Raw genomic sequence first — 72,089 nt, 5'->3', positions numbered from 1 at the left:
GAGAGATAGTCTCGATACGATAGAGAACAGGGAATTTCCTTTTAATCCTAATCTGAAATCATGGGGGAAATTAGTTCATGTAAGCCATTTTAGAGGGCTTTAATTTTGAAATTCCACATCAGAATGACCTGATATTTTCTATGCTACACCCTGGGGTGTTGTACTATCGCCCTGAAGTGACATTAGTGTGTGATAACAGGTAATTTCCTTTTAATCCTCATCTGAAATCATGGGGGAAATTAGTTAATGTAAACCATTTGAGAGAGCTTTAATTTTGAAATTCCACATCAGAATGACCTGATAGTTTCTGAGCTACACCCTGGGGGGTTATACTATCACCCTGAATGAAATTAGTGTGTGATAACAGAAGGTTTCCTTTTAATCCTAATCTGAAATCTTGGGGGAAATTAGTTCATGTAAGCCATTTTAGAGGGCTTTAATTTTGAAATTCCCCATTTTAGAGGGCTTTAATTTTGAAATTCAACCTCAGAATGACCTGATAGTTTCTGAGTGACACCCTGGGGTGTTGTACTATCACCCTGAAGTGACATTAGTGTGTGATAACAGAAGGTTTCCTTTTAATCCTCATCTGAACTCATGGGGGAAATTAGTTCATGTAAGCCATTTTAGAGAGCTTTAATTTTGAAATTCCACATCAGAATGACCTGATATTTTCTGAGTGACACCCTGGGGGGTTATACTATCACCCTGAAGTGAAATTAGTGTGTGATAACACAAGGTTTCCTTTTAATCCTCATCAGAAATCATGGGGGAAATAAGTTCATGTAAACGATTTTAGAGCTTTAATTTTGAAATTCCACATCAGAATGACCTGATAGTTTCTGAGCTACACCCTGGGGGGTTATACTATCACCCTGAAGTGAAATTAGTGTGTGATAACAGAAGGTTTCCTTTTAATCCTCATCTGGAATCATGGGGGAAAGTGCTCATTTTTGCTATTTTAGAGGTCTTTAATTTTGAAATTCCCCATTTTAGAGGGCTTTAATTTTGAAATTCAACCTCAGAATGACCTGATAGTTTCTGAGTGACACCCTGGGGGGTTATACTATCGCCCTGAAGTGAAATTAGTGTGTGATAACAGGCAGTTTCCTTTTAATCCTAATCTAAAATCAGGAGCGAGTTATCTCATGTAAGCCATTTTAGAGGGCTTTAATTTTGAAATTCCACATCAGAATGACCTGATATTTTCTCGGTGACACCCTGGGGGGTTGTACTATCAACCTGAAGTGAAATTAGTGTGTGATAACAGGTAGTTTCGTTTTAATCCTAATCTGAAATCAGAGGAAAATTATTTTATGTAAGCCATTGTAGAGGGCTCTTATTTTGAAATTCCATTTCAATTTGAGAATGAAAAGTCGCTTTTATTTTGAAATCAGTTCTTTCACGCTGTTACCATACTGCAGAGCATATATGCGCACTCCAAAAAAACGTAGCAGCTGGCTTGACTGTGTTATTCAAAGTGGAGGCTGGCTTGACTCCAGTGTCCTGACGCTCTGTGCCCGCCGTGGTTTGCCACTGCAGCCAGGCGAGCATGAAGCTCGCCTCTCCTCCTCTCTCCCATGTGTGTGATCTTGTGCACTGATCGGTATGTACAGCTCATCACTAACATTAATAGTGTTTTATATTAATATTGGTTTACTTTATATCTTTATAACAGAGATTGACTGGGTCGTGTGACGCGCCAGAGAAACACTGCTGCTTTGCCGGGCGCTGTTTTGCTTCACTTTGCCGGGCGCTGTTTTGCTTCACTTTGCCTGGCGCGGTTTTGTTTAACTTTGCTGGCTTTATTGTAGCACGCTTCACAGCTGCCTTGCTTCGCCTTGCGTTGCTTTGCTCCTGGCATAGGTGTGTCTTGACTGTATCGGGCCTGTATTCATTTTAATAAGTGATAGTGGCGGGTTGGCTTACTTAATTTTGGTCATTTCTGAATTTGGTTCAATCACTGATTTAAATGTCTTGTATGTGTTTGTTTAATTTTGCTTGCTTGTGTGGTACCAGCTTTGTAAATTTCTACAGCTGAGGTTCTTTAGTTGTGCCATACATTTGAATTTTGCGTACATTTGCTTTTGGTAAATTGTTTCTTTGAGTTATTGTTATTTTCAACTGCTTAATTTTGGTAAATTCTCTTTCTTTGTTGTTGTTCTTGGTAGCTTAATTTGGGTAAATTGTTCTTTGTGAAGTGGTGTTTTGATTTACGGTGTCCAGCCCCACTAATTTCCCTTCTCCTTTCAGGACTGGAAGCTGACGGTGGTGGTCCTGGTGTCCTGGTGGTGGTATCCCCCTCCTGTGTGCTGTGTAACCCGTGGTTTTGCTTTTTCACCATTGTGTGTGCGTGTGTGTGTGTGCGAGTGTCACAAATCCTCGGGTGCTCCTCTCCTGGGATTCCTCCCCTTCATGGTCCCATTTCCTCCCACTGGTAAGCTCCAGCCCTGCTAGGGTCCCTTCCTTCACATCCTTGTGTGGATGGTGTTATTTTAAAATAAGTCAATTTTACTCCTTTTTGAAAATAAAGAATATTTGCATTTTTTGTACCTGAACCACGTCTCATGCTCCATTTGTAAAACGAACCTGAGTGCCTTATTAACTGCACTGTGATTTAAATATCTCCCTGGGCGAAATTCCCAGGGTGGCGTTGTCACCCCGTAGTTAAACAAAATTAATAAATTGCACCCAACCTCACCCTTGAGTGAGGGTGTGTTTGCCGCTCGTCACACATAACAATCCCCTTCCTGCGTAAAGGCTCCGGACATGTGGACAAAGTGTGTCTGTCTACCGCGGTTGAGCCTCGCACAGCCACGAACTGATTGGTCTCCCGATTATAATAATAATGACAAAACATTATTAGCAGATTGTTTTAAAGACAAATACATTTTTCTGTTCACACAAAAGGTTGAGTTGTTATCATGATCACTGGAAACTCTGAGCCTGCCAGCCCTTATAATACTTCACCGCAGCCCTCACCACCTGCTGTTCATGCTGGCGTTTGTGAACTAGGCATAGAAAAAGGGACAAATTTGCCCCGAATGTTTGCATAACATGACTCATTGAAGTACGCGCAAACGGTTCCAGAGCACACAGACGCTGTTTGCTCTGCAGCGCACTTTGGGGTGCGTTTGAGTACGTTGCAGAGTCTTTATGTCATTTGCATAGGTTTAGCGGGCACAAAATTGTTTCCCACTGGCTCTCCACTAAGAGACCCGCCCTCCTCTGCCTCTTATTGGCTCTGACCCTGACGGTCTTTCCCTATCCCCAGCGCACATTTTTCACAGAATGCGGGTGGGATGATGCTGCGTTCACAACAACTCAGAAATACGGGACAAACCCCGTCCCGTATTTATTCAAAACGGGACACGCCATTTAATTGTCAAATACGGGACAATTCCGTATTTTTTTTTTTTTTTTTTAAATTTATATTTTATTGACATTTTGCATCAAACATCTCCATTGTATATATTTGACATTGAGTGTACTCATCCTCCCTATATTCTCATCATGAGTCTCAAAACCATTGTTCCAGAGGTACACATACCGACAAAATGACATAACATACAAAACTAATAGAAAAGTATGTACAGTTAGGGAGTAATCATTTCTTTACAATATAACTAATAAGCAGTGAAAATAAAATCAGGCTTATGGGAAGTTACAAAATTAACCCATCTTTTCCAGTGTGCAGTGAATTGCTCTAACTTTTGATTAATAAAAGCCATAGTCCTTTCCATACTGTAAATGTTCATTGTAATGTCCATCCATCCGTTTAGAGTTGGGCTCTCCTGTGACAACCATTTCTTAGTTAATGTCTTTTTAGCTGCAACCAGCAAAATGTTCATTAAATATTTGTCTCCTTTTGACCAATTCTGAGGTATAATCCCAAAATATAACATCTTTATCTCCAGAGGCATAACATGTTCAAAAATATCTTGCAAGGCATTGTGTATCCCTCTCCAATATTCTTTAATAATAGGGCAATCCCACAGAACATGGTAGTGGTTTGCTTTTTGATTACCACAGTTCCTCCAACATGTGGGGATATTTCCATCATAGTGGGATTTCTGTGAAGGTGTTATAAAATATCTTATCAGGCTTTTCCAACTATATTCCCTCCATATTTGCGAACTGGTACACTTCCAGTTGTATTCCCACATTTTTGTCCATTCTTCCTCAGATATTTTAATCCCCCCTTCCTTCTCCCATTTTTTTTAATGTATGTAGTAGAGTGTGTTTTAAGATCTAACAAACTCTTATATATATGTGAGATAATTTTACCCTTGTTATCTGAATTGTATGCTTTTCTAAACACTTCTATAAAACTTATATTTGCTTCTGTCACATTTTTCATTTCCATAATGACATAATGACGCACCTGCAAATATCGATAAAAATCTTGTTTTTCCAGGAGGTGTTTCTCTTTAAGTGTTTCAAAACTGAGCATTGCTCTTCCTTTCATTACCTTGAACAGAGCTGTTATTCCTTTTTGTGTCCAATCCTTAAATCTAGAGTCTAATTTATTAGGAGCAAAGTCTGAATCGTAGGCACACCATTTCAGAGCTACCATGTCACCTTTTATTTTATATTCTTTTATAATCATTTTCCATATTTTAAGAGTACTTTTAAGCCACGGGTTATCAATAATATTTATGTAGTTCTGTAGGTTGTTGTCAGCTAAAATTGCTTGTATGGGAATAGGGCTTGTTTTTTCTTCCATAATTTTCCATTGGGCATTATATGATGGGTTACACCAGCATACAATTGCCCTGGTCTGTGCTGCAAAATAGTAATCTCTAAGAGAAGGTAGACCCCATCCTCCTTTTTCTTTGCTGAGTTGCAAGGTTTTGAGGCGAACCCTTGGTCTTTTGCTCTGCCATATATATCTGGATATCATTTTTTCCCATTCATTGAATTGGCTTTGATTGATCTCTATTGGCAGGGTCTGAAATAGGTATAATAATCTAGGTAATACACACATTTTGATAGATTCAATTCTCGAGTGGAGGCTAAGGAAAGGAATCAGATTCCATCTTGTTATATCCTCTTTAATTCTTTTATGTATAGGCTGATAGTTGTATTCTGATAGTTTAGTGAGGTCCTTTGGTATGGTTATGCCCAAATACTTGATGGACGTTGTTTGCCATACTAGTGGATATTTATTTTTTATTTCTTCTGGTGGGATGTAATTGTATGAAAGTAATTGCGTTTTGCCTATGTCAACCTTGTATCCCGATAATTGACCAAATTGTTTAAGTGATTCCATCAGTTTGGGTAAAGAGATTGTCGGTTGCTCTAAATACACTAAAATATCATCTGCATAGCAGGCTAATTTATATTCTGTCTCCTTGATAGAGATTCCTTTAATATCTTTCTCCTGTCTAATGTATTGAGCTAATGGTTCTAGGTATAGTGCATAAAGTAAAGGTGACCATGCACAACCTTGTCTGGAGCCTCTTTCTAGAGTGAAGCTTTTTGATAAATATCCATTGACCTTAACTCTAGCAGTAGGATTATCATACAGCGACTGAATACTTTTAATAATTGTTTGGTGAAAACCGAACCTATGTAAAACTCTATAAAGAAAATCCCAGTTAACTGAATCAAATGCTTTTTCAGCATCTATACTAATTATTGTGGCCTTAATCTTATTTTTTTGTATGTGGTCTATAATATGTAAGGTCTTTCTTATATTATCCTGTGTTTGGCGTTGTTGTATAAAATCTGTCTGGTCATTATGTATCAATGTTGGCAGAAATTTCTCTAGCCGTTTGGCCATAATCGAGGTAAATAATCTGTAATCCACATTAAGAACAGAAATCGGTCGATATGATCCACATTCTAGTTTGTCCTTACCTTCTTTTGGTATAGCTGATATTATCGCCTCTTTCCAGCTGGGCGGCGTTTGCGCCTTTTTTAAAGCCCAGTTCACTGTTGGTAGTAAGATAGGTATCAATTCACTTTTAAATTCCTTGTACCACTCGGCTGTATAGCCGTCTGATCCTGGTGATTTATTAGGTTTAAGCCTGCTGATGGCAATTTTTAATTCCTCTTCAGTTATTTCTGCAGTCATTATTCCATTTTGTTCCTCATTCAGTGTAGGTAACTCCAAAGAATTTAAAAAAGCATCAATTTGTCCTATACTTCCCCCTGGAACTTTAGAGTATAATGTTTTGTAAAACCCTTCAAAGGATTCCTGAATCTCATTGAAGTTATTTTTTATCACTTTTGTTCTCGAATCCCTAATTTTATAAATAGTGTTTTCTGCCAGTTTTTTTTTCAATTTCCAGGCTAATATTTTCATTGATTTAGATCCACTTTCATAGTGTCTCTGTTTCAAAAACATCAGTTTTTTTCTTATCTCCTGTGCCGCTAAGTCGTTAATTTCATTCCTAATGCTTTTAATCTCCTCCAATATATTTTGCTCCGGGCTCAGTTTGTGCTTTTTTTCTAGTTCACTTAGTTTGATCTGCAATTCTTCACTTTTTTTGTTTCTTATTTTTTTCTTATAAGAAGACAATGATATAATCTTCCCTCTTAATACAGCTTTAAAGGCGTCCCACAAGGTGGGAGGCGAGATCTCGCCATTGTCATTGAATTCTAGGTAGAGGCTGATTTCTTTTTTAATTTGTTCTCTAAAGTGAGAATCACTGAGTAGACTTGAATTTAATTTCCATGTAGTGTTTTTTGGTTGTAGGTCAAGGTCAACAGATAAATATATAGGTGCGTGGTCACTTAAGTCTATTGTCCCGATTCTGCAGTCCTTTATTATGTCCTTATCTCTCCCAAATATTAAAAAGTAGTCTATTCTTGTGTATAGGGAGTGTGGGGCAGAGTAATGTGTATAATCTCTTCTGTTAGGAAAAATGTGTCTCCATATATCTATTAGACCAATATCGTCAAAGATAACATTTATCTTCTTATATAGAGACTTTTTCTCAGGAGTTTTTCTATTAGAACAATCTAACTCAGGTTGAAGGTGTATATTTAGGTCTCCCCCACAGATCAAAGGGCCCTCTGTTTCTGTTACCATAATATTTGTAATTTTCTGGAAGAAGCTAACATCACTTCCTGGGGGTGCATAAAGGTTTAATAGAGTAATGGATTTACCATCTATCTTCCCTCTTACTACAATGAATCTACCCTCTCTATCTCCTATTTCAGATACCTTTTCAAAGTTTAGCCTGCTAGAGATGAGAATGGCAACTCCTCTTCTGTGTCCAGATTTGTATGATGAAAAATACAAATTAGTGAAGCCCATTCTCTTAAGTTTTCTGTGTTCATTATCGTCTAGATGAGTTTCTTGTAGATACACAATATGGGCTTGTTCTTTCTTTAGTTTAGATAGAATTTTACTGCGTTTGATTGGATTTAATAGCCCATTGACATTATATGACATGAATTTCACTTTGCCGCAAGCCATATGTAATAGTTATATTTGTGTAGCACTGATATTAACAAAATAGCATTTAACAGATTTACTCCCTGAACAAACCAGAACAAAGGAACCAATAGCCATAACAACAACAAAAAACGGTGCAGTTCCAAGGCTGGGGTCTCTTGCAGGTGACCCTGAACAAAGCTAGAGGAAACGTCTAGCTGTGGGGGAAAGCCTCTTCTACCGATGTGTTGAGGGCCCCCACTGCAGCATCCGACAAAACAAAAAAGGTCTCTTTCCATATACTTACAGATTATTTAGTATTTCTCCCACGTTTATATTCTTATTTTAATTGGGAAATAGGATAATTGAAGAAAATAAAATAGAAAAAGGTGCAGTTTACCTTTACCTGTGCATTTTTAGAAGGTTGTATAAGACATTGTCTCTATCAAAGTCTGTTCAGCTTCAGAGATAGTCAGATCTTATGGGTTCTCTCCTGCAGGGGATGAGGCTTCTCTCCTGAAGGCACGCAGTTTCTCCCTGATATCCTTCTCTCTCTCCTCTCCCGTGCCTCGCTGTTTCAATCCACCCACCGTTTCCCATGCAGTGCGGGACAGCTGTTCAGCCAGGCTCTCCCTCGGTGTGATGGCGGTGACGGACAGACCTCTGTCCCTCATGTCTTTAGTTGCTTCCCCCGCTGACTGATATAACTTCGTCCCGTCTTCATAGAACACTCGCAGTTTGGCAGGAAACGGGGTCTGGAAGCGAATGTTTTTCTGCTTTAATACTCGCTTCGCCTCAGAGTATTCTTTGCGCTTTTGCAGAATTACTGGAGGATAATCCTGATCGAAATATATCTGTTTCCCATTCAAAAGCACTTTCTTTTTCCCCCAGGCCTTGCGCAAAATCTCCTCTTTAGTTGTGTAGTGGAGAAACTTAATTATGATCGATCGTGGCTTACTTTCGTCTTCTTTGACGGGTCTCTGTGCGAGCGCCCGGTGAGCCCTTTCGATGCCAAGTTCCGTAGCGGGGGGGATTCCTAGAGTCTCTCGTAGTAACTTATCCATAAATTCCACCATGGATGACCCCTCCGCTCCCTCGGGAACATTGTATATCCTTAAATTCTCCCGTCGAGATCTTCCTTCTTGGTCGAGCAGTTTAATCTCTTGTTGATTCATCACTCTTAGCATCTTGCTAACCACAAGTTCGACGTTTTGAACGCGGTCTTCTACATTTTCAATTCGCATCTCCGCCTCTGTTATTTGAAGGCTGACGTTTGTGAGCTCAGATTTTATTTCGTTCAGTTGCTGCTTATTGTCTTTGTGAAAGTCCCGTATCTCCTCCAAAACTTTAGCCAAGCTAGCCGCATGAGGTTCAGAGTTAGCTAACTCTCCATCTACCTGTGCAGGAGAGCTGTCCTTCGCATTTTCATCGTTTCCAGGCTCTGCAGCAGCGTTTTTCTTTTGTGCATCCTTTTTTCCCATCTTCGCCCCGTTAACTATTTTTAGTTTAGACGAAAATTGAGTTATTTGACACTTTGACGGGGCGAAATAACAGTTTTATCGGGGAGACGTTAGTTTAGGCTGCCATTCGCTGTGATGACGTCACCGGAACCCCAATTCCGTATTTTAAGGGACGGGTGGCAACCCTAACTTTACTGACATTAAACTAAAAGAAAACATCTTTGATTTACTAATGTCAAGACTAGTAATAGTATTGTTGTTATTTTCGATCATTAATCGTAAGATTTTAGGCAGGCTGTGTAAATATAACACATTTTCCTTACGTCTCGTGTACCTCTGTGTCACTTGTGCAGTCGTCAAATTTCGGAAGGTCCGAGCCTTTCCGAAAACGTAGGCACACTCGAAACAGCCGCGTGCGTATGACACACACCCAGTCTCTATAGGTTATTGGAGCGCTATGCGTATCATCTCCACGCAATAATTGACTTTGGCGTATACATTGCACGTATTTTCAAAGTGTAAAATCGTGCTATTTATACGCCATTCGGTGAGAGTGGGTTGTTCTTAAATAACTATAAAATAATATTATGGTTGTTAGGCTGTTGTGTTCTTCGTGTTGTGGGTTTGGATAGGCCTACTGGAGCGTGTGCGCGGCTGTGCGCAACGTTATGCTTTAACCACCTCCAGGGACAGTGGGGATCGCCAGTCTCTGGCTCCGTGATTTTGGGGGTCGCGGGCTGAGAAGTTTGGAAACCCCTGTGCTGCATAATTTGTTATAAATTTTATTTAGCCTCTAATCTCATTGAGACACGTGGTCAGAGACCTGCTTGGACAACAGTAACAACACCAACAACACAGAGTTACAGACCGACAATTATCAATACTCAACAATAATCTACAAAATCAATACAGAGATACAAAGCAACAGGAATGTAAAGTGATGAATGCAGAAGAGTCAATAAAAGTTACATGGTACATTCCCAGAGACGCTCTCTCCATGTCTTATAAAAGTATTTTAAAATTGCCTATAATTAAGCTGGACACCTTTAAATTCTTCTGTAGTGTGTTCCAGGTTGATTGGGCAGAGTAGGAAAAGGCCTTTCTACTGAGTTCAGTACGGACTGATGGGGTGGACAAAGTGATGAAACCCTGTGAGCGTAAGCTGTAGCAGCACTGTTTATGTGGATTTGTAGATAAAGCTCTACCAGTGCAATGTTCTGCATGGAAAGTGTCCATCACTCTCCATGCGCGACATTATACTGTAATAGTCCTTACAGTAAATTAGTAAGTAGTAAGTAGTAAGTAAACCAATCTTATCATGCATTGTGACATTCAGTTATTACTTTTTTACTTCATCCAAAGAGGAGGACTGTCGAGGACAGTGGGGGGAGGGTGGAACCGATCCGGTCGTTTACAAAAAATATATTTTCTTTTCGAAAAACAAAAAAACATATCACCTGATCAAGCCGTCAAGACACGCCAAATGAAGTTTACTGTACACTGCAGGCTAAAGGTGTTTGCAGTTGAATTGCTCTCTACTTTCCTTCTGAGTGCCAAAAATCTCTCAATAACCCTCTGATTGGTGTCAGGAATGTTTAGCCAGAGCATTCATACAATCCGAGTGTGATGGTGTTTTAGGAAAGTCTTTTTAAAGTAAAGAGGCACCTCTTAGATTCTGTTGTTTTGTGAAGACTCTGAGAAAGTGCTCTGATAGTTAGTGTCCATAAAAAACTGCAGAGGCAATGCTTTGCTGCTGCCGAACTCACTATTTTCATGAGTATGGTGCAATTCTGTTCTGAGCTCTGCCTTGTTCAACATGGATCATGCTGCCACTCTTTTTCAAGAGCTGCATCAGGCAACCTCACACAGTGTAGTTGAAACAATTCTCCATGCAAACAGAGTGTTGCGCTAACAAGGTGCTGGCATGCACCAGGATAGTATCACATACCTGCAATAGATACATCAACATAATTCATCAGCTAAGATTTGAAATAAAGCAATTTGATGAACACCTCCAAATACCATGTCAAGTATATGACTACTAAAACATAACATAACAACATAATTATTCCTGCTTGCACTTTACAGTGTGTGTCATGGTTGTCAGTCATCCAGGTCATTGTATAAAAGTTTAATCCAGAAGGCAACTGGACTTGATTCAATTTTCAAGTCCAGTTTCCTTTTGGAATAAACTTTGTTTAACTCCCTATCGGTTTCCCCAACAAAGTCTATAGGGGCATGTCAATAAATTAACCACATCATTTCAGGTACTTTTAAGGTGGCCTTATACATTGAACTTATTCACCATATGTGTGAATGACCACAAGTCATCGTGACCTCTAAGTCATCAACCTGGATGAAAAAGTAAAAAAAATGCAAATATGAATTGCATATCACCTTCAGCGCTGGAACATTGAAATATACATCACAGCTTGCCTTTGATTACCCCTGTATGGTTAATTTTCAATCTGAAATACCAACCTGTCCCAGAAATTGAACTGGTGGGCTGTTATTAGACAATGAGTTAAACTGCATTATTATTTATATCTGATTTCAATAGTGATAAAATAATTATAATTATAATTTCCGAATCAGCCATGTAGACCGGCTAACTTTTCATAGCCCCAGAGTTGTTGCAAACAGCCAAAGCATTAACCAAAAGTGCTGGAAATACAGGAACAGGATACTCGGCGGAGATTGATGGTGGAGTTTGACGACAGGGAGTAACCTTTATGTTACAGTAGCCAAATTATTTACTGTAAGGCTGACCCTGACTCTGACATCGGAGGTGATTAAGACAGTGGGGTAAGATTGTGTGACTGACTTTAACTCTAGTCAATTTGATCATGCTGAATGAATGACTGGCTGCTACAATTAGACAGTAGAATTTCTGAAAACCTGTACTTGGATGAACATTTGACTGCTGCCAAATTGTAACGAGAAATGCTCCCCAGCCCGCAAGGCCCATGTGAAAGCCACACAACGAGCTGAGTGAACTGGAACCCACGTTGTGGGTCGAGAACATACGCCAAATGAATTCTAGATACCAACACCTCTGTCGGTGGGACCCCTGTGGTCACAGGCCCACTCTCAGCAGGCACCTTAGGATTGATCATCAGAGAAAATTTTGACCACAGTGCCGTTGGGCTATTCGGCTCAGCTTCCGTTCAGAGAAAACAGCATGAAGCAGCCAAGGCAGACTGGAGGGCTACTACATTCCTAAAGTTCTCTGTGTTGAAATTCTTTCCCAACTTGACGCTCATCTGACGTGAAACCTCCAATGCACAGCTGCGACTTTCCTAAACATTCAGCAACATTTTAGCTTGCATGTGATCCAAACTTAGCTGAAAGATGTACTTTCAATTTCAGTCTTCAGGAATAGAGCCACAGGTGGCGTCAAACAACCCAAAAGCATATTAAAGCTCTGCTTGAAGCCTTTGTCTTCTCCTACATAGACAGAGGACATGTATGAAAAAGCAGTTGAAAGCTCTGCCAGAACGCAGAAGCCCGTTCCAACGGTAGAGGGAATGATGTCCAAAGTATTAGCCAGAAGAGGCAGCGTATTGTTCGGTGCAGTTTTGAAAGATCATCACAACCATAAAATGTTTGCTAAATATGGTGGCTTTACGAAGTATGAAGCTGGATGGAATAAAGAGTAGAATAAGGGCCTGATTTATGTGACAAGATAACAAAGATTGATGAAAAAATAATCAATTGAACAAGGTTTTGTTTCTGTTTATTTAATTTTAATATTTCCATTGTACAGTAAATAAATGTATAAATAAGTAAACATCTACTGGAGAGAACTGTCCTATTCACCTGAGAAAGCAAATTTTGATCATTTCTCACTTATTACGCTTCTAAATAACAATTCAACTTCAGACACTCGGCATGGTTTCAGTTGGCATATTGCTGCATCTTTACCAAAGAGGGGCATGTGTTGTTTTTCAACTCCTCTAGTCGAGGGAAGTGCATTTTTACCACTTATTATAGGTTAAGGTTCTTTGTCTTCCCCCATGCAACAAAATGTTTTTGCTAGTTCAGAATTACTAAAAGATATGATTAGAAGACAAACCTGTCTTAAAAGTTTTAAAGGCACTTATTGAAACAGTAAAGCACGTTTTGATCTTCTCTCGCTGACAGTGCATTTTTACCACTTATTATAGGTTAAGGTGCTATGTGACAGCCCAAATGTATTCCTTTATTTATTGCGATAAAAATCAAAACAATAAATGGACAAAAAAAACAAACTGGACCGTTTCCTTTGAATTGGTTCTGTCGTTTTTTCAAATTTGGATTCTGAGTGACAAAACGAGCAGTTTCGTTTTGGGTTATCTGATCACAGAATGGATTATACGATGATATCCGGACCCCCGGACCCCAGACCACCTCTGTGGACTCTCTGATCAACAACTCATTTACATACGGATGAAGAAATACAGAAATAAATGTAGACAGAAAAGAATACATAATAAATGATATAAAAATAAAGAATTTGTCAAATAAATAAAAAAATATTTATTTATTTTTCTATTTGTGAATATAATTATTTTTAATCTAATATGAACATTAATTTGCCATTTCTGTCTTTATTATTTAATATACTTATTAATTTATTTGAGATATTTATTATTTATTTATATTTGATTATGGAGGTTTCAGTCCTCCATAGCTAATCAATCAATGGAGACAGCTCAGTTGATCCACTGATTCAGGGCCAGTTTTCATTTCATTAGTAAAGGTAGGACGTTTGACCATGACCCGCCGAGCACTGAAAGCGCATTTGGCAGAGAGCAGACTTAAGTGTTTTCTAGATATGAAGAGGCCAGGAAGAAGAATTGCATTTTACTGCGCAAAGAGCGGTCGTCGTCATTACGAGCTGTGAAACCCCAGGAAAACACAGGAACAACGTGACGACGCATAGAAGCATTAAAACGTTTTTCCAAACACGCCACACAGACGTTTATGGGCTCAGTGAATGGACCATCAATGAATTAACTTTATAAAGCCTACATTATACTTTTACAGCGAAGCAATCTCTAAAGATGCAATACAAATAGTGTTTGTAATTTTTATTAATTTGTATGCCTCATACTTTTACAGTGGGAAGTGCTGCAGTGATCACATCTGTCTGGATCAAAATCACAAGGGTATGATTATTATCACGGAATTGTTTTCCTCTTCTTTATTTCTCTTGCAGCTTACCATATCATTTGTAGCATAGCCATATGAAGTAATGAAACAGACAGTTTGGCTGGTTACTAGATTTAAACATAAATTGCACTGTGGTGGTCCTCTCATCCTCCGAGCCCCAATCAGAGACAAAGCAGGGTCCGCGGGAGTATGATAATTACGCACTGTAAAAGACCCAAAACGTGAGCAGAGCTGGAATACTTGGGCATTTAATTCACTGAGTCACAGCCATGTGAGTACAGAAACGCCTCACATAGCCTGTGAGTGCTCACGAACATGTACAGTGACCTATACTGTGTAGTGTTGTGGGCTGCTGCAATGCAGGGTTAAAACAGCCTTAGTTTATAGAAAAACCGTTGTAGCGTAAATCGGTTGATTAATTATCTAATAATTAATTAATTACAAGATTTAACCTATTATAGGTATTTATCGGGGCACCCACCACCCTATTTTGACAAAACAGGGAAAGCTTTACTATTAGTTACCAAAATATTGTAACAGACTCATGAGCTGAAGGGTGCTACAAAATTGAGTTTGGCGGGGTGTACAGAGGCTTGGTACTTCACACACACAAAACACTTAAACTCTGATTCTAATGTAAGTGCCTCTCAACTTGATCAGTTTGTTGATAGTACTGCAGGTTTGCTGAGAAGTACTCTAGATTCAATTGCCCCCTTAAAAAAGAAGATTATCAAACAACAGAGGCTAGCTCCATGGTATAACTCAGAAACTCTTAACCTGAAGCAAATGTTGCGTAAATTTGAAAGAATGTGGCGATCTACCAAAACAGAAGAGTCTCTATTACTCTGGCAAAATAGTCTTAATAAATACAGGAAGGCCCTACGGCATGCTTGAGGTGTCTACTACTCCTCTCTCATAGAAGAAAATAAAAACAATCCCAGGTACCTTTTCAGCACTGTAGCCAGGCTGACAGAGAGTTAGAGCTCCATTGAGCCATGTATTCCTATAGCCCTCAGCAGTGATGATTTCATGAGCTTCTTTAGAGACAAAATTTGTAACCTCCTGCCGTTAACTGGTGCAGATGTATCTTTGCAAACTGTTCAAAAACCTGATGTTTACCTTGACTGTTTTTCTCCAATTGACCTTCCTGAGCTAAAGAGAGTGTTTCCCTCAATTAGCACTTCTTTACTAGATATGATCAATATGTCTTTATCGACGGGCTATGTACCCCAGTCTTTTAAACTAGCTGTAATTAAGCCACTTCTTAAAAAGCCTACCCTTGATTCAGGCACCTTAGCTAACTATAGACCTATATCTAACCTTCCTTTTATTTCAAAGATCCTTGAGAAAGCAGTCGCTAATCAATTATATGACTTTCTTCAAAACAACAGTTTATTTGAGGACTTTCAGTCAGGATTTAGAGTCCACCATAGCACTGAGACAGCCCTTGTGCGAGTTTCAAATGATCTACTTACTGCTTCAGACAGAGTACTTCTCTCTGTACTCGTCCTGTTAGATTTTAGTGCCACTTTCGACACGATAGACCATCACATCCTGTTACAGAGACTAGAAAATTGAATTGGCATTACAGGATCTGCATTAAGTTGGTTTAAATCTTATTTATCAGATCGATCTCAGTTTGTTAATGTTCATGATGTGTCCTCTATGCACACCAAAGTTAGTCATGGAGTTCCACAAGGTTCTGTGTTCGGACCGATTCTTTTTACCTTATATATGCTTCCTCTTGGTAATATCATGAGGAAACACTCCATTAATTTTCATTGTTATGCAGATGATACCAATTATACTTATCAATGAAGCCAGATGAAACCAATCAGCTATCTAAACTAGAAGCATGCCTTGAGGACATAAAGATCTGGATGACTAGAAACTTTCTGCTACTTAATTCAGACAAAACTGATTTTTTTGTGCTCGGCCCCAAACACCTCAGAGATTCTTTCTCTAATGACATAACTGCCCTAGATGTCATCAGCCTGGCATTCAGCACTACTGTTAGGAATCTGGGAGTTCTATTTGATCAGGATATGTCCTTCATCTCCCACATTAAACAAATATTAAGGACAGCCTTCTTTCATCTTCGCAACATAGCTAAAATCAGAAAGATCTTGTCTAAAAACAATGCAGAAAAACTAGTCCATGCATTCGCTACTTCCAGGCTGGATTATTGTAACTCGTTACCATCAGGCTGCCCTAATAAGTCACTGAGAACACTTCAGCTGGTACAAAATGCTGCAGCACGTGTGCTGACAAGAACTAGGAAGAGAGATCACATCTCTCCTGTATTAGCCTCTCTGCACTGGCTTCCTGTAAAATCTAGAATAGAATTTAAAATCCTTCTTCTTACTTACAAAGCTCTTTATGGTCAGGCACCAGATGGTAGAAGAATGGTGACGAGCATGAAAACTATTAACACTGGATGACTATAATGGCAAGGTGGACTGAAAATGAAACCTGTTAAGGGAGCAGGGTGCAGCAGCTGAGATATTGGGAGGTGTCGCCCAAAATCTTATCCTAACCTTCCTAACAAATCTGTAACTACAGCATCAACCCTGATATACAGTAAAAGCAAAGTTAGACCTACTCGTAGGGTGTGATGGTCAACCGTGCTGCAGGTGAGGCATGTGGAGGACGTCGGTCCAGAGTGGTCTGAAGCTTCTGGTGCCCTGGGCTTTGAGCTGGGTGGCTTACCTCGGAGCAGCGCCATACGGCTGGTTTGGTCTCTCTTGATGATGATGTGCAGGTCACTCCGTGTCGTGACCAGAGCTGGGTGGAAGCTGAGTGTGTCTTCCGGGCTCTGTGTTTAAGGCTGGTCAGAGCGCAAGGACTGGAGCAAAAAGAGCTGTTGTCTTTAGTTTGAGCAGCTTGGATTGAGCTTGGTAAAGGAGAGGTCCCCCCCCTTGATTCCATCTGTGTCATCTTGACCAATAGCAGAGATAGAGGTGTAGCTCTTTTCCTGATGGAGTTCAACTGACCAGGTCAAGCCTGGTCCTGGTGCCATGCTACACCTTGCTAAATATCTTTGGGTATTTCCTGACACAAGTTCAAGGTAACCAGTTGTTTCAGATGAACCGAGAACAAAATGTCACCTGAATGCTGACGTAATTAATTAATGCGGGACAGGGAACATGTCAGTTTGTATTCTTGGTGGCTCACAGCAATAAGTGGATGTTTATAGAGCATTGTATTATTGCTCAGGTGAGATTGAAACCAGGTTGACATGTGCTTGTAAATGCATTATTTTTTTTACATTTATTTATTTTAGTTGTTGGCTGTGATGAACTGCTCACTTCTACAACCATTTTTGCCGCAGTTTATATGACAGGAGTCTTCAGTGATGTGTTTGTGAATAAACTGCGAATCCAGTGACCGAGGCAGAAAACAACTGCTGCTGTTAAGTAAACACAGAAACAGCTGGCTTACGGAAACCAGTTAGGGTAGCAACCAGTTAGGGTAGCAACCAGTAGGGCGATATCACCAGCATCCACTGTATGTAGTACACTTACAATAGTGAGTGTACTACATACAGTGGATAGTAGTAGAAGTATCTCATACAACCCCACTTCAAACAAACCAAACTATCCCTTTAAAAGTGCCATGTCTCACCATAAAACAGGAGAGTTGCTGTAAGTCAGTCATACAGGGTCTTATCTGCCTTTAACTTTATATGTTTGATATATGTCCCTGCCTGAACTCTTCTACATGTTGAAAATCTGTGTTTGTCAGAGCGCTACCTACCGGCACAAGGTAATATGCCTTGTGTGACATGCATCCTTCACTTGACTGGCGTTGTCACTCTGTTGTCAACACTTGATATTGTAACCAAATCACAAAACAATTCAGAGCCATTTTCACTGTTTTCAGTCGTACCAAACGTACCATGGTTGGTGCACATTTTGCCCTGCTTAACATAGAATTGACAGTGTATTGCCAACACTTGGTGTTGTCTCCAGAACACACTGAATTTAGAGTTGTTTTCACTGTTCTGTGTTTGAAAATCATACTGTGGCTGCAGGTTGCTCTACAACACCCCCTGACGTACACAATGGTGTGGGGGCCCGTTCATCGCTGCTTGTGGCTTTAATTTGATTAGAAATATTTTAAAAACCTTTTTTATTTTAAATGAGATTTTTAAAAGGTATTTGTGCAAGACATTTTCAGTTTCACTTATCACAAAATGCAATGATTCTTTTTCAGTAAGTGCACAAAAAAAAGGATTACTCAATTCTATAAAGAAAACATACGAGAAAATATATTTAAAATGTTTCTTGTCTGACAATTGAATTAAACAATCTGATTCATTCATAATTATAGTTTTATATAGAGTCAAGCCCGAAATTATTCATACCCCTAGCAAATTTTGACTTAAAGTTACTTTTACAGTGAGTTACAGTATTAGTATGCAGTAGAGCAGAAAGGGATGTAACAATATTCTCAACCCACAATACAATTCACAATGCTGGGTTTGTGATGAGATTTTTTCGCTATTTTTTGGAAAAAAATTAAAAATATACAGTCAAGCACAAAATTATTCATACCCCTGGCAAATTTTGACTTAAGGTTACTTTTATTCAACTAGTAAGTTTTTTTATTGATTGGAAATGACACGGGCTTTTCCCAAAAGACAATAAGACAATGTACAATAGGCATCATTGTGGAAAAAAAAATATTTCTCAGCTTTTATTTACATTTGAACAAAAGTGGCATGTCCAAAATTATTCATACCCTTCTCAATAATCAATAGAAAAGCCTTTATTGGCTATTACGGCAATCAAACGCTTCCAATAATTGCTGACCAGCTTTTTGCATGTCTCCACTGGTATTTTTGCCCATTCATCTTTTGCAATGAGCTCCAACTCTTTCAGGTTGGAGGGTCTCTTTGCCATCACCCTAATCTTTAGCTCCCTCCACAGATTCTCAAGTCAGGACTCTGGCTGGGCCACTCCAAAACGTTAATGTTTTTGTCCGCTAACCATTTCTTCACCCCTTTTGCTGTGTGTTTTGGGTCGTTGTCGTGCTGAAATGTCCTGTGGTGCCCAAGGCCAATTTCTCTGTAGACTGCCTGATGTTGTTGTTGAGAATCTTGATGTTTTCCTCTTTTTTCATGGTGCCATTTACTGTGATAAGGTTCCCTGGTCCATTGGCTGAAAAACACCCTCAAAGCATTAGGTTCCCACCATCATGTTTGACAGTGGGGATGGTGTTCTTAGGGTTAAAGGCATCTCCTTTTTTACGTCAAATGAAGGCTACATCATTGTGGTCAAACAATTACATTTTAGTTTCATCTGACCATTAAACAGAAGACCAAAAATCTTCTTCTTTGTCCAGATGAGCATTTGCAAAGGCCAAGCAGGCTTTTTTGTGCCTTATCTGGAGAAGTGCCATCGTCCTTGGTCTGCATCCGTGGAACACAGCAGTGTGCAGTGTCCATTGAACTGTCTGCCTTGAGACGTTGCCACCAGCAGGGCCCAGATTCTCCAGGATGGCCTTGGTGGTGATCCTTGGATTCTTTTTCACCTCTCTCCTCCTCTCCTCCTGGCCAGCACAGGTGTTACTTTTGGCTGAGATTTTCCACAGTGTGGAACGTCTTGTATTTTTTAATAATACTTTACACTGTAGCCACCGGAACTTGTAAACATTTAGATATGGCCTTATAGCCCTTTCCTGACCTGTGAGCAGCCAAAATGCGCAGCCGCAGGTCCTCAGTGAGCTCCTTTGTCTTAGCCATGACTGTCCACAAACCAACTGCAGAGAGCTGCTGTTTTTCACCTGTTGAGTTGATTAAAACAGTGGTTCAAATGTTAATCAAAGCTGAGAAATATTTTTTTTCCACAATGATGCCTCTTGTACATTGTCTTATAATCTTTTGGGAGAAGCCTGTGTCATTTCCAATCAATAAAAAAACTTACTAGTTGAATAAAAGTAACTTTAAGTCAAAATTTTCCAGAGGTATGAATAATTTTGGGCTTGACTGTATATTTTTTAATTTTTCCCAAAAAATAGCGAAAAAATCTTATCACAAACCCAGCATTGTGAATTGTATTGTGGGTTGAGAATATTGTTACATCCCTTTCTGCTCTACTGCATACTAATACTGTAACTCAGTGTATGGTCATTCAAGTGGGATTCATACATAGGATTAGAATTAGATATAAAAAGTAAATACATAAGAAGTAATCCTGTTGAAACCTGCATCCTTAATGATGTTCTCGTAGTTACTTTAGTTCACACCATGGCCACGATCCTCTTTACTGCAGCAGTTGACAAGACCTCTCCTTTGGGCTGGTCCACTAGTGTCATGCCGAGGTGACGGAGATTAAAGGTCATGCCCTCTAAGATGGTCTCTCGTGTGTCAGTCCAGTTTTCAGGAAGCTCTTCAGAGAAAAATCTGATTTCAGGGAAAAAGCAGCTCAAGAATTTTCCTTTTGATCAGAAAAAAGGTCTCCCCCAAACTAGGCCATGGATGATTAACAACAAAAATGCCTTAACTGACTCAACTTATTGTGTTCACTACACTGATGTGTTTGCTGAAAAAGAAGTCTAACTGTAGCATATTTCCTAAGAGCAAGAAAGGAGGGGGCGGAAGTAGGGAAGGCTTTATATTTCAGAGGTATTCATTCTCGGTGCGCTACAATGAAGATGTAGAGTAAATATTTTAACTTCAAAATATAACCCCAGGGAAGCCCAAAGGGGGGGTAAACAGAATATGGACTGTAGCGCTTTTCTAGTCTTTGCGAGCACTCAAGCTGCTTTTACACTACCATTCACACACACATTCATACACTGATGGCAGAGGCTGCTACTTAAAGTGCCCAACTGTCATCACATTCATACCTGTTAGCTATGCCACCGGGAGCAATTTGGGGTTCAGTGTCTTGCTCAAGGACACTTCAACATGTAGACTGAGGGAGCTGGGGATTGAACCTCCGACCTTCCGATTGAAAGACGACCGACTACCACTGAACCACGCCCCAGGGTGGACGAGCTTCCCAGTCAGGGCAATCAACTCCAGTGCAATGGACTAACAAAATGAGTATTCAGTGCCTAAGTGGCAAAATGTATAAGAACCAGAGAGGCCTAAACATTCACCAGTCAAGGATGAAATGTAAGGAGTAACCAAGAGCACCATAGTGCACTGATTCCAAATCTGGTGAGACAGAGGAGGAGCAGGGTCAGGGTACCAAGAGCCTCAATGTGGTGCTAACAACGCAGCCTAGCATAGCATCACAGACTGTGCGGATTAGATGGCCTAAAGACAGCCAAACAGAAGAATGGCAAAGATTTGATGAGGACATAAGCCAAAGGTCAAAGGTGATGTAGAGAAGTGGTCAACGGTCGTGACAGTTGCAACCAAGAAAAACCGTCCTAGCAGGAGGTGACAAATGGAATTGCTTGAAACGTGTTGAGTCGTTAGCTACAGGCACATTTTTGGCATTAAATCTCAAATTTGATAGATCATAACTTGTACATACACACACTGTAGATCCTGTATTCCCACCAGAAATATTTTCTTTAATAGGCCAAAGTGAAAAGTGTGATTAAGCCAGCATCACTTTGAGTAAAAAAAAAAATCATGTTGGAACAATCAAAAGATTAAATGAAGCAGATTTTAACCTTCTCTTCCTTTTACACACTCTTATAAAAGCACTTGAGAGCTTAATTCACAACACCAGAATGATCCACAAAAATTACTTTTTCCAGGTAGGCAACATGACAACACAACATTGTCAAATGGTTTTAGGGTAACCTGTCCCAGCACATCAAATTCACCTCATCTTTCTACAAATTAAAATATATCCTTCATAATATAGGAAATCAACTGAATTTGATGGGAAATATCAAGGACGTGCTTGTAAACGACTCTATAACAAATAAATGTGCGAATAACACAATCAGTCCCACCGACCACCTGCTGCTTCATCATCAGTCCAGAAACACACAACTGCCCAAAAAAATAACATCCGCATTATGCTAGCTATAGTGATCAAAGTATAGATGGAAACTGTTCATCAACACTTGACACTTAAACTGAAAAGACACAGAATAAAGTACATTCCTTAGTAAATTAATGCACATTGTTGTAAACAACTTAATGCCAACCAAGGGCAAGATAATAAGACAATCAGTTTTTTTGGTGTTTGGCTGTGTAAAGACTGCGTCAATATTAAATGACGTGTACCATGTCCAGTTTAATATTTTCTATTATTAAATTTGCTCAAGTGATAATTGTTTCAGCATTTTATAAAGGAACTGGAATGTAAGAAGTTTTGAATGAGCTTGATAGTAAACACAGCTGTGATGCTTGATGTTTTTAGATCTCAGGATTGCAAAGTTTGTTTTTTTGCATCTTAAAAAGCAAACTGCAAGGCACTGTAAAGTCTGCAAATAATGGCAAAGACCAGTTACCTTAACATCAGAAAATCCAGTGAAATATACTGTATGTCCTAACAGGTTTTCATTTGGTCAAGAGGGAGAAGAAAGGCGTCTGCAGTATGGTGAACATTAATGCAACATTTTGTCCATGCCAAGTCAAATCTCGCAAAAGCACTTATTTTAAGACAAAACTGCTTTATCCACTCACTGATTATCCTCGAGACCTCACTATTTCAGCATTTAGAGACCAAGTTGCATTGGAATATCTGAACACAGCTAAAGTTCATGTACATTCTTGTAACTAATCTGAAACATTACCAAAAGATTAAACTGATTTTAGTTAATAGTGACATCAAAACATGAATAGTTTTATATTCATGTACCTACAATGCATAACATTACAGGTACAGTTCAGACTCAAATCTGATCTGAAATCTATTCTTCTTTCGTGATATAAACCATCTTAAAAATCCAATTGTGTTTTTTAAACTTAAAGTCTCTGTGTCAGTTTACTAGAGAAGAAAATTTGGCCGTGGGGGGTTTGGGTGTTTACTGACATAGACATACATCTGTTCAAAAAGATCATGCTGTCAGTATCAAAGGATCAAAACTCAACCAAAAAATTGTACATAATTGTACACAACCCCAATGAAATTTTTTTTCTCGAAATAGAACCAAAAAAATGAGTCAAATACAAAGGGGTTATGTACACTGTGTGTGTCATTATGATACATTAAGAGTGCAAGAACTGTCAGGGGCTGGTAAACTAAAAAATACACAAGAACGGGACTCTGAGCTTTACCCTAGAAATAGAAAGAGACAAAGATCTGTCCCACAAAAGTGTGGCTGTGAAAGTCATTTTTTGAGGGGCTGGTAGACTGAGGCATTTGGGTCCAGGGAGGAGGGGCTATTGTCCATGAACTTGGATGAGTAGTGTGGAGTGACAGGGCTGTGGTTGCTGCTGTCTGATGAGTATGACAGACTTGGCATCACTGCCATCACCTCTGCTATCTTCTGCTTCAGCTCTGCAACCTCCTGCTCCCTCTGGTGGATCTGGCCTAGAAGAGATGAAGTAAACAAAGGCCCTGTTAACACATGGCATTAAATGGTAAATGGACTGTACTTGTATAGCGCTTTACTAGTCTTTGCGACTACTCAAAGCTGCTTTTACACTACATATCACATTCACCCATTCACACACATTCATACAAGTTAAGTGCCCAACTGTCAACCAGTTATCACATTCATACCCGGGAGCAATTTGGGGTTCAGTGTCTTGCCCAAGGACACTTCAACATGTAGCCTGAGGGAGCTGGGGATCGAACCTCCGACCTTCTGATTGAAAGACGACTGACTCTACCACTGAGCCACAGCCGCCTCAACTTGCACCTTAACTTGCACCTTAGATGATCTATTCAAAGGTGGACAGCTCTAAGATGTCTCAAGTGACTAAAAGTGATTTCATCTGAATTCTTTGCTTTATATCAGAATCAGAGTCAATCTTATTGCCCAATCGTGTGTACACACACAGGGAATTTGACTCTGGTCTCCAGGGCTCTCTATGTACAGACTAGGGATGCACTGATACCACTTTTTTTAAACCAAGTAAAAGTACAAGTGCTTACATTTGGGTACTTGCCGATACCGAGTACCAATATGAGTACTTAATAATATCATTACAGTTCTCATAATGACTTTAAAAGCATGTTTCATTTCCATCAGATGTTCCTCACTATCTGACTGTAACAAAGTAAATCAACAGAATGATGCAACTGCAACTCTTGCTGACATTTCAGTGGATTTCTGTATAACATAATATACCACATATAGTGTAATAGAGGTCGCGTGACTAGCACTCCCATTTCTGAGCGCACCTGAACGCAGCACTACACAGCTCATCCCCTTGAAACACGGCAGTGAGGGAGACATGCCAGGACTTGTTTACTGCACCTACTAGGAGACATCAGTGATCGCCAATATGCTCTTTTTACCGTGTGCGCGTCCATATGTAAGCTAGTTTGCGTTAATGTCCATGTTACACTCCGTTAGCTTCAGTTTGGCCGTGAGCATACATGTTAGTGCTGTCTGTGAGGACTAAGCCTTTTTCTGAAAAGTACTCCTTCTCCACGTACCTGCTTAACTAACGGGAGGCTTACGCCAAGCTGTAATGTGGTATTTGGGTGCGGTACTCGTCGTAGATACTCGATACCGGTACCGGTGCATCCACAAAAAACACAAACACACACACACACACACACAGACACATACACTGAACAAAAATATAAACGCAACACTTTTGTTTTTGCTCCCATTTTTCATGAGCTGAACTCAAAGATCTAAGACTTTTTCTATGTACACAAAAGGCCTATTTCTCTCAAATATTGTTCACAAATTCGTCTAAATCTGTGTTAGTGAGCACTTCTCCTTTGCTGAGATAATCCATCCAACTCACAGGTGTGGCATGATTATTGCACAGGTGTGCCTTAGGCTGGCCACAATAAAAGGCAACTCTAAAATGTGCAGTTTTATCACACCGCACAATGCCACAGATGTCGCAAGTTTTGAGGGAGCGTGCAATTGGCATGCTGACTGCAGGAATGTCCACCAGAGCTGTTGCCCGTGAATTGAATGTTCATTTCTCTACTATAAGCCCTCTCCAAAAGCGTTTCAGAGAATTTGGCAGTATATCCAACTGGCCTCACAGCCGCAGACCACGTGTAACCACACCAGCCCAGGACCTCCACATCCAGCATCTTCACCTCCAAGATCGTCTGAGACCAGCCAGCCAGCCAGCTGCTGCAACAATCGGTTTGCATAAGAATTTCTGCACAAACTGTCAGAAACCGTCTCAGGGAAGCTCATCCGCATGCTCGTCGTCCTCAACGGGGTCTCGACCCGACTGCAGTTCATCGTTGTAACCGACTTGAGTGGGCAAATGCTCACATTCAATGGCGTCTGGCACTTGGGAGAGGTGTTCTCTTCACGGATGAATCCCGGTTTTCACTGTACAGGGCAGATGGCAGACAGCGAGTATGGCATCGTGTGGGTGAGCGGTTAGCTGATATCAACGTTGTGAATCGAGTGGCCAATGGTGGCGGTGGGGTTATGGTATGGGCAGGCGTATGTTATGGACAAAGAACATAGGTGCATTTTATTGATGGCATTTTGAATGCACAGAGATACCGTGACGAGATCCTGAGGCCCATTGTTGTGCCATTCATCCACTACCATCACCTCATGTTGCAGCATGTAATGCACGGCCCCATGTTGCAAGGATCTGTACACAATTCCTGGAAGCTGAAAACATCCCAGTTCTTGCATGGCCAGCATACTCACCGGACATGTCACCCATTGAGCATGTTTGGGATGCTCTGGATCGGCGCATACAACTGCGTGTTCCAGTTCCTGCCAATATCCAACAACTTCGCACAGCCATTGAAGAGGAGTGGACAAACTTTCCACAGGCCACAATCAACAACCTGATCAACTCTACACGAAGGAGATGTGTTGCACTGATTGAGGCAAATGGTTGTCACACCAGATACTGGTTTTCTGACCCCCCCGGACCCCCCCCAATACAGTAAAACTGCACATTTTAGAGTGGCCTTTTATTGTGGCCAGCCTAAGGCACACCTGTGCAATAATCATGCTGTCTAATCAGCATCTTGATATGCCACACCTGTGAGGTGGATGGATTATCTCGGCAAAGGAGAAGTGCTTACTAACACAGATTTAGACAAATTTGTGAACAATATTTGAGAGAAATGTGTACATATAAAAAGTCATAGATCTTTGAGTTCAGCTCATGAAAAATGGGAGCAAAAACAAAAGTGTTGCGTTTATATTTGTGTTCAGTGTATATAAACAATCAATCAAACAATTAAATTTGTATTTATACTGCGCCAAATCATAACCAAAGTTATCTCAAGACACTTTACAAAAAGAGCAGGTCTTGAGCAGGTCTTTTTGGGTTTTTTTACATTATTTACAGAGATACACATATATAAAATGAATCCATCATGAGCAGTACTTAGCAGAAGCAGGCTCGACTAGATGGGTCAATTGGAGAAAAAAAATGTAGGTATACATCAGGTTTATAACAGCTATGTAACCATATTGCCCATAAACACACACAAGGTAGATGGTTTAAAAATATTTACAGCGTGTACTGGAAAAATAAAGGCCCTGTTTGTAGCATGATACCTTCTAATACCATAAGGATGACAGACGACTGATACCAGCGTAGCCGTTATTAACTTTATTTAACTTCCTGTTTACATCTTGAAGGTCCCTCCCTATATACGTTCCCCATACGTGTAGTTAGTGACATTCTTTTAAACAAAATAAGAAACACAGAACTCAGAATGTTTTTTTTTCCTAGGGGTCAAGGTAGACTACATCACTGATTATAAGTCAATAACGATTGGTATTCTTATGACCCTCCCTGATCTTGTCATTGTAGGACTCTCTGGGATGACCTTGGTGTGGGATCTGTTTCTCCTGAGACTTCCAGAGCGCAGGTCAATTTTGTAAGACCTTGGCGTTTGGGCTGGACTGCTGATGGTTCCAGTGTGTTTTGTTTGTGACTTTTTGTCCTGATCAGAGCTCTTGTATGTTATGTGTTCTGTGTCTTTTGTTGAACCAGGATGTTTGTTTCTCTTTCATGTCCTGATCTTTCCTTTTGAAAGCTTGGAGGTCAGGCCATCTAAGCTGCAGTTTCTCCTGACGTTCCAACCCATCAACAACTGAGAATGGGATGATCCATGTGACAAGGGGGTTGATCTGTCAGCCATGAGGGCCTTTTGTGGATCATCTCCCTCATTCAGGAGACATTTCACGGTCCGCACAGCTCTTTAAGCTTCTCTGTTACTTTGGGGATATTGGGGGCGGCTGGTCATGTGTGTTAAGTCATATTCTCTGGAAAAGTCTGTGAATCCAGCTGCAGAGAACTGGGGACCATTGTCTGTGACCACATTCTCTGGGACTTCATGGTGTGCGAAGATAGACTTCAGCTTGTCCTTCACATGGGCTGTGGTAGTGAAGGCGAGGTTAGCTTCAATGTACTGTGAAAAGTAGTCAATTACCACAAGGTACATTGTATTATTCCACTGAAAAAGATCTGCTTTAACTGGCTTCCATGGCCTTGCAGGTAATGGCATTGTCAGCAGTGGCTCTTGTGTTTTGAACGTCTTTGCACATATCGCACAGTTTCCCATTTTTAATTTTGTTTGGTCAGACCTGGCCACCACATGGACAGCTGTGTTTTGGCGATGCACTTTGTAATGCCCTGGTGACCTTCACTGATCTTATTGAGCATCTCTTCCTGCTTAGTGACAGGGATGACGAGTCTTCCGCCCTTCATCAGCAGTCCACCAGCAACCAGCAGGTCATGGCAACACTGTCTGAACTGTTGAAGACCTGGTGGAAGATACTTTCTGTTAGGCCATCCTGTCTGAGTTAGGTTCTTTGGTCTTTTGGAGATTTCATCTGTATACCGTGTAGTCCTGATCTGAACCAATCTCACCTCCGATGCAGGTAGAGTGACCGACCAGGTAAGTCTGAAAACGCTCACACGCCCAGGTTTTCAATTCAATCTTTTCAATCTTGGCATAAAGACGACTGAGCGCCAGTCTCCTGATGGCTGTTTCTGAGACAGAACCCCCCGAGCCAAAATGAGGAGGCGTTATCTGCAATTCTTGTCTCTGTGTTCTGGCAGTACTGTGCCAGAACAGTTGGTGAACTCAGTTCTTGATGCAGCTCTACGAAAGCCTGCTGCTACATGCTCCCCCAGTAATTGTCTGCCTTGAGCAGAACTTTCCCATGTAGTTGCTGGGATTCACTGCATCTCAAATATTGGAATGTGTTCACTTATGGACTTTATGTTTATGTTTTTGCGACGCATCAATGCACGTTACACAAATCAACGATAAAAAGAAAAACATTTCAATTGAATCATGTTAATACTTTTATACTTAAAAACGTACTTTTATTCATAATTTCTTGTGGATTTAACTTGACAACAGTAATACTGTGGTCCTAACTGGTCCTCATCTGTAGACATGCAGTTTTTAATGATACAGCACAATTTTATAATTTATTATAAATGTTGTATAATTATTTCACGGACCCTGAGGCAATGGTTCGCGGACACCCTACTTTGAGAACCACTGATTTACAGAAGGGATGTCCCCATTGTGGACACATCAGCAGCTTACTTCTCCTTCGTAAGACTTTACTACATGTTCACAATCAGGTGGGCAAAGTCATTAAAATATTCAATAATTGTACAAGATGGAAAACAGAAAAAGTAAAAAAAGATAAGTTTGCCAACTGAGAGTTAGCAAGGTATACAAAGGTTTCCAGAAAAAATGAGAGAGAGAGAGGAGTAAACTGCCCAGTACAGAGAAATTAGAATATAACTCTGGAGTCTCTCCAACATTTGGTGCAGCCGGATGTCATGGTGTTCACGAGATGTTCCAAAGATGAGAATGTCATCTGCATGACAGACAATGCCTTCCAGTCCTGCCAGCATCTGTGTTAGGTGCTTCTGGAAGTGCTCAGGTGCCGATGAGATCCCAAATGGCAATCTGTGCAAATTGTACTTCCCAAAAGGAGTAATGAACGTGGTTAATGGGGCTGAGTCTGGGTGTAGGGGCACCTGCCATAATCCTGCTGTGGTATCAAGTTTTGTAAAGACAGTTGCTCCTGACAGCTTAGCCAGGATTTATTTTTTTCTTTTCTTTTTTCTTTCCCTGCAGATGTACTCATTGGGGTGGGTTAAATCAACACAGATCCTGATCTTGTTCTTGGGATTGGGTGCCACAACCATTCGAGCACACCACTCTGTGGGCTCATCGATGGGTGCAATTACTCCCATCTTTTCCATCCGCTGGAGTTCCTCTTTAACGTTGTCAATCAGCGGTAGGGGTACACGACACTTAATTTTGTACTCCCCTTGTTAGCATCCCAGGCCTGTGAAGACTTTGGGTGACAGCAGTTTGAGGTTTGTTGACAACTCCTCAATACTATCAAGTGGGCACAGTAACTTCAGCACTTGCTGGCAGGCCAAGAGTAGTTAATCACAAACACAGGTTGCTTTATTTCCTTTTCTTGTATTGTAGATTGCCACTGAACTGTCCTTTTACATTTAAAGGATTGGTCTGTGTAGTGCCTTCATTGCTTTGATGAGTATGCAATGCTCTTTTTCTGAGTAGACAAATGGAATGGCTGTCACGTCCACACCAGTGTCCAGCTTAAAGGTGGTTTGTTGCCCATTCACTTTTAGCGTCTTCTTCCATGAGTTTGACTGCTCTTTTGTGGACACTTCTCCTAAGAAAACAGTTTCCAACCCTTGTTCCTGGATTACCTCTACTTTGCCTGATCTACAAACAGCTGCATAATGACCTTTCATATGGCATTTTCTGCACTCTGCTTCACGTGCAGCACAGTTTTTCAGGGAATGTGATGGTGTTTTGCCACATTGTCCACAGCTTCTGTCCTTTTTTGAAATCACTTTGACCATTGCTATGGACACTCTTTGCTATGGGAACTTAAATACAGTGTGTTTTTATGGACATATAATTAACTATCATACTTGTTATTATTTGGCACTTTTAAGTCTATCTTCCTCTAACAAAATGAACCCCCCTCCTACTTTCATCACTCTTGGTTCAGTGGCTCTGACTCTGACTAAGACAAATAGACTTGTGGGATTGTGTTACTATTTCTAACCATGCTCAAATGTATGTTTTATTAGCAAGTAGGTGATGGTTACTTTTGGAAACGAAAGCTCACAGTATACTACTTCGCATCAACACAAACAACCTCACACGGGGCGGCTGTTGCTCAGTGGTAGAGTCGGTCGTCTTTCAATCGGAATGTCGGAGGTTCGATCCCCAGCTCCCTCAGGCTACATGTCGAAGTGTCCTTGGGCAAGTCACTGAACCCCAAATTGCTCCCGGTGGCATAGCCAACGGGTATGAATGTGATATCTGATTGACAGTTGGGCACTTTACGTAGCAGCCTCTGCCATCAGTGTGTGAATGGGTGAATGTGATATGTAGTGTAAAAGCAGCTTTGAGTGGTCGCAAAGACTAGAAAAGCGCTATATAAGTACAGTCCATTTACCATTTACCATTTACACTGAGTGTGTACTACAGATCTAGCCGCTAAAGTAATCACTCCTCAGCACGTCCGCTCCATTACCAGCCCATGTATGTAGCCACAGCATTAACAATGTGCTGCTGATAATGGCAATATACACACTGAAAAGCCTCCACGCATAACTTAAAGCCTGCCTCGATCATCCCACTGACTGTGACAGCAGCAGTGTCGCGTGGATGTTTACAGTTTACAGACAGGTAACACAGACTCTCATGTGTTGTGTGAGTCAAAGCAAAACAAGAAATGGTGATCTTTGCTTTTGGGATTATGTCTTCAGTTTTTGGATGCAGCACTGCAATATGAAATTAAGTTTGTGTAATAATTGTTAATTAACAATACATACAACATAATAAAGTTACTAACATAATAAACGTTATCAGAAGCATCCACCAGCTGGTATTTTTAATTGTTTTTTAAAGATTATTTTTTTGCCTTTTGCCTTTATTATTTATAGGACAGCTGAAGAGAGACAGCTGAAGAGAGACAGGAAATGTTGGGCAGTAGAGAACATGCACCAAATGATCGGCAGACCGGGAGTCGAACCTGCGATCAGTGCATCGAGGACTGTGGCCTCTGTACATGGGGCGCCCGCTCTACCAACTGAGCCCAACCAGTGCCCCGCCAGCTCGTATTTAAAAAAAAATAAACGCTGACACGGTTGAAGTGAAAGTACAGATGTAGAAGCCCTTTTTGATACAAAACAGCCAGTGTGCAGTGACATACGCACACTTTGCGTCGAAACATTAAAAGCAGACTGGCGTGTTTTACAGGTGTAGAGCGGATCTTTGTGGCACTGATACTCTCATAGCACCACCTTTCCTCGTTGCTCTCACGCCAGGAGAAGCACTGTAGGAAAGCCATAGACTAATAATATAATAGTAAATAATGGACGTAGCCACCATGACATCAGCCACTGGTTTCTTGACTGCGTAAATGAAGCCAAAATATGGCTGCCTTTCCTAGGAGGAGATTCTGGTGATTGGATGCAGGTGTTTATTTATCAGACTAAAGAAGTAGAGCAATATAGAGATAGCGGCGGGTGAACGACAAGTAACTGGGAGCTTAAAATAACCGATCTTCTCATCACTACGATCCGCTGTAATCTGTCTGGGGAAAAGTCAACAACTTCTGACTCCTATTTACTGGCCGACGATTAAGTGATAAACACTGAACAGACTAACAAGCCACAGGGGTGTACTATGAAGCGAGATAAGAGGGTTAGCCGGGTCTGTTGAGCCTAAACCCAGGGTTTTCAGTGTCACGAAGGTGGCTCTCTATTAACCTGGCTAAATAACCATGGTAACTTACTCTGCAAAGCTAACCTGGTCGGGACCAGGTTATGTTCAGAGTTACTGCTTAAAATCAGCTGAGGTTATATGTATACGGAAACTTCTGGAATGTAACATTCTGCATATAAAGACACAGAACAAGGCCGTGCAGGTACAGTAGCACGTACTGTATGCATCGCATCACAGAGCCTATGTATTCAGTTAGAGATGAATAAATGGACCCCCCTTCAGTCTCCCTCTTCTCGTTTTTTAGCTGTTTGCTCAGGTAAAATTTCAGCAGATCATCAAAACAATAAAAGAATGATGAGGACACAGCATTAAGGACACTGGATTATGTTTTTACGTATGGTCAGACAGATAATAAAATTGATTAGTCTGTAGGTATTTATCGCAGATTAAATCATTTAAATAAATAAATTAGAATGCTATTTTGCCATATAGTTAAGTTATTTTCATGCTTTTTTTCATCAGAATCAGAATCAGCTTTATTGGCCAAGTATGTGGGCACAGACTAGGAATTTTACTCCAGGTTTTCTTTGCTCTCAAAGTACAGACACATACTAAACAGACATACTAAACTTAAAAACAAGGACAGGTTAGACAAAGGTAACACAGACACTTAACCCTAACCCTACCCTAAATCTTCAACTAATATATACAACCCTATGGATACAAAAATATTTGACAAATTCTTAATAAGTATACTGTATATAAACATTATTTTAAGAAAACACAACAACACCTATAGAAAGTAGACAATAGTGCAATGGTGCAATAGAGAGTGCAAAGATGCAGAGATAAATATGGCTGTGAATCAGGTTATGTACAAGAGGTAGATGGTTGTAGTATTTACAGTATTTACAGAGAATGTGGATTGACCTTTGATGTTGTGATATTGTAATCGTGATAAGAGGGTAATTAAGTGAAAGTATTGGACCTAACTGCAGTTCCTGACTATACTACTGAAATCATGTTTATCATTGTTAACGTTTAAGAGTTGTATGTACTGTGTGTAGCTACATACATAACATTAGAAATAAACAACAGGCACTGAGAGAGTTTCATGTGCTAAAATTAATAAAATTAATTTACATATTTACACAACACATTTCTGTAGCATTTCTGTCTTGCCTTTTTGCAGCAGCGTTGGTTTTCACCGTAATAACTTTTATATGTTCATCATCACTTATATGTCCATCATCACTTCAGGCTTTGTCGAGCCAGCTTACGTAAAGAAAGCCTGGGTATGTTGAACTTGCTTCGTAGTACCCCCAGGTATGGCCTGCTAAAACTATATCAATACAACAATACGAGCATTTAACTCAGTGAATAGCAGGAGCACATACTTTTTGCACAACCAGAAAGCACAACCATAAATCACATAGCAAGCCAGATTATTTGTCAAAATTTGGATTGAAAAAATCCCAAACAGCTCCAATTACACAAACAGGCCAAGTTAAACTCATTGACTGTGTGTCTGTGTTGACGTCTAGCAGACAGCCAGCAGTATTCACCTGTCAGTCAAGTGACCCAGCCCCTATGATTTAAGGCTTAATATAATTAAAATGGGTGTGTTACAAAACGGATGGTACTAAATTTCTAACCGCTGTGAAACACTAACACTCCTTTGCAGTTTGTCGGTTAACCGCCGCCCCAACCTGCTGCCAGAGTATGTTTTGTTTATTTCGCTACAGCGTGTCCCCCAGACCGTTAAACATCATCAACATGAGTGACCACAGCACAAGCGGTGGAAACGCAAATTTATGAACCACAACTAAGTTAGTATCCTTAATTGTGAAATGAAATCCATGGTGACTGTGTAGTTGTTGTTGTAGCAGCTAAACAAGCTTGTCGCGAGACTGCACACAGACGAGACTGCACACAGGCTCACCTGCGCCAATTAGATGCGTAGAGGGTTGAAATAGCAGTTCTCTGACAGCAAGGTTTAGTTTGCTGATTACTGTGATTTTAACTCGAGTTTGTTGTTCAAAATGTACTGTCTGTATAGGAAAGATGAGGTGCTACCTTTGGACGCATGGATAGTGAGTTTACTGCATCCCTTTCGATTTCAAAGTGTCAGAGACGCAGGACGTGTATCTAGCAACATCACTTGGTCTATGATATTAACGGTCACTGGGTCCACCATGTGGTATGCGGTTATGGTCACAGCCCTAACCAGGTTGAAACAATTATTTCTGCTGTAAAAATAGGCATTTTCCCATATGTTTCCTGTAATGTTATTTCTTGGTTTCTGCAGCCAGTTTCAAGTGGCCACTCAAGGAACTGCAGTTTTTTGCACTTCCACATGGGCTTCATTTTTCAACACTTGCGATTGCAGCTTGGGTAAAGCTAGAGTTGCAAGAGCTGCTAAACACGCAGGCAAGCGAGATCCTTGCTGTTTTTTCAGTAAGTTAAGTGTGCGTTTTGGTTAGTGGAAGTGGCTACGGCACCACCCGCCGATCTTTACTGCGCAGACTCTGGCTCCATATGACGTCACCATCGCAAAATGGCAGCACCTATCACAGGGGCTATTTTGGAATCACTTTCTTACAATAGGAGCAGATGGAGACGTGTCGTCCATCTATATATACAGTCATTGACCAAAACGCATGTATATGCTACTTGTAAACAGAAACAATTGCAATAACTTTACAGTGTTGATAGTTTGTTTGTTTTTTAAGTGGGGTTGTATGAGATACTTATCAATAGTAATGAGGTGGCTGAGGTAGAATTGCAATGCAAGTGGCTACAGTGCCGAGGAAAAGCCGTGTCTGACGCCAAGGTGCTGCAGTGAGAAAAATATAAAGTGCAGCGTAACTGAAATATCTTTTTTATCTGTATATCTCTTTGAAATGAATAAAGTCGGTGGTACACTTGGCCTCGACTTGTTGCTGTAAATAGCTTAGTTGTGCTTGTGTTGCCGTGCTGACTTGTAAGTAGATATAATAAATGGACAGGAATGTTTTTTATAGTCAAAAGCTACCTTGTGCTATTTCCAGCTGTCTCTTGGCATCCCCCAGTGCAGAAAAGAGGTCCAGTTTGATTCTGGTCTCAGCACTCAGGCTGTTCTCCAGGTGCTGGGTCTTCTCCTGCATTGCTGACAAAGCTGACATCAACACCTCTGTGTCCTTCTCGTTCTCTTTATATTTCCGCAACTCCTGCATGTGACAGGATAGGAAAGGGAAATGTACTTAGAAGAGAAGATTTTTGTACAATACGCACTGCAGCAGCTTAATAATTACATTCACAGCATAGAGGAAGTAAATATTCAATACCCTAAAGCAGTGGTTTTCAAAGTGGGGGCCGCCAGGGGGCGCTAGGGGGGCCTCAGAAAATTGGAGGGAAGATAAGAAAAAAACGCAAAAAAAAAAAAAAAAAGTTTTTTATTTATTAATTTTATTTTTATAATAACCATTTGTCCTGAACCGTACAACACGTAAACTGCCGTAGTCTCAGATTCTCAAATTCAGCTGCAAATTCGGCATGACGACGTCATAACGACGTCATAATCTTTGTAGACCTGGCGGTTGTTATCAAGCTGCTTGGCTCCTCAAGCTTGCGTGTAGCTAGCTAGTGCAAAATGGACAGGTTTTTGACAACAAATAGACCGAAGGAGCATATTTTGTAGCATTGTCTGTGGGTTTGGGGGTCCCCGGCCAGAAGCTAATGCTGTTTGGGGGGCCTTAGCATGGAAAAGTTTGGGAACCCCTGCTCTAAAGAACTATTTTATTACAAAGTGAGTTGTGCTCTTCCTTCTCACCTGACACTTGGCCTCCAGATCCCTTATCTGCTCCTCTTTAAGTTTCATGTCCATGCTGAGCTTCTTACACTCCGTCTCAAGCTCTCTGATACGACCACGAAGAGAGTCAGTGGACTCTACTCTGTTAGAAAGAAGAGAAAAACTTCAAATTTAAGAGAGAAGAAGCAAAGCGATTGCTCTTCCTTACCAAGAGAAATTTGAATTATTTGAATTAATATAATTTGTTATTATCAAGGTATTGCTGAATGGGTTTTCAAACTGCGAAATTGTTAGCTGCTATAGCCAGCTAACCCCCATTAGACAGTGTTGACCAACCTAATGTAGCTCTCCTGAACTATCTCCCAGCAGCTTCAAAGGAGCCTCAAAGCTAAGATGGCAGGTTGACTGTCAAAATGAAAATTTGCACAAAGCAGAGGTAAAAGCAAACCAGTTCAGGTAACTAAACATTTCTCAGATCGTAAATGGTAATATTAACCTTCCTAAATTACATTTACATTAATTTTGCAGCACTAGTAGAGCCCTGCAAGCAGGGCTTGACATTAGCACCCACCAACCCGCCAAATGCAGGTAGAATTAGGCAGTGGCAGGTAACTCACTCACTCTTACTAGACACTTTAGCATGTGGCATTCTATTTTTCTTCATTAAGGAGACTGCTTTTAAGTTTTTAATACGGGACGATGCCAACAGACGAGAGGGAGAGACGCTGTGTGTCAAAGAGAGATGATCCAGAGTGTGATCTTTGACACCTGCACACAGTATTGCCCTGCGTTTGTGGACCAGTGACCACACAAGAATCCCCTGTGAAGAATCAAAACGTGGCAGCACATAACAAGTATAACAAAGCCCAAAGAGCAGACAAGACAGAAAAGAAAACTTGATGAAACTGAAAATGAAGAGAAGACAAGAAAAAGAAAAGACAGTTCACCCAAAGTGGTGGTCAGGTCAAGATTGGTTGGAATATCATCCAACTAAGAAAATAATATACTGCGCTGACTGTAGGACGTATGGTGGTGACAAGGTGGAGACAAAAAAATGTTTTGGCTTGTATAAATGTTGACTGGCTAGTAACTTTGGAAAACCACTAGCAACAGTGGCTAATGAGCAAAACAGTTTGTCAAGCCCTGCCTTCAAGTGATAAAAGGAACAGAGACATCTTTAAATTCCTGTATTGCTATTTATTGATTCAATTTGTAATTATTTGCTTGTATATAAGGTAAAAGTCACAAAGCTGTTATACACACTTATCTAGTGACTACCTGGTGGCAGTGGCTAATGCTATGGCTCTGGCAGCAGTGGCCTCTTCCATCTTCTTCTTCTTCCTTTCCTCAGCCAGCTGTTTCTCAGCAAGGGCACGAGCCTCCTGCTCAGCCTTTAACCTCTTCTCCAGCTGGGAGATGGTCTGCTTATCCTTTTGCTTGACCTGGATGGCAGTGTGCAGCCTTAAAAATAAAGAACATAGCCACCTGGCTGGATCAGGGGATTAACATACCGGTGGTGAGGTGAAACATGGGATACTTAGGTTGTTTACTTAAACCAAAGGTGAATTACCTTTTGTACTCAGAATCTTCCTTAAGGTTAAGGGACTAGTTGATTTGACTAGAATCTAATCTTGGCAGAAATCATGTGATCTCATATAAAAACATTTTCTTTAGTTCCTCTGCAACTATTCCCAAAATCAAATTCTTCAAAAATGATCACAAAACATTTAAATTTACTACAGTTTATTCACTGAGAATGTGAAGAAATTAACAAAAAAGTATAACTATTGTCAGAGAGTAGGTGGGTATACTGGACATGTACCCACTTGTTCTGTAGCAGCTCATTGTCCTGGCAGAGCTGGACCAACTCAGTTTGAAGGATGCGGTCCTGACTGCTTAGAGAAGAAAGCTGACTCCGCAACTCTGACTCCAGCTGCCTGTTAGCCTGGAGATCTGCCTTCAGACGCTTTACATCCTGCTCCAGCCTTCCAGAAAAACAAAAATTATTTTTCTTGGGAGAAGGGTCTTGCACTTTACTACATCATTTGCTATGCAGTGTATGAATACTCCGAACGGAATTTCGTTGTTATATTTACTATGACAATGACAATAAAAGGATTGAATTGAAAAATGAGAAGGCCCCCGAAACCATCAACAGGAGGCTTCAGGAAAGCACAACCACAAAGGCAAACAAACACTCCACGTTTGAAACAGGAGGAGAGTGTATATCTTACCGTACTAGAGCATCTGATTTGCACAACTGGTTGTTGGGAATGCAGTTCTCTACTGGGTCCTTCTGCCCCTTCCCTGTCCCCTTCGGCTTCTTCTCATTCTTACTGGTTGAAGAAACTGGTGGTACACTGCCATTTGAAGAACAGTGATTCCGTGGAGATGAGTTGGAAATGTTACCCCCAACTATGCTGGTATTTCTGTAGTTCTTCCCTGCCCCACACATTTCCTCTTTAGAAATAGAGTGTGTGTTGGTATCTGTGTGTCTGTTTTCGCCTGCCAGGTCATTATTCAGTCTCTTTGCCCCGACGTAGTTCTCTATATACTCTCTCTCCTGTAGTTTTTCCATTGTGTGTATAATATTGTTGTTATTTATTCCAATTGAGTTTTGTTTTTTCGCAGTACTGTCCTTCCCTTTCTCCCGGTACTCCAGTTCTGGCAAAGGGACTGCAGTGCATTTCTTTCCAGGAGGTGCTCCGTTTTGGGATATCACTAAGGGTTCCACCTCTGAGAGTCCTTTAGTTAAAGCTGCTGAAAGAGTGCAGATGTAGGCAGTGTTAGAACAAATATAAAAAGTATAATGGACAGAATTAACTCAATTCCAAAAACTTGTCAAGAAAAGGATCTCTGGGACCCGTTTTCTTTGTTTGCTTTTTAGGCTGTAGTAAAAGCTGACTGAAATTTGGACAAAACATTAAGGCCAAAACTGGCTGAATTTGCTGGAGGAAATTGTACATTTTTTAAATGTAGCCCCTAAGACTCAAGTTTTGGTTTTTGAATAAATTAATTATTTATAACAACACATTATGTCTTTATATGTTTGTATTTTAGGTCAATATGAAAGTTAAGAACGTGTCAGTGGACATCACTGTTGTCCTTGTTCCCTCTCTAATAATGTCCTTAGTGTTAAATGTTGAGAAGCCGTTTCTACTGCAATTCTTTTCTTGTTCTACCTATTGTGTTATACTTAAGCAATAGATGATGTTATAAGTTTTGAATTCCATGTGTCTGTCTCACCCTCCTCTGCCTCCCTCTCCTGTCTCTGCAGCATCTGTTGCTCAGGTGGTAAAGCCTGTTGTAGAAGCTGCATGTAGAAATCATTCTCCTTCTGCACTTCTTTCTGTTTTCTGAGTCGTATCTTGTAGCTAACGTAACTCTTAAAGCCAAAGCCCAGAGTTACCACTGGATAGCCGATACTGGGAGGTGAGAAGAAAAACAGTCAGCTTAATATAATGGTATCCTTAAAGTTTGCGGTAATCAGTATCTACTATTTTATGATGATATTTGGTATTTATCATTTGCATAATAAAAAACAATAAAAGAGCATTGACAAAAGACTACTATTACATTACCAGTGAGCAGCAAAGGGTCGACATAGGTCTACATGAAAGTTCTTTAGATCTTTGAATCGTATGGCAGCTTCGATGTAAACAAACAGGATCCACAGCGATACAGTGGGTAGACAGACTCCTCGCTCTGCATTTAAGGAAGAGACCACAGGTAACATGAGCACTCTTGAGTCTAACACTGAAGAAAATTGGCTTCCATCAAATTTTTAAAAGGTTAAAGTTACTGTTTGGAAAACTTGGACTTGCCTGTGTGCCAGACATACTGGACCCATACATAGGTGCTGGCAGCAAAAAACAGCCATTGGACAGGAATGAAGAGGAGGCAGATGATGTCTGATGTAAACGCCACACATACAAAGAAGATGGAGAATGCCTAATTGACCGACAAGAGACAAAAAAATACATATGCCATAACAACTTTATACAACTTCAATAGGAAAATATGTCGAAAAACGAAATCACTCATACTGAGGGATGTGCGCACACTCATGGTAAGGTTACACTCACACCTTACTGTAAAATACAGACAAAAACCTTTTCAAGTATGATATTATCTAAGCTTACATTATCTGATTTGAGAGTCTTTCTATGATGCACCCAGGTAGAGTGCATAGTAGAGGTTAAATCCATTATATATTTTCAAGGTGGATTAGAGATGCAAAGAATTTTTTACTGGATGCCATTATATTTAAATGTGTTTGTAATATTCTTGACCCCTTAGATTTGTAAATGGGTGGTCAAAACATCTTTAAGACCTCTTTAAGATGCAGTTGATCTCTATAACGTACAACCTCAAAAATAATAATGATGCCAATTATATGTCTTCAGTTCAAAAGGTGGTTAAAATACATATTAATAATAGTATAGTTATATCAACACCTTTCTGACAGTATCAAAACTGAGCAGGTAGAGTTGTGGTCATACAAAAAAGAACTTACCAGCCCCTGATATCTGAAGGAGTCATAGACACTACGAATGAAAAGCCAGAAGGGCCACAGGTACTCAAACCTGAACTCCAGCACAAAGTCGGCCAGCAGAACTAATACCCACACCAACAGAAACTTCAGGTACAGGAACGTACTGTGGGAGAAGGCAATATAAAGAAATAAAAATTGAGTAAAAATGTAAAATGAAAGACTTGTTTATAAGTCAGAAATGGGGAAGTGAACAAGATTCACCATGGAATTTCGAGACATCAGATTTGTACAACAGTCAAGTTTAATAAGAACCACATCTCCAGTGTGATGCAGACATTTTGCATGGCTGAGCATTAATGCAAGTATAGTTATAACAGAACTACATACATACATACATACTCCGAAGCTAATAGTGTTTGAGAGACAAATGTGAGACGGTGTATGGGGGGTGACAGATGCAGAAAGAAAGAGATTAGAGTTGTTAAAGCTCCTTGAATTCTGCATGTGCTGTCGGTGTTCCAGTAAGACATGATAAGTTTGGTTCTTCATGTTTCTTTGAAGAATTTAGATTAAACGGAAAGACCTCTGGCAGACAAAGCGCAGGTGAGACTCCGCCGCAGCGTTACCCAAACACGAATGCCCCTGAAAAAAAGCGTCATCTCACGCTCAAGCATGAATTATCTCACAAAGTCAGCTACATTTGTTTTAAGATAAAAGTTTCCATTTAGCGGAATGTGGTACATTTAAAACAAATCTTGGAGCCACCGTTTACTTTAGTTTCGCAAACATTTTGATTTATTAACCTAGCCTGGGTCATATCACGTACGAGATGGCACATAACCAACGTTAACGATAGGCCTGACATGTTGACAAAACGCAGGCATGTTAACTGCTTCTGGGGTTAAAACCAAAGCGAGATAAATACGAATTCAGCAGAGGCTGGAAGCCCTGACTAGGCATATGCCAAGAGGCGCCATTGTTATACAATAACGACACTCCAGCCCCTTTTCGTACCTGCTATATATACCCTCGGTGATTCGGTTCCGTTTCAAGGGCCGTCGGAGTTTGCTGCAGTCCGCACTGCGCCGCTTCATCCTCCCCCTGTTGATTTAGCGTCGATATCGGTATTGGAAGTGGACCTGAAATGTAATTTGCTCGTCCTAACATTAACATTTCTTCATTTATCCACCATTGTTGTTGTTTTATGCACATGAAACAAAGAAATAAATAAAAACACTCCGCGGAAGACCCTCCCCTTTTCACGACACTCTGCGTCGCTTTGCTAGAGGTTGACGTCATGCCCCAGTCGGTGCGGAGGCGAAGGAAACGAAACATGGCTGCGCCCTACGACCCGAGACATTTTCCTCTTTTATAAATATTTAACATTTACCTTTTTACGGTAGGTCTGACAATAACGATGTGCCTTGCCTCCGTTTGTTGTGTTAACATTTCTGGGTCGCAAAACAATCTTATCATCTATAACGTCAGCGTTAAACGTACCCATGCTGGATCAACCACGTTGGTGAGGAAGTCGTTGTCAGTCATTTCACAACATCTTTACTCTTTTAGTAAAATCTCTATTGCATATAGTCTATTCAGATGCGACATCACAGTTTATAGTCAAATAGCATTTCGACAAGCAGTTGGTGGTCAAATACGGATGCGTTTGGGTCGTAAAATGTAGTAGGTCCTAGGTCTGCCGTGATCAATATACGACGAATGATCCCAACTTTTAAATTAATTCCGGCATTTTTGTCACCTAAAAGTAGAGTATAATGGGCTTGACTTTATACATTTATATGGTATGTTGTTATCGGTTGTACATAAAAAGTACAGTTACTAAACTTTAAGGGTTTTATTTTTCAACAGATGACTATGGACACCATGGAGAAAGTGCTGCCATCTGCTGAGGAAAATGACAAAAGAGAGGAAAAGTTTGAGGATGAAAGACAAGATGAAACTGCTCATAAGGAAGAACATAAAAAAGTACAGGAAGGTGGAGATGATAAGGAAGAGGTAGAGGAAGAGAAACCACAGCCAGCAGGTAAAATTAAGAGACAAATTCCATTAGCTATTCAACCCAGAGACAAAAAGCAGGCTGAGGGCCTTAACCTCAACAATGAGGTGGTTAAGATGAGGAGGGAGGTAAAAAGGGTGAGGGCTTTGATCATCAGGAAGCTGACTCGACAGATCAGGGCCCTGAAGAAGAAGAAGGGTAAAGACACAGAAATTGAGAGAAATCAAAGGAGAGCTGCCAGACTGCTTGAGGAGATCCATGCCATGAAGGTGATCTCACCAGACCTGGTAGGTTGTGTGATAATTTATAACTGATTAACTCATTATTTTCTGAATACATGTTTCCTCAATATTGTTTTTCTTGTCTCAAATGAAGAAAAATGTTACTCACATTCACAACTCTTTTAAAGTGCTGAGCCATTTATCAAAATAAACTTTTTTTTCTTTCACCAGGTAACAAAGACAGCCTTGCACAAGAATCTCAACTTTATCCAGTTGTGTCAAAACCCTAAGTCTACTATTTCTGACCGGGCGGTAACCCGCATTGCAACCCATCCTCAATTTAACAAAAGGATTGAAGAAATAAAAGCTGCTTTGAAAGCCTTCAAAGGGGAGCGGAGTAAGGCTGGAAGGCAGGAAGGAATGGTAAAAGGACACACTAAAGTGGGAAACATAAATCCAGATTCACCAGACAATATGAGGGAAAGACAGAGTACAAAGGAAGAGGAGATAACAGTGGAGCAAAGGGGAATCATAGAAAATGAGGAAGATGATAGTATCCTTGAGGTAAATAACAATGCAACTGTTGCTAAACTTGAAAATAAAACTCATAAACCAACTAATTCAGCTGAAGTGCTAGAAAATAAGAATGTAAGACGACCATCAATAAAAAGAAGTGAAGTAAAGGAAATTATTAAAAATACTACTCAAGCCCAGGATGCAGAGAAAACATACAGTCTTAACTCTGCACCTGAGGTGACTCCGAAGAAGAAAGATGAGGAAGAGAGTGATTGTGAGCTGTTAGATGATGAAGAGAAAGAGTACTTTGATGATAGCACAGAGGAACGTTTCCATAAGCAGTCCTCCCAATCTGAAGTGAGCGATGACGATGATGACTTCTTTGTTGGAAAAGTGAACAAATTCAAGAAGAAGAAGCAGAAAAATGTAGAAGGAAAGAGGGAAGTAAAAGCGGACACAACAGACCAAGTCCAGAGTGAACTTGATGTGGTCGAGTCCCAGCTGAAGGCTAAAGCAACCTTATTTCAGTCTGTATTTTGTTCTTCCCTGTCTGCACCCAAGCCTGAAAGTGCAGGCAGAAGGAGGGATAGGGATACATTTAGGAGCCAAGAGGTGGGTGGCAGTTGTCCAAATAGCGGTTTTAATAAAGAATCCAAGTTCCAAAAGCAGGAAAAAGGAACAGAATGCAATTCAGAGTCCACGTACAAGCCTTGCATAAGTAGCAGTCATCCTGAATCACGACCGAGGGGCTTTCCCTCTTTCAACAGACGGAGGGGTCGAGGAAGAGTGGATGTTATCAAGCAAAAGGTGCACAGTTATGGAGGTGTCTTTTGCCATCAGGCACAAAACCAGGCCCTGCATCCATCCTGGGAGGCCAGTAAGAAGAGGAAGGAGCAGCAAGGACGAATCCTGGCTTTCCAGGGGAAGAAGATAAAGTTTGATGACTGACTAAAACTATTTTTTGTGTTTTCATTCATGCTGAATACATGCCTTTGGTTACGGGTCTTACATGCCATGGTTCTTTTTCCGTGGCAGACTACTTAAGTGCAACGTTTGTCACTTATTGTGTTAAATGTTGTATACCTGTGGTGATCTCAGTAAACAAGTTGTAAACTGCTTTCTCATCCATATGGCTGAAAAGAAAAATCATGTAATCGTAGATTTTATTTGAAACATCAAAAGAAATGTAATATTTTAATTTCTGATTATAAACTGAAATGCATCACCTAAAGTATGCCATTTTCCTAAATATATACCAAGTTTCTAATTCTTTGGGGAACAGGTGATTTGTAACATGACTATTTCTGTTAGAAATATAGTGTGGAATTGTGAAGTAATGTTGGATTTTTACAGTATTGATCTATAAACACCTTGCCTGCAAGTCCAAAATGGTAGTTAGGGTCAGTGTAAATTTTGGTTATATTGTGATGCTCATCATTATCTTTTGCATCAAGACCTTAAACCAATTGTTTTCTCCTGGTTCTTACTTGTTATTCTTCGCAAATGTAGTTTAAACAATATGAAAATAATATTGGTACTGTTTTAATGTAGGCCTAGCCTATGCCTAGTGTGCATTTGTATCTTTGTTCAACTAAATCGTGAGTTGATACATTGTAAAATGTCACTTGAATCATAAAGAATTGCAGCTATTAAATTTGCATTTCTATTAAGACATTTTTTTGTCAAATAGCTCTTTAGCCTTAGTCCAAGTGATTAGCCAATATTTAGGCCATCTAAGCCATTAATAACGAAAATTGCATAAGATAAAGATGGACACGGCCTGCTAAAAATACAATATGTAGAAGTGAATAAGAAGAAGGTAGAGTGGAAGAAGTCTACAATAGAATACTATAGAATAGAATAATATTTGAATTATCCACCATCATTACCACACGCCACGTGGTTGTTGTATTAGCTTGTTGCAGCATGCCATTGTGTGTCTTACATTACAGTGTTTACATATTTTAGCAAACGATCAAAAGTCAGAAAGACATTATTGTCAATCCTTTGTTAATATTTAACTGGAAAACATACATAGACAAGTTTCACTTACAGATAAACTTAATTGCTTAATTGAACTGCCGTTCATGCTTGCTTTGTTGACATGTTTTACATTTTTGTTCAAACTTTTTTTTTTCTTCAGGAAACTGCGAGAGTCTCCTAGGCCAGTGGTTCTCAAACTTTTGAATGTAAGCAGCTTCTCAAATATCTGTTAGAGCAGGATTTTTTTGTAATGTCCACATTGCCAACCAAAATCTCACAATTATAATTCTCTGCAACAGCAGTATTTCTTTCAGTCCCTTTAAGGAGCTGTAGCACACCCTGTGGTAGTGCATCAAAAATCACAGCATATTTTTTCAGCAACTGAAATTTTAACAAAAAGTCTTCATAAGAAAGTATCAAACCTTGGTCATTAATAAGTTGGTTAACTAATGCAATTCCATGCTCCATCCACTCCTTATAAAACAGTGATTTGTTTTTATATAGGATGTCTTGGTTATTCCAAATATAATAACTGGTTGGTGAGAAGTTATGCTTGTAGATAAGTTTCCAGGTCAACAGAGCTTGTTTATGAAAGTTTGAGAGTTTGACAGGAAGCTTTAAATACATGTGTAACAAAAGAGTTCCAGACGTTGTGTCTGCTTAGGTTAATTAACCAATTAATCTTAAAAGAGCTATTTAAAGTTTCAAAAGCTAACACATCCAAGCCACCATCCCTCTTGGCGTTACACAAAGTATCTTTTTTTTAAGTAGTGACATCTGTTCTTCCAGATAAAGTTAAATACATTTTGATCTAGTTTCTTAGAAACTACAGCGGGCATTTCTAGTGCTAGAGACAAATATACAGACCTTGATTTTCCTTCAGCTTTAGATAACAACGTTCGGCCATTTAAGGATAGATCCCTCATTTTCCACATATTGAATTTGCTTTCTATTTGTTGAATTATTGGTTCAATAATTCAACATTTTCATTTTTGTCAAGCACTACACCCAGGTATGTCACAGTTTGTTTAATGGGAATCTCACTAATTTCTACCAGATCACAGTGTTTAAGGGGAAATAGCACTGATTTGCTGAGGTTCATAGTCAAACCAGAGGCCTCAGAAAACTCCCTGACGCAACGCTCAGCTGCGTCAAGTTCATTTAGATTGGACAGAAAAATTGTTGTGTCATCCGCTAATTGAGCTAATTTGAATTTTCTACCTAGAGCCCTTATACCCTGAAAGTTGCTTCTTTTAATATGTGTTTCCATGAGCTGTGTGACCAGCAGGAACAAAAATAGACTTAGTGGGCATCCTTATCTGATTCCACAACTGATGTTAAACCTGGGCGTTTTACCATTTGTTACCTTAATTGAGCTATTAATTCCTTTATAAAGAGTTTGAACTGCCCTCAGAAACCTATTTCCAAAGCCAAAGCACTGAATGGCTTTAAACATAAACGGGTGACTGACTGTGTCAAGTGCTTTATAAAAATCAGCAAATAGAATAAAACTCTCATCTGGTGTAAATTCGTTATAATCTATGTGTCTTGATCATAATCTAATGTTCCTTTCTGACATAAACCCAGATTGTTCGTCGTCAGTAATATCAGCTCATCCTATTTTTAACCTTTTAGCAAAGATGCGAGCGAAAAGTTTTGCATCATTATTTAATAGACTAATCGGTCTCCAGTTTTCAATGCTTAACTTGTCTTTCTTTGGCTTTGGAATTCATTTTATCAATCCCTGTCTCAGAGTGTGGGGCAGTTCCTCTTTTTCAAGAGCCTCTTCAAACAGTCCCGCTAAAAATGGAGCAGTTGATTGTTTAAAGCATTTATAAAATTCCCCTATGATCCCATCATTCCTGGGAGCTTTGTTATCCTTAAGGGCATCAATACATTTTTGCACCTCTGTTATAGTTATTTTCTGGTCACATATTGATTGGAAATCAGTGAAATATCGTTTCTCTATCTGTATTACAAAAAAACGCAGGTATAATCCATATTTAGCTTGAATCTTTCAAAGACTTCTTTAGCAGGATAAATTCGATGCAATATCTTGAATGATACTTCTTTGACTTTGTTATAAATACAGTATTTATTTAGAATAAAACAAGCCTTTTTCCACTGTAGATCCCTCATGATAGAGGACCAAAAGAACCTCGCTGCAGGAGGCGTAACACAGTCCAGTGTGTTTCTGATGTGTCTATTACTGCACGGTTTATTTTGAACATCAATATCCCCAATCAAAATCTGTTTAGCTCTAATAATGTTTATTGCATCATGTGAATTGCATCAAAAATAACCGCATATTCTTTGGGTGTAATTGGTATCTAAAATTTCTGAAGAAATTCTGAGTATGATAGTAACACACCCTTTTTGTTTATCAATTGACCAACTAACAACATTCCGTTGTCAAACCATGAGCGATAAAACAGGGATTTCTTTTTGTATAAAATATCCTTATTATTCCAGATAGAGTATCTAATATACCAAATACCAAATATATACCAAATATAATCTTATAGCATTTTATCCAATTGCTTAGTAGCATTTGTTGGGACACTGAGCGACAATGATACATAGACTGATGAAATTCCTTCTGTTTTGGATAACCACACCCTCCCAAATATAGAAGTATCTCTCATTAACCACGAATTCAACTTTAATTTTGTTTTTTTGTTCAATAATAGGATCAAAATTAACTTTGCATCTATGTTCCACATTCTTACAAATAATTGCTATTATTTTAGGACTACAATGGGTAGAAGAGGTAAGGCCAGAGAGAGTCTTCATCTGTTCAGATTCTACTGCAGCACCCAGTAGCCTGAATTCTGAAGAAACAATAAGAGATGATTTTTTGAAGGGAATATGTACAATAATGCTGAGACTGCAAAGGATTGGAACTAATGTAGAGTTTTGCTGGGTTCCTGCTCACACTGGGGTAGAGGGTAACAAAAGAGCAGATAAAATTGCAAAGAGCGCATTGAAATTTTAAGGTCAAGTCATATAAAGGGAAATTAATTATGAATTAATTAATTAATTTTCTTTGTTTCTGTCATTTAACCTGAAGTACAGTATCAGCCCATGATGTTACACACTCCAGTATAGTAGGTGGCGGTATGCACCTTTTAACGTTGGTTGCAATCCGCCATAAGCTCAGAGAAGAAGAAGAAGAAGAAGACTTTTTGTCGCACCAGTATTTCTTGGCTTCTGGAGACAGCCTCAAGTGGACACTCAAAGAATTGCAGTGTTTTGCACTTCCGCATTGGCATCATTTTCCAGGTTGCTGCTTGGCTTTAATTCCATGCTTTTAATTTGAAGAGAAAGTTGTGAAGCTACGGCAACGTTTATAGGCCATATTTCCGAAAACTTTAAACTTTTCTTACCTTTCACTAACACATAGCGCGTCTAATCGGATCATACTTTGGAACGCCTAAGTCTTCCTTCGAATACGCTGGGACCGCTCTTGTACTATCGTCTTTCCCCTGTGAGTTAATTGGTAAGGAGGTAACTACAAACTTTAATTTGTTACATTTTTGCCTACAGTTTAGGCCATGGGTGAGCATGGTAGGGAGATGGGGTTAGGGTCGAATGCAATTGGGACAGTTTTTCTCCAACTAGCTAAACATACTGGCAAGGGCAGCTAGCTTCTGTTCCAACCCAAGGTTAATGACAATCCTTATTTTAACAATGAATGTAGAGTAACATTCATTGCTTTGAGTAAACTACATGCAACTTAAGTCACAAGTGAATACACAGGATTCACGAGAGGTAATGATGTATTATTGCCACAAATGGCTGCCCTCTGGGCCACAGAATTAATTCAGATGATTGCAAACTTCTGAGTTGTGTATTGGACATACTTGCTGCTTTTTTCACTCAGGCTAAAGAAGGCTGGAGCTGGATGCCAGTAACCCCCAGGAATATCATTATGATGGTGGATTTGCCAAAGTCAAGAACCCAATGGCCTCTCCAAACCAAACTAAAGGAAAGAGTAAGAATTTTTACTGTATAGACTTTTAAAGTTCTCAACAACGGTCTTTCCAGTAATGGGCAAGATAATTGGTAGATAGATTGCCTGTTCTTTTATATGTTGTGTCAAACTGTCAAACCATGATCTAACCAGTTCACAGAAAATTGTTATAACAGCCTTTACACATTCACATAGTCAAGAGTGCAGACACTCGGTCCATATTTTGTTTATGCCTTGCATCTAATTGATTTGAATGGCCAGGATTACTTTTTTTTAAAATAACTATCAACATCCATTTAGATCTATTTAGAACATTTTACACTACAATAAAAAGAAAACTTGAACACTAATATGTGTGTCAAAGAAGCCACAGCAACTACACATTCTACAACGAGGTAAGCATAAAAATGCGCAGAGTTGATGAGTGGGTGAGACAATGTATATGGTAAATCAGCAAAAAATGTGGCTTATGACCAGTTGACCATACAGTTTACAATAAGCAAATCAGTAAGTGTAAGATCCCATGTGGAACTAGAAAGCTGTCACTCAGCATTAGTAGAGACTCTTGTCTAAAGTGCAATTCATAAACACACAGAGCCAAATATATAACTCAAAGATAAACTAACTTGTATTTGGAGACATTAAAAGAGCCTTGTACTGTCAGTCACATCATTTCTGATAGACTCCCCTCACACACAATTTTCTTTCTCTCCTCTTTGATAGTCATATTGCAAGTGAAGGACTTGTCTCATTGATGGGCTGTTTAATTACCGTTCTGCTATCCATTTCAGTTTTTCCTAAAGTTTTAAGACTCCTCTATAAATAGAGCTCACTTTGATGTTTAATGATTTATTGACATATTGAAATGCATTTTATTTAATATAGATGTGACAATTTAATCCTAAAGATATTTAAATGATATAAAGGGTGTCAAATGTTATGGCACCTATAGCCCGCTGCAACAGAAAAATTGAGAATGTTAAAAAATGAATTTGATGGAGACCCTTGATATAAGAAAAAAACTCAGGAGGACAAGAAATGGCAAAATATAAAAATGTCAATCCTCACCTTTTTTCCAGCTTCTGACCCCTATCCCATAGCCCTGAAATCCCTGTGGGAGAAGTCCCGATATGACACTTCGCTCGGTTTCTTGACACGGAGGTTTGCTGAGCTGCTGAGACGATCCGCTGATGGGGTATTGGACCTAAATGTGGTGGCCCAGGAGCTGAATGCCCCAAAGAGACGTGTCTATGATGTCACCAATGTCCTTGAGGGGATCCAACTCATCAAAAAAAAGTCTAAGAACTACATCCAGTGGTTGTAAGTATGAGTGGATGTACCAGGTAGTTTAAACATCCTCAAACAGTAGCTTGTTGTACAAGCAGTGTTTCTGCCCATTATGGCTTATTTCGCTTTGTTATCATGTTTCATGTTCAAGATTTAGTGTTTACTCTATGATTTTTTTTCCAGCATCTGGGGCAAGGGGTTAGTTGAACCTGGATTTTGCAATTATGCCACTGAAAATATCAATAGGTGGTTGTAGCAAACTAAAATTCACGATTGTGATGAGCCTCTTTTTCAGGTGGCTCACCAGCAGCTGTGAAAACGGAATCGCAGGTGAAAAATAAAAAATGCAAGTTAAGTGTTATTCGGGCAACTTTGTAAAACATAGAGTTCATGATGAAGGTAAACAGAGAAGACGGATATAGGGATAGAGGAAACAGAAAGAGACGAGGCGGGACAAGCCGCTGTGTGCAATTACAGCATAGGGGAAGGTGTGTGGGGTGAAAAATAACTAAAGAGAAACAAGACAAGCAGATTTAAGTAGTTTTATGAAAAAACAGATAGGGTGGAGAATCAAGCACAATTCTAATGGTCAAATACAGTTAACATTCTGTAAATAGTCATGTATTGTATAAAATATTAATATCATAAAATACCATCCATCTGCATATCTGCAGACTTTCCTTTTGGACTTACCCAGAGTTCATAACAAACTCGGTGATTTGTGATGCAATGCTTCTCAAAAAATGTTGATCTATGTGATTCATTCGATTTGTTCATCACAAAGCCTGTAATTAATTAGATTTTTTTTTAAAAATAGGTTGTCAGCATCAAAATATGCTGCCTGTACAATTCACTTACACCTTGTAATTTGAGTTCAGTGGAGTTGACAGCATCACAGTCGGGTGCGACTTCATGACATTTAAAAAAATGAAGCAGTGGTGGCAAGAAATACTTCTCATAAAATGTATATAGCAGAAAGAGATATTTTGTTGAAAACGGTGCACGGTTTTTCAGATAAATAAACAAATCATGTCAATCTACATATTAATTTATTGTTAAGGCAGGCAGAACTTCAGATAACAGCAGTTTATATTGCATTTTAAAAAATGGTAACAGCTGCTAGGGGATCATTTGTACACTGTATTGTTCTATATATGGGTGTTATTGTGTTCCTCAGTTCATACTATTTGTCTGATACATTATTTCTTCAAGCTTAAGATCAATCTTTATTGATCATTAAGTCTTTAGTTTTTTTTGTTGTTGTGTTAACCCTGTATTGCTGCTTGGATTTGTCATCCAGGGGCGGTCAAGTGACTGTGCAAATAGATCAGGAGCTGAAGGCTCTAATTGAAGAGGAGAAGAACCTGGACGAATTGATACAAAGCTGTACGTGGCAGGTTCACCAGATGTGTGACAACCATCAAGGTCAAAGATATCCATTAACTGTAAATCCTGGACTGTTGGTGTGACCCAGATTCAGTTGGGTAAAGTAGGTGTACCCCAAGCAGTGTGTAGAAATGATTTATTAAGGGGTCTAGAGGTCAATCACCACCAATAGTGTGGATTTGACAAATAATGGCCTCCATCTATCTACCACTAATGTGTTATTTATGATAAAATTTCTTAGTTTTAATGTATAAATGTAGCCCCTACTGTACTCAGACACATGCCATGTTGATTATATTCCTTAACCTTGATGCTCACATTTGCCTACTTGACTTACGAGGATGTTCGAAGAATACCGACCTTAGAAGAACAAACTGTGATTGTGATTAAAGCCCCTGCAGAGACAAAACTGGAGGTGCCACACCCAGAAGAGGTACATTTTTACATATAGTTCATTACTTTTTTTTGTAATGAAACTCAGTCGTTTAAATTGAAACTTGTGCAGCATTGACGTGTGTGCTGTCAGCGCATAATTAGAGACCATGATGTAAGCATTCTTTTTTGCCTTCCCTATGTTCAGAGCCTCCAACTACACCTCAGCAGTACACAGGGGCCCATTGAGGCATTCCTCTGCTCTGATGATCCAATTCCTATGGAAGCCACAGATGGTTTTGTGGCCAATGGCGGTGACTTTAATTCATCTGCCAATGGGAACACCTCTGCCCCCATCTTGCCGTACTCATCCTTTGTCCAGGTGTCTTGCAAAGGTACGTTTTAAACTTTAAGATACCTTGCTCTATCTCAATCAGGTTGTTTTCGAAAAATGTGATTATGGCTAAGGGAACCAGAAAACTACCAATGAACCATTGTATTTTGTTTTAACCCTATTTTTTAGTCAACTTTTTAGTTCCCTCATGTCTCCACAATTCCAAATATGTCTCCAGGCAGTGCTTACTCTAACTCTGGAATGAATAGAATCTCCGAAATGCTGTATGAGACAACAGAACACTCATCACCAGTCTCTGCCACCCCTGTTTGCACCAAGCAAATCTCTCACCTTTCACCCTCTGAAGATCTGAAGAGTTTTGTCAACCTTACTCCACCTCTGCCCTTCTCTCTGGATGGGAAGGAGTATGTCCTGAGCCTGGCTGAGGACAAGGGCATTACTGACCTCTTCTCCTCTGTTGACCTGGACCAATCACCCCTGGATACCCCATTCCTCTAAACAGATGACAGGGAATGCTGTATTTTTGGACAAAATTAACATCTTTTCGCATACAGGACATCAAGGGGAAGGTGAAAAAAGAACAACCTGCTTTTTATATTAATATTTCCTATCCTGGGCAATGTGACAGGGATTTATTAAAGCTCAGGTATATGGAGAAGGTTGATGTGGTCTTGGAAAAGCTTTGTATTCTGAAAGATCAAGGTAAATCTTTTTAATGCTTCCCTGGGTCTGAAATGCAAGGTTTTAGAAAAACATATTTGAAACACTGAAATAACATCTTACTTTGATGGTCTTGAAAGACTTCACAAATCACATGTTGGATCATGATCACAAAGGAGCATTCACATCAAAGCTTGCTGAATTTAACCAAATTTAGAAAGAGGTACTGATTCAAATCATAAAAATTGCAAAGAACCCAAGTCTTGTATTGGCTCTGCTACAAGGGATGCACACATCCTACTGTTTGTCACCACAACTGATACTGATTTGTATGGCTGACATATTCATCAAAACTTGTATTATTGCCATGGTTATCAAAGTCCAAATCAGTAGTAGAATGTTGCACGGTTGCAGCCACAGCTGGCAAATGTAGCGAAAAGCTTGCTTTGCAACTCTGGCTTTGGCTCAACCCCTTGAAGCGCATAGTGTCTGAAGCTGCCTTTCTTTTTCTACATTGAACATATTATGCCACGTAGTGTTGGTTTGTGTAACTCACATGCAAATTGGGTGCTATTGGTAATGTTCCACTGCAATCCTTTTTCTATTGTTAATTCGTCCTTAAAGCTGGGATTTTTCCCACATTGCAGTTTTCATGTGTTTTTGATCACAGTGACTTCAAGATTGAAATAATGTAAATCTTTTACCAGTCAACATTCATCCTTTTTAAATACAAATACTTAATTTTCAGCTGTGTTCTTCAATGCACGGTTAAATGACGTTAAGGAGATGTTTAATTGGTCTAGTATTGTTTTTACCAGCTGATTGTTTGATCGTGGGAATATCTTTGTTTTTTTGTTGTTTTTTTGTAATCTGAAAGTGCCTTGCTGAAATGGTTAGTATTAAATTTTGCCCAAAGCCATCACTAATAGGAAAATGTCTACTTGGTCTGACAGCGTTGAAAAAAAAGCTATTATTCCAGGAAATATTTTGGAAATGTTATTTACATTGGGCAGACAAATGTATCAACTGATTAATAAAAAAAAAAAAATTATAATTCTTTAATCGAAACACTTAATTCAGTACTAATGTAGTGTTTTTAGATATTAAATTTTGTCACTTTTTTAAATTAAGGGGGCACCACCTGCTCTTATCAGGAAAAGAGAGGCAATCAGATGAATCCATTTCACATCAGAAGTAGTATACACTTCAGACCAGTGAACTTTTCAAAGATTAATGCCTATGAAACATTTTGTAAAAGAATATAACAATAACAAACATCAAATTGTGAAAGAGCAGTTTCTTACTGCTCTATAACAATTCAAATTTTCAATTGTGACATTCATGCGATTGAGATGATTACTTATACAACTCTTACGCGCAGAGGTTAAACACAATTTGGTTATGTAGACTGACAGTAAAATGCAGTCTGTCACTTGCTATGCTATCGTTATCACAGACATTTCACTAGCCAAAGTCAATAAATGGCAGTGTGGTTAATACAATGAATTAATAACAATTTTGTTTAACATTGCACAGAGATCAGAGTTGGACAGCCCTTCAAGATAACATGCTTAGTCTTATTAGCTGAATTACTGAGGGATTGTAAATCTTATTTACATTAACTCAGGCTTTTGTTAATAAATAGAAAATTTAGCAGAATAAAGGAATATTAAAGAATTGTAGTGTTAAGAGACAGAATCTTTCTTCTCAGCTTCCATTCGACCTGTTTTTAGGGTATCACCATTTTGCTGCCATACATACGAGTTTCATTTATGTTCATATTGCTGTTCTGTAATGTACTGCTGCAGGGGTGTGTGCGTGCGTGCGCGTGTGTGCGTGCGCGTGTGTGCGCGAGTGCGCGCATGTGTGTGAGTAAGTGAGTGATGGGTGATGACAGTGGATCACTTCAGCTAAAATAATAAATAGTCGTTGGGGCCCTGTTGTCTTGTTATCCTGACATACATCTTTATGAAGTTGAAACTCCAGTGACAAGTGTTTAAATCCATCCTGCAGCTTTTTGATCATTCCCACAAACTTCCAACAGCAATTTGTTTTAATTGGCCTGCTGTTACAATAAACAAATATCCATAGTAGTAGTAGTAGTAGTAGTTGCATAAATTACATCTTGGATCACTGTATATGACTCTTTGATAATAATGTTGACAGTTTGTATACATTTAAAAAATTGTTATTGATGTGCAAATGCATAGCTAATTCTGAATTACAATTAATGTGTTAATGAACGTTTGTTAACCTGCAAATGGTTATCTTGAAACAATTGGAAATGTGTTTTTTTTATTGAGTATTCCAATAATTTATGCCACTTTACCTGATATTATGAGTGTAACCATCCAGATCCAAACAGGTGTAGCTCCACTCCTGCTTTGTGATTGTGTCAAAGGCATTGGGCAAAATTAGATTTTGCAGCTGCAAGAAATTGGTTGTTTTCTTCATTTTCGTCCCAATATTTGCTGATATTTGGTATGTGTCAGCAGATATAAGTTTCCTTTTTCACTGACCTATTACATGAAGGCTTAAAGGTTGCAGGGGGGCTGGAGCTCATATCAGCAGTCATTGAGCGACAGATGAGGTACACCCTTAACAGGATGCCAGTGAATCACAGGGCTGACATACTGTCAGACAACCATGCACACACATTCACACCTCAGTGCAATTTATATTCACCAATTTACCTAACGAGCATGTCTTTGGGCTGTGGGATGAAACCGGAGTACTCAGAGAGATCACGCGCAGACACAGGGAGAACATGCAACATCCAGACAGAAAGGTCCCCGCTAGCGGAAACTGGGATTTGAACCAGGAACCATCCTGCTGTGAAGCTACAGGGCTAACCACTGAACTGCCGAGTCGTTTTCCCTTTTAGAGTTCACAATGTTCACTATGTAGTATCAACTCAGTTATAATCCCAATTGTCTATCCCTCTTTCAGTCGTTCTTAAGATTTTAACCTTAGTCTGTAAGTGCAATCTAGCTGACTCTATTTTAACTATACTATGTTTTCAAACTATGCCAAAGCGTTATCCATCTTTTTCAGTCAAATTATGTGTATGAATTTAGCATGAATTGTAAAGTTGGTAAGTTCCCACATATCAATGGTAGTCTGTCTTGTTGGCATTGAAAAATGTTACATGTGGACAATACATGGAACTGATAAATGGAATGCACCTAAATAGCACTTTTCAATATGTCACCTTTACACACCAGTGACAGTGCCCTGAATCGCGATCATCATTTAATACATTTACACACAAACTCACACAAAGGTTATTGTCTGTTGTTTATAGATCAAATATTTTTTTTGTAAAGTCATGTAGATCTGAGTTATTAAACATTATTATCATCCACACGTCTTTTAAACATTCTCCAACTTCTTTATGCAACTGTCTCTGCTTCTCTTTGTCTGAGCCAATGCATCTTTGAAAAACTCATCAGTGCCCTCATCACATGGTGATGTAATCACTCAAGAGCCTGCAGTATTCAGACCTGTCCATAGATGGCAGTGTTGCACCTCATATCCAACTTAAACCCTCTCCACCCTGCAGTTCCCCACAGTGGTAAACACTTTAAGTTCATAGAGAGTCACTGGGTCACTGCTAATAATCAGTCATATTATTTGTTCTTCCCCTCTCTGTGCCATACAATTTTGTGCATGAGAAAGAAATGTTAATATTGATTTGGGTCATATTGAATTAGTGCTGACGTCAGACACCTACTATCTCAAGAGGGCCCTGTTAAAGATCAGTCAATATAGCTTTCAATCAGTTGATTAGATGTTTTATAAAGTTTCATTTTTCTTTTTCTTTTTTCCTATCACCTACAAGCATACACACAGGTTTTAGAGTGTAAGTGTTCTGACCCTGTAAAGCATTACAGGGTGCATGTGAATGCATCATTGTCGCAGTGAGCTCTGCTGTCTGACGGAGCCCTGTCAATATATGACATTTTATCCAGTTTTCAGGCTACACTAGATCTGCGCTTTTAGACCCTTTTCCACTGTTACACAGATGACACTGAAGTTTATGCCCCGTTAAAACCTGGATCCACTGATATTACTGACATTATGGCCTGTCTGCTTGAGATAAAAAATCGGATGTCCGATAATTTTCTCCAGCTAAATGACTCCAAAACTGAAGTTCTCATAATTTCCCCCTCTGGCCCCAGTCCTGGCTACATCAATAATTTCTCCGTCAGTCTGGGTGCCCTATCTGACATTGTATGCAAAGAGGCCCGTAACTTAGGGGTCATTTTTGACGAGGAGCTATCATTTGACACCCAGGTGCCTAATGTTATGCGGTCCTGCTTTGCCCAACTACGACAGTTAGCCAAGATCCGGTCATTCCTTTCCCCTTCTGATTTAGAAAAGGTCATCCATGCTTTTAGTTCCTCCAGACTCGACTATTGTAATGCACTTTATTCTGGCATCAGCAAACACAACATCCAAAGATTGCAATTAATTCAAAATGCTGCAGCCAGGCTTTTAACCAACACCAAGAGAAGCGACCACATCACACCAGTCCTTGCTGCCCTTCATTGGCTCCCTGTGAGTTTTAGAATTGATTTAAAGATTTTATTGCTTGTTTTTAAAGTTTTAAATGATCAAGCTCCAGCCTACATCCGTGAGCTGCTAACCCCTTATGAGCCTGGCCTCTACCTGAGATCTTCTGGCAGGGCCCTTCTAGAGGTTCCTAAATCTCAACTGGTCACAAAAGGTGATCGAGCCTTTGCAGTTCGGGACCCACAGCCGTGAAACACCTGCCTGGTGATCTCAGGCAGGCAAACTACATTACTCTTCTTCTGGCTTTTTCTTAACGTTTGCTTTGTTTTACTTTTTTGCCTGTTTTATTGATATATGGGTTTTTATAAATATTTGTTTTTTGCTTGATTTTACTATGTGCCTTGTTTTAATTGAAAAGCACTTTGTAAGTTGTTTTTGAAAAGCTATAAAGATAAAGTTATAAGTATTGTTATTATAGAGTAAGAGGTTATAAAAGCTGAACAAAATGCACAGATGGCTGGGCTTTAAGGGTAAGATAGGAGTCACCACTTCAGACTGGGCCCCTCAGTGGTGTGTCACTGTAAAACAATATCCATCCATCCACCATATCTTGTGGTGTGCAGAGTAAAAGAAGGAGAAAAGTGAAAAACTCTTGCATAGTGAAGAAAGACAGTGTAATCATCTAATCTCTTTCCCAAAAAGTTTCCAGACCTTTGCCAGTGTGGCGTCACATGGGAGTCAAATCGTTTAAGTTCTGCATCCTCCAAGGTTCAGAGTTTTCTTTTTTTAATCCTTTAATTTGTAGAGAGCTAGAAACCTTTTTGGGCAGATAGATTTAATCAGATACTATGTGGTGTTTTTCACATGTGCAGACATCCATGGAAATGTCTTCATGTTGCTTACTTGCTTTCAACCAAAAAAGGCAAGGAATAATAACTCACTAGCCCATAACATTCGCAAAAGCACATCAATTCAAAAACCATAAGCGATCGAGCTCATCTCGCACTGTGAACATCAGTCAGCTACTAGACCCTCCAAAAAAACAAAACATCATTACTTCAAGACCCTGACTTTAATAATTAATAACCAAAGAATGGACAACATTAATGGAATTAACAACTCTCCATCTCTGACACTACTCTGGGAAATAGGCAGTAATCAGGGGAAAAATCATATCATGGAAAAAGCAACGAAAATTTTAAAATACTTAGAATTAACAACTGACAAATCTTCAATCCAATAATCCTACTGAACATATAAGAGATGAATATGTATGTATATGTGTATGTATCTATAAAATGTATCCTCACTTATTGCTCCTCAGAATTTCTTCCGGGCACCTCCTGGCAGGAAACATCAAAATAAGGAACTTGGGAACAGGGTATTTGTCTGCAGAGCCGAAGCTGCAGTTTCAGTGCCACAATCTTGGGACCACAATTCTGGGTCCCTTGTTTCTGCGACAGTGCCACCTATTGGATGAAAGTAAAACAGTTACTAAGGCAGCGTTCCACCCAAAACAACTTATAGTTTTGAAGATTTATTACACCCATATATAAATTCTAACAGTTTTAAAGGTCAACTAAACAAAATACACCCTTCAGACAGTTCCAATTACAATGTTACAATTTAATTTAGCAGACGCTTTTGTCCAAAGCAACGTACATCTGAGAGTTAATACAACACAAGCAACGATCAAGACAGGAGGAAACAAAGTCAGTAAGTGCCAAAAAGGCACAGGCAGTGTATAGGGTGTTTTTTTTGTTGTTGATATTATTATTTTGATAATAATCATCATCATCAGCAACATCAACAAGATCAGTATAGTCATCATCATCATAATGAAAATCCTAGTCAGCATAAACTACATCCTTGATGAACAGTGTTTTTCATAGTGTGATGTCTAACCAATCAGATATCACCTGCTGTGGGCGGGACATTGCTTGAGACCACTGAGTGGTGACTACAGACAGAGAGAGGCTGCTGTATCAGAGCCAAAGCAGCACATTTTTAGATTAATTTATTAGCAGTTGGATTCAAAAATGACTGATAATCAGGAAATGTTGAATATTGAATCTGCTAATCAGCCAGAACAATAATTGCTCGATCCCTAATTTAAGGAAACAAACACCATTTTCCCCGCACTACAAAACCCCCCAAAAAACTAGTTAATAAGGTTAAAAAGGTTAGTTAATAGGTAATAAGACCCTTATAAGTCCTTATAACAATAACAATAACTTTATTGATCCCCAAAGGGAAATTCACTAAATAATTAAGTAATTCACTAAGACGCTTATTAACATTATATATGTTAATTTATAAGCACTTATAAGAAACTTAAACAATTTATAGACAGCTTACGAGCATTAATAAAAACCTTATTGTTTCTTATAATTATTAATAATAGCATTACAAACTCATTTGTTGATTCTTACTTACATATTATGCCTTTGTTAAAGGTTCAGTCGGTAACATTATTAAAACTAACTTTTTGTCATATTTGCTCACACTGAACATGCATTAGTACATGAGAGAGATAATCTGAAAAAAATCATGATCCTCCTACTGCTCCTAATGACATTTGCAGGAATGCACCGCTCCCGAACCACAACAACCAATCAGAGCTGAACAGTCTCTCAGGCTGCTGTTAATCACATGCTGCGTAGCACCACTCCTCCGTGCATGCTCACACAGTCAAGCTCAATTTCTTTTGTGTGCGCAGCGTCAACTGGTTTGTGTCCACAAAGGCTTAAAAACAACCACCAGGAATGAAAAAACTGCCCATCCCTCCATTGCCAACTAAGGCTTCAAAGATCGTTAAACTGAAGAAGACAAAAGTGGAAAAGGCAAGCTAAAAAGAGTTGGACCGAGACAGAAACAAAACCAGAGTAAACATTGGAGCAGCATTTCAGAGGTGGAGAGAGGATAAAAAAGCAATGATGAGTTCGACAGTTATGCTTGACAGGTAATTACCCCAGCTTAATTTCTGCTGTATCTGTTTTCCAAAAATGTGTCTACATTGCTAAGATGTCTGTGGTTACTGTGATGTTGTGTTACGTTGTTGTTGCAGTCGGGCTAACGTTATCTTGTGGTTATCTGTGCGGCTGCTGTTAAGCGTTTCATTGTGGAGCGGCTGAAAATATCTTTGTGTGTTTTCATGTTTATATAAACAATTAACAATCATACTTTTTATTATTTGGGACTTTTAAGCCTTGCTTAACAACCCCCCACCCACACACACACACACACACACACACACACACACACACACACACACACACACACACACACAAACACACTTTTATCACTCTTCGTTCAGACTCTGACACCCGCATGAAACAGTAGAGAGTATATTTGGAGCAACACATTCTTTGTAAAACAAATACTAACACACCTGTTGGCTGCACTTGTGTTATTAATACGGCATGTTATCAACCATTGCTACTGATGATCAAATGTACGTTTAATCAGCATGATCAGCCCCAGGACTGTCACTTTATGAAACGAAAAATCTTGTCTCCTGCACCCTGTCTACACACAACCTCAGCCGTTGTGTGTGCTGCAGGTGTAGCCGCTAAAAATATACAGCAGGTCTGCTCCGTGAACTGTCCGTATGTGTAGCCGTAGCCTTTACCACGGGACGAGGTGCCACTGTTACCAGGAATACTCTCACTTATAAGCCACCTTGCCTAACAGAGCTGCTGTCGTCACAGGTTATGTCCGTTGGGATTATCAAGGCTTCTCCTGGCGAAGCAAGTGCTCACAGGATCAGGAAATCTCACATTCAGAGAGGATTTTCAACTTCTGATTATTTTAAAGCTTTTGCTTAGGTAGCACTGTGTAGTAGCAGTGTTTTCAGTGGCCTCCGCGTCAACTGCTCTGTTGACATGAAACATGCCGTCGCTGTCTCTCTGTTCATCTTTTCTCCCACAACAAAAGAGTCTAATGCAACCACTGGTATATAGTATACTACCCTGTAGGCATTTCCTTCTCTTGGATTATATAGTTAGCCTATAGATGACCGTTGTACATCTGTTAAATGTTTGTGTAAAAAGGATGTATCTGTCTTTACAGATCTGCAGAGGTTGACGGTCCACATCATTGAAACTTGGAAAAAGATCAGGACAAGTATTAAAGCGCTATAATTGTTTTATGGATTGCTTACTGTAGCAATAATTGTTCAAGACTACTTGTTGACAGAGAAACAGTCCATTGAAACCACTTTACTGGTTTTATGCCTTACTCTTCCTTTTAATAAAAGACATGTTCTAGAGTTAATACCTTGAACATCTGTTGTTTTTGGCTTGTAGTATGTAGACAAATATTTAGCTAAAATCATGAGACTTTTATGTTTTTCACTCAGTGCATTACTTTTAAAACTTGTTCAAACAACAAGTTCAAACATGAGACACCATTACATTATTTCTTAACAAGAAAACTCTTTCATGTGTGGTTTTCATGTAAAATGATCACGTCTGCAGTTAACATGCAAAAATCTATGGGTGCTCCTGTGACAAGGTTTTTCATGGAAATTCCACATGTGAACTACAACCAAATGATTATTTCACATCTGACACATTGAGCCACATGTGACATATTGACCCACATGTAAAAAATATACATGTGAACTGCAGGCAAATGTGGTTTTTGGACACGTGTTTTCCAACATGAAAGAGGAAAAATAACCCATATGGTTGCAGTTCACATGTATATTTTTCACATGTGGGTTTATTCAATGTGTCGCCTATGAAATAATCACGTGGTTGCAGTTCACATGTGGAAATAACAACATGAAAAACACGTGTCCAAAGACCACAGGTGGTTGCAGTTCACATGTATATTTTCCACATGTGGATTCATGTGTCACGTGAAATAATCACATGTGGTTGCAGTTCACTTATGGAAATAACAACATGAAAAACGTGTCCAAAAAAGATGTTTTTTTTCACATGTGGACTATTCACGTTGGCCATTCAAATGTGGTTTTCACGTGTGACGTTTTCGTAAGAGCTGAAAGTGCGGATGTAAAGTTTATCACTTTAACACAGTTTAACACTTTTTGCATGTTTAGAATTATTATGTTGTAGGCAATACACTCAGTATGTAGGATTTAGGCCAGATATCAGAAAGTTTTAGGATCAACTATGGAGCCTGAGTGAACCAAGCACTACAACAGAAATTACACATTGTTTACGTTTGGAAGATGTATCTTCCTTTAAGTGCAAGGTAAGTAACAGTAGAACAACATTAACACTAATAATAGCGTAATAATTGTTATTTACAACAGTTGCTTTACCCGGGTAATGTGTAAAACAAGCACTTTTCTTTAAAAAGTTCAGTTTCAAAAGAACACCATTTGTCTTTCATTAGGAGGGATGGGTATCATTAAGATTTTAATGGTATTACTACTTACTGATACTGCTTACGATCCGGTACTTTAACTGTATTCTAATTGTTTCTTTTTGTTATTTTTTAAGAGAAAAATCAAAGAAATTAAGAACAGAATTAAGATTGCTGTAATGTTTAGAACAGATCACTATTATAGATTCCAATGTTGTGATGATGGAAATATAAAACAAATTTGGCTGCCTGGTAGTAGCAAATCAACTGACCCGGTTCGTCACATGTACTGAGCTTGCTGGAGTAACAGCGTCCAGTGAGAAATGTGGCGCATGTCTCTGCCTATATATGAGACAGCTGGACAGATTGCTTGTGTTTCCGCCCTTACAAGCAAAGTGTTGTTGCACTTGTGGCAAAAAGCACTGTCAGCATTGACTCTGGTTAAGTGTAACCACACTTTTAGTTTAGTTCTCTCCACCATCATTTGAGCAGGATCTCGTGTGTGCGCATGCGTCTGTGTGTGTGCAGTAGCGTGTGTGAGAGGGAGCGGCTTGCCCCCGCCTCGCACATACAGGCTCTGTGAGGGAGGTCTCTCTTCTGGATTGGAAATATGCATCATAGACGAATGTCCTACTCTTATTGGTGAGATTAAATGTGCAAGATAACATTTTTGTAGCAATAATAAACAGGACATTTATTTTCGGTTTTTCGCCAGTACTGAAAGCAGAACCGATAACGTCATAATTTTATCAATACCATGGTATTTCATAATTCAGCCCTGGGGCCCGTTTAATACCGGGTTTGGTACCCATCCCTATTCTCTACAGTCACTTCTTAATAATCCCAAAGCAGCAGACAATGTTGTTCATACCACTCTGATACCATTTCTGGCACTGATGCAAGTGGCAGCCTCTCCAGTAGCTCCCTCTTTTTCGGGTTTGTTTTTGTGTTTTAGTGTAGTTTTTTAACTCTTAACTTTTTGTAGTACACTCACGGTGTAAAACTCTATATATCCTATGGATATTGTATCTCACTATCAACAACCTAGCAGTGGAAAACTTGTTTTTTCAAGGGAGAAGCTGCTTTCATTCATTCATTGACCTGCTGGTGGTAGGTCTCAGACTTTACTTCCTTACATGCTGAGGGAGTTTTCACATGCCATTTTTGTTTGTGTAACATCCCACCACAGGCACATGCAGAGACTTCATGTGACATCATTCACTCCACCATCACGAGACTGCAAACCTAGCTCCCAGAGGCTTTTATTGCCTTCTCAGGAGACTTTAACCATGTAACACTAGACTCCACACTACCGGACTTCCACAACCCGGACAGGGTGTGTCCAATGAAGCTAAAGACCTGTTGTGCTGAACTCGGGGAGCCCCTTTAGTGTCTGTTCAACCTGAGCCTGCAACTGGGGAGGGTCCCAGTGCTCTGGAAGACTTCTTGTCTCATCCTTGTCAGAGGAGAGACTGGTGGTGGCCCCCAGAGCTTGACATTAGGCCTTCCAGACCTGGGAAGAGAACTGTGGGCCATGGCCTGAGACAATGTCTTTGGGAATTCTGTGGAGCCAAAACACATGGAGGACTAGGAAGTCTGCAGTCTCTGTGGCCGAAGGTAATGTAGGGAGAGGGACAAAATGCATTGAATTTGAAATTTATCTATTTCAAAATATCTATTATCTATATATTATCTATCTATTATACTCTATGTGGTTGACTGGTGTATGGTGTGTTACCTTCTGATGGGGGCAAGCCAGTGACGAAGTCCACTGCAATGTGTGACCAGGGTCGATTAGGCACGGGCAGAGGGCGTAAGAGACCAGCTGGGGGTTGATGAGAGGCCTTACAGACGGAGCAGGCGGACACAAAGTCACGATGTCACAGGTCATGGATGGCCACCAGAACCGCTCTTTGATGAATGTGAGGGTGGGTGAAAGCCAGGGTGGCAGGTGAGCATAGATGAATGAGCCCATTGTAGAACTTGAGACCTAATTGGATCAGGAACAAAAAGACAGTTAAGAGGGCCATTACCTGGATCTGGATGAGATTGTGCCTCCTGGATGCAAGTCTCAATCTCCCATGGAGCTGCGGCCACCACACAGGAGGGAGGAAGAATATTTTCTGGCTCAGGGCAGAGTGTCTCAGGGGCAGACTGGCGAGGGAGGTCATCAGGTTTGGTGTTACGTGAGCCAGGACGATAGGTCATGTTGAAATTGAACATCCCCAGGAACAGTGACTACTGGGCAAATCTTAAGAACCGCTGCAGCTTCCTAGTAATGGGTCAATGTAGTTGTCATCAGCCCCGGAGTCCACCAGGGCCAGAAGGGGAATGGAGTCCCCTGGACAGGAGAGATACATTAAATTGCATACGGGAGTGAGGGGCTGAAGGCAGAGTGGAGGAATGGCTCATCAGAACCGATAAGAACTGATGGATCTTTCCCTATGGGGTTCACGCAGATGATTAGCAAAACGAATAGACAAGGAAATAAGGGAATCTAAACTGTCTTTCAGGAGAGTTCTCATTTCAGCTACAAATAAAGAGTATTATTAACAAATGTAAGACTGCCTTTCCCCCAAAGCTATAGCCCACTGAGATGCTTTACCCATGAGTAAACCCAAAATAAATGCTAGATGCAACTTATCTGAGGTGTAGGTTGCAGGTTGTTGTTGAAACACTGAAGAGCACTGCAGAAGAAACCGCCCACAAGCCCCCAAATCTCCGGAATAGCGCTCCGGGGTTGGGATGAAAGGCTCTCAGGCGAGTGGGGGCAAGGCGAGCTTATTTGTCCTCTCCTCAAAGTTGCAGTGGGGGAGGGGGGTTCCTTCACAAACACACACACACACACACAAACACACACAGTGGAGTGGACAGAGGCTGCGGTGGAGACTGTGAACCAGGAGAGTAAAAGTAACGTTTAATCAAGTTAATTATAACTCTGGCTTATTAAGCTATCAGTGATGTGTAAACATGTTATTTCATATTTTCATAAAGATAATGATAGGTTAGTAAGTCTCTTTTAAAATGTTTTCAATCTATGACCACACGTCCGGGTTTCACACTCTGTGTCCCAAATCCCGTTAAATGTCTATAATAATAATAATACTTTAAACAAACCAAAGCGACACTGCAACAGACAGACAGACAGACAGACAGACAGACAGACAAGTAAGGAGCAGACAGCAATGACAAAGGGCAGGCGGGGGCCGGCTGTGTGTGTATCTACTTGTTTAATACCTCACAAGTGAGTAAATGGAATTTTTGCAGCATAATTTTGTAGAAATTAATAGATTAATTAATTAATAGTCACAGTTATACATCCTACTGAACACCTATTTTTCCTGGATTTAAATGACAAATAGATCCTAGTCACCAGTCTTTTCTTCTCTGTCCTCATCCTCATCTTTCAAGTTAGTGCAGAGTTTCAAAAGATCACCACAAAGAATCTTGAGCCAAAATTCCTGTCAATGTTGGGCTTTTATTCTCCCAAACTGCTGTCCCTGTTCCAAGCAAAGAAAGGTGCTGCAGGAGAGCGACATCGAGCACAAATGAGCATTCCACTTCAGGTATGTAACTGTTATCCTGCACCTACTTCCTTAACTGCCTCATTCATAATTTTCCTTCATAATACTGCCATTTGTGTAAGTTATTTAAATAACTATTTTATTTAAATTCAATGATACTAGTCAAATCACTCCTCTTTATCCCTTCTCACTTCCCCCGTTCATTTCTTGCTTATTTGCAAACTTCACATATAATTCTTCCCGTGATCCACCTACTTTCCTTAACAGTTCTTGCTTATTCATCCACAGTTTATTGTCCTGTAGTCTCCTATATATCAAATTTGCTGTTTTGTTATTTTTGCATCTTTTTCAGATCCCTCCTCAAATACCAGCATTCTCTACAGCCAATGTTTAATTTCTCTAATGCTAATCCAATTAAAACGTTTTCATAACAAGGTTGTTATAGTACAGCGAAACCTTGCTTGAATGTGTGGAATAAAGCATTTTATCAGTTGTATTGTATCAGATGTAAATGGTTTAAAGTTGTCAATTTAAAAATATTTGAAGGAATAGATTAATTAGGTTATTTCGTATTTCAACATTTAAATTGAACTTAATTTTTCACCTGTTGTATAAACTACTTAAATATGCTCTCCTTGCTTTTCCTTTCAACTCAGACATCTACACCTCTGGTCTGACTGTATACACTGGCTTGCCTCGACCAGCCTTTTGCTGTTTCTCTCTCTCCATGGATTTTTTAATAAGCAGGATGTTTTTTACAGTTGCCCAAAAACACACAACTTGTATTTTTGATTCTGTTTTTAGCAGTTGAGATGCAGGGGGAGGATGCTTGTTGGTAGATGTAGCCTATTGAAATGATCAAAACCAAAGTGGAACAGACTTCCGAATGATACTGTGTACTTACAGCCTTACAACAACAGCACATGGCCGCAACACAATCTCTGCATTTACAGGACATTATACCAGAGAATGTATGCGTCTCTTTCTAATACCCTTTTCCCACTGAAATTATTCAGACCTGGGAAGACCCGCTCATAGATGCCGATTTTCTCTTTTCCCATTGCCAGTGAAGTATCCTGCTTTCGGTCTCTTTTCTGCTGCGTCACCGTCTGACATCACAAACGGGCCCGAAACAGGGTTAGTAAACAGTGAAGATGTTACGGTGGTTAGGTCTTTATTGTATCTATTACTCATTTAGTCTGTTTATCAAACTCGGCACCGACAAATTTGGAACGATGTTCGAGCGCTGCTTTGACGGAGACTGATTTAATTTGTAGCTGAGATGACAAGGAGTCACAGAAGTTACAGACGGAGCATAGCATCACGCCAGAAAGGGGGCAGAGATTAGCGTTCAACTCAATTTATGTTTACAGACAAGGTCATGTATTAAAGTTGTATTCATGGTCATATTGACTTCAGGTTATGTCATTTCATTCTAATAAAACAGTCCATTGACCAGTGGGAAAGCGGCTTATGTCTCTCTCTTTCTGTCTCTATCTCTCTCTGTCTCTGTCTGTGAAGGGTGAGGGGAGATTGGCCATTAGTTAATAGTTTTTTGGGGAGAGGGGCTGCACACAACTCTAAAAATAGAAATGTAATTAAATAATACGAAGCTTGTAATTATATTGTCACAGGCTGCCTCCAAATAAATGATTGTATGGGAAACCCTGGAAATTTCAACTAATGTAATTGCAGATGATTAAGGCAAGGTCATAAATATTGTGTCATGTGAAATGCATGCTGAGAGTTAGTCCTAATCAGTTTTGTATACAATGTCAGCAGAATGCTACTGAAGAACCAGTCGATGGGAGAGGAGTTGAAGATGAAGTTGAAGTGATGAAGATATACCTGCTGTGGAACCAAGATGGGTCAGTCAATGAACCTACTGATGTTTGGATTGTGATTGAGGGCATCCCTATCTTCAGCAGTCTTGGAACTCTTGCCAGAGCCTGTTGCTATCTGTTGGGACTAACCAATGACTGAATATATAGATGGACAACGCGTCTCCATCTGCTCCCATTGTACGAAAGTGATGCCAAAATAGCCCCTGCTATAGGCGCCGCCATCTTGCGATGGTGACGTCATATGGAGCCAGAGACTTCGCAGTAGAGATCAGGCGGGTGAAGCGGCCGTAGCCACTTCCGCTAACTAAAACACACACTTAACTTACCGAAAAAACAGCAAGGATCCTGCATGTGGCGTGTTAAACAGCAGAACAACTTCTTTGTGTTGGTCTGAGGTTAAAGTTCACAGGTATGGAAACTTCAATGACTGTAGTGATTGTTTAAGTTACGTTTCCTCTCCCGGATCGTCCTCTAGTCTGCTAATCCGTGACTGATCGGCTGCAGGAGCCATATTGGTCAACAGAGCTGTCAATCATCAACTAATTAAAACTAAACTTGTCAGAAAAATGAACACTTGATGTAAATCAGCATGATAAGAACTAACTATAATAACAGAAACCATGTTTGAGAAAAATGTATCTCGCATTTATTTTGATTTTATAGTTTGACTCATGTCCCATCTGTTAACATGGAGGAGGCAGGCTTTATGACCTATACTGCAGCCAGTCAGCAGGGGGCGCTCAAAATGTTTTGGCTTCACTTTTTGGGAGCTGTCGTGTCGTCCATCTTTTTATACAGTCTATGGGACTAACCTATGCCCTAGATCTGAAGTACCCCAAGAATCTCAAATACAGTTTTGAGTTGAGTGTTATTAATCTTTCACTTCCCCCCAACAAGTTGCAATCACAACAAAACTTTGCGACCTTAATACTAACAGCAATGGAGGTATCTGTCTAGATATATTTGTAATGTTTGCCCGTTGGGTTAAGTTTTCTTTTATTTTTTCCTCATGTGTCTTGTCAGGTATTTCCTGTTTTATTTTGAAATCACTCACCCCTGTCTCTGTTTCAGGTCTGTGTCCTGCCCCTCGCCCGTCGTGTGCTCGCCTGCTCCTGATTGCGCTCTCCCCAGCTGTGTCTCATCATCCTCATCACCTCGTGTATTTTACCCCCTGTCTTCCCCTGTCTCGTTGCCAGTTCGTTTGTACCCTTGTGTCGCATTCTAGCATTTTGTTCCTAGCTCTCCTTTTTTGACCTCTGATTCGGACCCTGTTTTGCCTTTTTACCTTGCCTTTTCGCCTCACGTTTTTGGATACCTCTGCTTGATTCTGACTGCTTTTTGTGTACCGAACCTTGCCTGGCATTAAACCATTCTGAAATCTGTCCACTGGTTTTGAGTTTGCTGTTCAGTCCTTCCTTTTGGTCCCCTGTTCATGACAATATTGTGATCATAATGGGCACTTGTATTTACAGTATGAAAAGTATAATTGTCTATCTGGTCTTTGTGATCCACACCTTGCACTCCCAGAATACCAGAAACTCTTAATCTGTTCGTTATTGTTGCTATTCATAGAACTGTTCATGTATTCCCATGTACTGTATTTAGTGGCCATTCTGTAGTGCTATATTCTGTATTTAGTGGCCATTCTGTAGTGCTATTTTCAGTATGTGCATTTGAAGCAGAATGTTCTATTTCCAACCCAATATGAAGCAGTTTTATTACCCATAGCTGATCTGTTGGCACATAGTTTTTCTACTCCTTTTTTAACCTATTGCATTTAAAGTTGAGTAGTTTTGATGATACTGCAGATCTACTCAATTACAATTACGATTACCTCAGCCTTTATCATTACTCTGCTTCTCTCGCTTATTTATTTATTTATTTATTTATTTATTTTGCTAATCTTCACCCTAGTCTACCACTATTATTGGCATTGTAACCATAAGTATGTGTCTGTTGTTGTTCATGTTGTAACAAGGACATATGTTCTTGTTGTAACAAGGACATATGTTCTTGTTGTAACAAAGGCTGTTAAAAGGAAGTTTTTCCTTGCCAATGTGCCGAATATTGCTAAGTGCTACTCATGGTGATTCATGTTGGGCCTCTCTTTAAATAAGAGTCGGTCTAGACCTGCTCTTTTTGTAAAGTGTCTCGAGATAACTCTGGTTATGATTTGGCGCTATACAAATAAAATTTGATTGATTGATTGATTCTGGTTTTACAGACCTGGCATGGGGGAGGGGTTGTGAAAACCTAGAGGCTGCTGGGAGTTCTAAGTTCAGCTGCCATTATGAAGAGTCAGTTTAAAGTCCATAAATTAACACATTCCAATATTGGATATGCAGTGAATCCCAACATACAGAAACACAATACAGCACTCTCTCTTACCAAACTTTCCTGAACTTTTCCGTGAACCTAGCTCTGCCACAGTCAGCAGCTCCAGGGCTCTTCGGGGGTTTGTTTCTCTCTCTCTCTCTCGAAGGGAAACACTGGTGAAAATGTGGTTGAACAGAAGCAGGTGAGACAGGTAAGAGTGTTTTATGGTGTGAGCAGGTGGAGGAGCAAGGAACAAATCAAAAAATTTGAGTATGACACACCCACTTATTCGCAACACACACACGCACACACATACACACACATACAAACATCATAAACACACATATACTTATTAGCAAGTTTAGCTAGGTTTTTTAGCCATGAGCGACAACTCAAGAAGCAGCACAGACACTTTTGCGACAGAAATGTTGTTTGAAGTGGAGGATTTCTCTCCTCTAGAGTCTCCTGTAGGCCACGACCACAGCGGTCCAGAGCCGAATCAGTTTGAGCCGCTAGCATAGACAGCGGGTGCTGAGAGTGCCGATGCTGAGGAGGAGGGGCAGGAGAGGCTGGTGGACGTCTCTGAATGGTACAGGATGCCCCTCAGAGGATTTGAATGTTATGGCTTTAACAATTTTAAACATATAGCCCTGTTTTTTCACTTAAGGCATTTTGGTCTTGTGGTCACTGCACTAAGCTCTCTCCTAGAGAGAATATCTGGTGCAAGGAGGTGGTAAAGGTAACAGCTCACCAAGAGCCATAAAAAACAACAACATATCTTTGACCTAATATTGCAACCTGACACGACTGCAAAGTCTATAAACACATAGAGATCACATTGCATTATAAGCCTGTGTGTATTGTAGAGGAGGAAAGTGATTTACACACATGTACTTACACATTCATCTATACAAGACACCACCATAAAATTCTGCCTTTCATTTCATGCAGGTGAAGCATAGGTGTGAGTAGATTGGGGGTGCAGCCTGTGTAATTGCTCACCCAGGTTTCAAACCAGTTGCCCTCAACCCCTATGTGCTGCAGGTTGTGTATAGGGCATACAGGCAGCTCTATGGGGAGATGCAGGAGCCAGAGTTCAATAGGTCAGTTTTAGGAAATCAAAGTCAGTTTATACATTCTTTACATACTGATTATCCTTGTTTTGGAATACATAAAATTATTCCCATTTTGGACAAAGCACTGCAAAAAGCTTGCCATTTATATATATTCATATAGTATATTCATTTTTCACAGTTGTTACAGACACCTGGCATACAGAAACTTTGTGCGGTGGTGCTGGGGATACCTGGGCCAGCACATCAGGGTGGTCATCCCATCTTGGGCTGTCACCCGCATCAGGCAAGAGTTCTCTGAAACTGGGGAAACTTGCATCAGTTTCCAACTCCCTCCCCTTGAATAAAAATATTGGTGGAGCTCTACCATGTCCACAGCTGTGTCCATTCCACCACTTGTTGTTGGGGCAGGATGATTTACAGTCACATAACAGAATTTAATGCAATACAGGTCTGATGGGAAAATATAGCAGGAATTAGACATGTTGTCATATATTTTTCATGTAGTAAAAATATGGGAATATTGGATACACATTTACTTGTCATTTATAAAGAGAATCCCATGTAGATAGAAATGTCCTGGTCCTGGTTAAGAGGCAGCAGCAACCTCACATGGTGATAACAGCATATCA

General features: G+C 39.8%; 3 protein-coding genes across 5 annotated transcripts; 2 read left to right on the top strand and 1 right to left on the bottom strand.

Annotated features, from left to right (window-relative positions):
* Positions 1-21,510: 21,510 nt before the first annotated feature.
* maco1a (macoilin 1a) lies at positions 21,511-41,336 on the bottom strand. 2 transcript variants are annotated; one of them, XM_069681257.1, is made up of 11 exons: positions 41,093-41,336; positions 40,100-40,241; positions 39,408-39,534; positions 39,165-39,288; positions 38,830-39,008; positions 37,818-38,343; positions 37,410-37,568; positions 36,862-37,044; positions 35,605-35,725; positions 34,828-35,002; positions 21,511-23,450 (listed from the first exon to the last, which is right to left on the bottom strand). In XM_069681257.1, exons 1-11 carry the CDS (start codon positions 41,170-41,172, stop codon positions 23,248-23,250), a joined length of 2,019 nt encoding a protein of 672 aa, XP_069537358.1. In that variant the 5' UTR covers positions 41,173-41,336; the 3' UTR covers positions 21,511-23,247. The 2 variants fall into 2 exon arrangements, with proteins under 2 accessions (XP_069537358.1, XP_069537359.1); XM_069681258.1 differs by having other exon boundaries at positions 37,818-38,340.
* A 35-nt stretch (positions 41,337-41,371) lies between these two features.
* On the top strand, positions 41,372-44,995 carry srfbp1 (serum response factor binding protein 1). Its single transcript, XM_069681256.1, has 3 exons — positions 41,372-41,477; positions 41,948-42,382; positions 42,548-44,995. Exons 2-3 carry the CDS (start codon positions 41,948-41,950, stop codon positions 43,778-43,780), a joined length of 1,668 nt encoding a protein of 555 aa, XP_069537357.1. The 5' UTR covers positions 41,372-41,477; the 3' UTR covers positions 43,781-44,995.
* Positions 44,996-48,090: 3,095 nt separating this feature from the next.
* e2f3 (E2F transcription factor 3) lies at positions 48,091-56,202 on the top strand. Of its 2 annotated transcripts, none has more exons than XM_069681992.1 (7): positions 48,091-48,314; positions 48,699-48,809; positions 49,868-50,108; positions 51,376-51,509; positions 51,782-51,894; positions 52,042-52,228; positions 52,406-56,202. In XM_069681992.1, the coding sequence occupies exons 2-7, from the start codon at positions 48,779-48,781 to the stop codon at positions 52,684-52,686; spliced, it is 987 nt and encodes a 328-aa protein (XP_069538093.1). In that variant the 5' UTR covers positions 48,091-48,314; positions 48,699-48,778; the 3' UTR covers positions 52,687-56,202. The 2 variants fall into 2 exon arrangements, with proteins under 2 accessions (XP_069538093.1, XP_069538094.1); XM_069681993.1 differs by having other exon boundaries at positions 48,091-48,322.
* The last annotated feature ends 15,887 nt before the right edge of the window (positions 56,203-72,089 follow it).

The sequence above is a fragment of the Semicossyphus pulcher genome, unplaced genomic scaffold (genome assembly GCF_022749685.1).
Source record: "Semicossyphus pulcher isolate SPU_LCO1_2020_fin unplaced genomic scaffold, fSemPul1.0.p SCAF_5, whole genome shotgun sequence".
Lineage (NCBI taxonomy): Eukaryota > Metazoa > Chordata > Actinopteri > Labriformes > Labridae > Semicossyphus > Semicossyphus pulcher.
Note: the sequence above shows the minus strand (reverse complement) of the source record. Positions and strands in the feature narration are given on the sequence as shown.

What these genes read in the sequence shown, in the direction of transcription:
- srfbp1 (XM_069681256.1), top strand. Translation starts at nt 41,948, where the DNA reads ATGACTATGGACACCATGGAGAAAGTGCTGCCATCTGCTGAGGAAAAT. An exon ending in AGGTGATCTCACCAGACCTG is followed by an intron (nt 42,383 to 42,547) that starts GTAGGTTGTGTG and finishes TTCTTTCACCAG; the next exon opens with GTAACAAAGACAGCCTTGCA.
- e2f3 (XM_069681992.1), top strand. Translation starts at nt 48,779, where the DNA reads ATGGCCTCTCCAAACCAAACTAAAGGAAAGA. An exon ending in AAGAACTACATCCAGTGGTT is followed by an intron (nt 50,109 to 51,375) that starts GTAAGTATGAGT and finishes TTTGTCATCCAG; the next exon opens with GGGCGGTCAAGTGACTGTGC. An exon ending in AGGTGCCACACCCAGAAGAG is followed by an intron (nt 51,895 to 52,041) that starts GTACATTTTTAC and finishes CCCTATGTTCAG; the next exon opens with AGCCTCCAACTACACCTCAG.
- maco1a (XM_069681257.1), bottom strand. Translation starts at nt 41,172, where the DNA reads ATGAAGCGGCGCAGTGCGGACTGCAGCAAACTCCGACGGCCCTTGAAA. An exon ending in CCAGTATGTCTGGCACACAG is followed by an intron (nt 39,289 to 39,407) that starts GCAAGTCCAAGT and finishes CCTTAAATGCAG; the next exon opens with AGCGAGGAGTCTGTCTACCC. An exon ending in AATGAGCTGCTACAGAACAA is followed by an intron (nt 37,045 to 37,409) that starts GTGGGTACATGT and finishes TTTATTTTTAAG; the next exon opens with GCTGCACACTGCCATCCAGG.